Genomic DNA, 72,089 nt, shown 5'->3' on the forward strand with positions numbered 1-72,089 from the left:
AAACCATAACAAATCGACATATTGCCTTCTAAAATATGCGAGTATAGACTTTCTCTCATATTTGTCTAAGCAATACTAGTGACTAGACTACACCAAAATGAAGGATTTAATCTATATGAGCACAAAATTGAGCTAAATGGATGCAAGATTAAGATAATAAATGCAAAATTAAGCTAGATGAATGCAAGATTAAGCTCGATGATATGGAAGATTAAGAAATTTAAGCTATCTGATTAAACTAAATATGCAAAAAGCTAAGATGCAATAATCTAAAAGCACAATATTCTCAATGACTCTAGAGAAAAAACTACATAATAATAATAAATCTCTAGGGTGTCTTGAATGAGAGATGAAATGCTGAATTTATAAAGAATCCAAAGAGAAACCAACGATCAAGATTGATTAATGATGAGTGGTTGAGATTCCATAAGAGAAAGCACAATCTCAGTGAATTGAAATGATTGGATGCTTTGATTCAGTTTTAGAGGAGACTTGATTGAGTTAATCTTCAGACAAATTCAATTAAATCTTGATTGAATGCATTTGAATTAAAAAGTCTGAGTTTGCATTGGAGATAAAAATCAATTGAAATCATGCACTTGAGATAAAATTAGTTGATTCCATGCACATGAGATAAAATTAGTTGATTCCATGCACATTCCTCTTATTTTCTCAAAATTTTTATTAGAAAAAGTCTTTTAGATGCAGTTGAATCTTTTCCACAAGTTTGCTTTGAGTTTTAAATTTAGAGAAAATAAATAATTCAATTTAATTTCTTTTGTAATTTTCTCAAGTTATCTCAATTTAGAAAAAGAAATATCTCAAGTTGATTTCTTTTCTCAATTTAATTCATTTTTAATGATTTAATGATTTTCGAATTAATTCTTTTTTAATGATTAATTCCTCCTTTTTTGTGATTTAATTGGCAAATTTATTTATTAATTAAATATACTAGGATTTTTTAATTAAATAAATAAGATAATTGATTAAAATAATTTACTTGGAATGATTAATTAATTAAATAGATATTTAATTAATATAGAATGATTTATCTTCCATGGAACATTGATGATTGGGAAATGATTACTTAAGTGCTCAAGATTGATTTAATTGCCTTTGGTTAGGACCTTGGTGATTTTGTCGAGATTAGGGGCCCATGGTTTAGGTGACCATTTTTAGGGTATTACAACTAGGACAAAATTCAGCATCCATATTGATCTGTCTCCGTTCTCAATTGCTTGTTGTGATAGTTGATAATGTTTGATCTCAGAAAGTGTGGACCCCATTTAAGACTGGCCTATTTGGTTTCTAGTATGTCCATCTTTGTTTAAGACAAGATAATGATCACTTGATATGGATATGATATGATTGATAAGAAAACTTGATCAGTTGATTGCAGATGTTTGATTGGATAGTTGTATCCTTTGTTAACTTCATCCAAAGCGTTTGTTGGATATCTGCTAGGGTGTCTGATTCTTGCGAGACATTTTATTGCAAGTTTTTTTATTGATTTTTTATTGTTTTTGCATTTTGTGGATTGATATTTGAATGATTTTTTTTAAACCCTAAAATAAAATTATAGAGAAGATACCCCTGATGAATTTCTGAGAGCTTTCAAAAAATGTAAGAATTTTAGAAAATACATTAATTTTTTTAGGACTTTTTAATGATTTTTTAGGATTTTTTCAGGAATTTTTTATGATTTTTTCAACTATGCACCCAATATGCAAACCTATATGACATGATGATTTGTAGAATCTATGTGGAGACAATGAATTTTTCACATGATCTATGTTAATTTCAATATGCATGATGAAGGTGCATTTCCTATTCAAACAAGGATGACTGTGTTTGTTTAGCATTTCGTAACACACCAATTGAATTGGAGGTACAAAACATTTCATAGATAAGCGGTCAATCGATCCTTAAGGTCCCTTGGAACATCCACATTAACACACTTAGTGACTAGGATTTACAAATGGAGATGCAGAAAACTTCCCCATTGGTTCTTAAAACTTTGATATTCTTTTGCCCATGTGTGTGCAAAAGAGTTAATTCTTTCTCTTGTATTCACTAAATATTCTTAGCATCCTATATGACTATCTACGTGGATTATTCTAACTTCAAAAGCATCCTAAATAGAGCCTCGTTGCCAGCAAGCTTTTAGACCTCAGGCAAGGTTATAGACTGTAATTTCTCAAATAGCTCCATTGCCAACAGATGTCCATAGCCTTGATGAGTTACTTGCATGTTCCCATAGTCAATATTTTTTTCCCACTTTGAATGCGTGATATTTCAGTTATATATCATTTCTCTTTTTATTTGAAATGAATATTTGGCATAGCACTTTTTCTTTTTTATTTTCTTGCCTTGACTTGTAAGTAATGAAACCTATTTGGGTGTGATAATTACAGCAGCGTTGAAGTAGAATTTTAGATTTTTCACTAGTCATATGATCAACTAGGTGTCTCAAATGAATTAGAGATTTTGTTAATGTGTTTGAGATATAATAACTGATAGATTTTGGGTTAACAAGTCTCAAATAATGAAATCACTACCCAACCATAAGTAAAGCGTCGTCACAGGGTAATGTTGAAAATGAATGACCTTATGACCTCAAAGACTTCATGTCTGAATATCTAAGAAAGGAGACGACCCTTGTTTCTCTTGAATGCAAAAAAATGATAAACTTGGACAGTTGCCTTGTTTTATTGATGCTTCTATATGCAAATGCAGGAATTTTATGAATGTGATAAATTTGTGAATGTGATGTGCTTGGAAAGAAACTATATGTGATTCAATGATTTGAATAAAATGAGATGCAATGGGGAAAGAAAAACCTAAACTTACCCAACCCTTAGATATAATATTGTTTAAGGTGCAGGTTGTTCATAGGGTCAGGGAGTTTTGTGTAGGTAGTTCATTGTTCTTTGTTTGAAGAGTCGAATAAAGATGTATTTTCTAATAGGATATAAGGACTCAGCTAAGTGTACATGTTCAACATCTCTAATGTTGATTTCCTTAGTTTTTGGATTTTGTGGATCATCAAAGGGAAATGTAGCTCTAGGACCCATGGATTTAGCTAGAGTCTTATCATTTTCAAAGCAATCCAACTGTGGTAGATCCTCTTGCCCTCAATATATCAAGTGTGGGTGTATGAGGAAAAATGATTTTGGTTCCAAAGTTGTGACCATATTGGTATGTGAAAATGACACATCAATAAATTCTTCTCTGCAGTATGATTAGGATTGGTGATTTCATTGATAAGGAATTCATGAAAAACTTGTGTAGAGGGATTGGGATCATGAGGAGGACTAGGAGAAATGGTAAGTTAATTTGAGAGGGAATATTTTAAGGAACATGGAGGATTATGACATGGAGATGAAGGGATGGAGTGATCTTGATCAAGATCCAGAGAAATAATGGGATCTTGCTTAGGATATGAAGGTGAAGGAATACATTTATCTTGACTTGGAAAGGGATTATTAGGAAGAATGGAAGGGATGTTCCGATCTTGCTTAGGGGGTGGATGTTGGATGGGACTTGAAAGGACACTTTTCTCTTGAGATGGAAGGGTATCATTATGAATGGAATTGAAAAGGGTGAGGGGATCATCATAAGATTCCCGGTCGATGGGATCTTGATCAAAAATTGGGTAGGATGGAAGGGCTTGTTCTTAATCTTTATTTATTTTAGGACTCATTTCTTATTATTTGGATCACCCTCTTGACATGGGGTAGGATTTTGGATATGGATGGAATATTATTGGAATGTTTCAACACATTGGCCTGATGAGATAGGGTTTTGAATGAGACTCTTTGAAGTGGGTTTTCCTGGAAATGGAATATATGATGGCATTGAATCTTGAATTTATGAAGCATGGAAAGGACTAGCATCATGACTTGGATTAGATTAGATTTCTATGATGGATATCCCTTGGGAGGTTGTTTATGGTATGATGAAAGAATAAGTATCTAGTAGATTACTGAGAGGGGGGGGGGGGTGAATCAGTAACTAGAAAAACTAATAATAACTTCCCAAACTCAAACTCAAACTCACAAAGTAAACTTATAAAGAATACCGGTTGACTGTTACAACAACTTATTAGTAAACAACATTTAACTTGTAAACATCCAAATGCCTCATTATATCCCAATGCTTCACTTCTTAATACAGTCGGTTATCATGCCTTATCAGAAATAATTAATCAAATCAATCATAAGACCATAACCACAAAACATTCACCACATGACACAAGTATTTGTATGTGGAAAACCCAAATAGGTAAAAACCACCATGAGATGAGACTCACAAAAAAATATTTGAACTCTTCTAAAGTTCGCCCTGTTAGGAGCATAGCCTGTTAAAGCTTTTACAAAAGTCCTGTCAAGAACTGATCCTATTAGGAATCACCCAGTTAAGGGATTGACTACAAATGCCTTGTTAGAAGCAAATACCCTGTAAGGAGTAACCTTAGTAGAGGATTTAAAAATCCAATCTAATGGACCACCTTGTTAGAGGATTTAATAAGTAACCAAGCTTGTTAGAGCTTACCCAGTTAGGAGATTTCAATTCTGCTGTAATTGTCAAAAAACAATAGGAGTTTATTGATCTATCTGAATAGCACTACATTTGCTTGATCAGATCCATTTAAGCTTCTATCTACCTTTACTCAAACTTCAGACTCATTCTCTGGTTAGGCAATCACACACTCAACTGATTTCTGCCAACTCTTGCCAACATTTAAACAAAATAACTTCATCGACCTTAAATACAAATCAATTAGGTTAGTAACACAACAAAAATTTAATCCTCTCATCATCGAAATTACAAACAAGTCGGTACAAGCATGACCATTGGATTTCATAGCAATCTCATCACATCAATCAAGAAAACCTCAACCGCTCCTTGATTACCACTTCCTCGAGCTTAGTAACTCATCACGTGCTTTGCATTAGATGCGATACATTTTGTTCATTTGCTAGATGAACAAACACGCAAAAACATTTTGAAATTGTCTTCATACAATGACCTTACATGTCATCATCATTACCGCTCAACATCAGATCATAAACCAACATAACCAATTTAACAACCTTAATCAGTTAGGGTTTAACAAAAACAACTGGTAGGGTTTACCAGTTACATAAAATAGAAAGGGTTTAACCTTTTATTCCGATTACCGGTTCAACTCACAAACTTACATACTGGTTTACAATAACCTTCACAAATCTCTTCCTACTAGTTACAAGACAATATCAACAATAACAACAATATCGGCAACATCATTAATATCATTACTAGTTCAATTGGCATCAATGACAATAACATATCATTAATGCAATCTTCATGCAAATGCCAATAGTTGCATTATTGGATAAAAATGTTGTGGACTTCTCTTATGTGACTTCAGGGTATGAGGAAATGATGGAAGATATGGAGGCTACTTGAGGTGCAAAGTCTTGATGGGAAGAGCCATTGCTAGACATGGGCAGATGACCTTGTTGCATGATAGGTGACACATTGACCATGTTTGATTGATGTCCAAAGGGTGACATATATGTAAATACACTTGTATTCATTTGGGACACCCTTAGTTGTGTATTTGAAGATATATGACGATATTCACAGACATGTGATGTGACTGATGTAATACCCTAAAAATGGTCATCTAAACCATGGGCTCCTAATCTCGACAACATCACCAGGGTCTTAACAAAAGGCAATTAAATTAATCTTGAGCACATTATTAATTCATTAATCATCAAATGTCACATGGCAAGTGAATTACTAAATATTAATTAAATATTTATTTAATTAATTGAATCATTCCAAGAAAATCATTTTGATCAATTATCCTGTTTAATTTATTAAATATCCTAGCATATATAATTAATTAATAAATTTTCCATGTAATCATGCAAAAAAAGGAATTAATTTATTACAAAAGAGGAATTAATCACAAAGCAAGAGTTAAATTGAAAATAAAATAAAAGAATTAAATTGAGAGAGAAATCAAACTTTTGATATTATTTCTTTCTTCTAAATTGAGAACTTGAAATCAAAAAAACAATTAATTGAATTATTAATCATTCTCTAAAATTGGAACTCCCAGCTTTTAAGAAAAAGAAGTTCAGTTGCATTGAAAAGACTCTTTTCTTGAATAAATCAAAGAATTATCTATTTTATCACAAATGCATGGAATTAATTAATTCTTATTTCTAATGAAACTTGAACTTCGTATCTGAATGCATTTCAATTAAACTATAATTGGAATCTATTGCAAGGTTAACTGAACCTGATTTCTCAATTATTTCAATTAATTCTAAATTGTGCTTTTTCTTGATCTCTCTTGTGAATTTCTATAAATTCAGCCTTCAGCTCTCATTCAAATCACCCCAGAGATGCTTGAGAAACACCTTGGAGATTATTATTATGTTGATTTTGCTCTGGAGTCATTGAAGATATTGTGCTTGCTTTTTTTGAGATTATTTGCATCTTAGTTTAGCTTTTTTCCATATTTAGTTTATTCCATATTGCTTGAATCACTATTTCTTGAATTATTCATCCATCTTTCATCCATATAGTTTAATCTCATGCTCATATAGATTAAATCCTTCATCTTGGTGTAGTCTAGTCACTGGTATTGCTTATAAAAATCAGAGAGCAATCTTATACTCACATCTTTTAGAAGGCAATTAGTCGCTTTGTTATGGTTTATTATTTATTTATTATTGATTTACTAACCATACATGTAATGACTTAATTGAAGTGTTATGCCTGCAACTATCAGACTTTATTTCACTTTTTCACACACACATTTCTAGTGCCCACCATGGGGCGAAAGACTACTTTTTTTTCGGTCTCCAAGACTAACTGTTTATTTTTATTTTTTCGGATTTTTTTACTTTTTGGATTTTCATCCGTACAGTTTCTACGAATTGTCATATGACATTTCCCATACGGTTGAATGACAAACTATAGGTGTTGTATGATCTGGTATGATTTATCGTACAATCTGGTAAGAATTGTCGTATGATTCTGTATTTTCCTCTTTAAAAAGCAAATTTCATTCTTCCGGTTTTTTATTAATTATACTGATGCTGACCCTGGTTGGTTATCTGTTTATCTAAGAAATTTTTATAGCCTAATCAGTTTTTTGCAGAACGCTTGTCAAAGAATATGCTTGTTGCACAAAGACAATATGACTACTGATTCGTTGTCTTTGTAGGTTGCTTGAGAAGAATCGGCCAAACATCGTGTATTCTTTAAATTCATTTTTAGGCACCTAACTTGCTATTTGGTTAAAGAACAAATCTGTATTCCATGTTTTTAGTAAATTCTGAGAGGTAGGAGAGTACGCTCTTGTCTGTATAGACAATCAGAAATCCAAACCCTTGAGGTTTTTTCTTTAAGTTTGAGATTTGTACATCTTTAACGGGCCTGCCCTCCCAAGGAGCTAATAACTCTTAAAGCCATTACAGTCGGTGAGAAGGGAACGGCTCAAGTGGGAATGGCTAAATGCCAAGTACTCCAAACCACTATAAAATAAATGTGATTTGATGAAAATCAAGTCAACAACAGTGCTTGGGAATAGCTCTTCTCTGTACCTTCGGGTATATTAAACCTTGGTTTTCAAGGCTGGGAGACCTCTTAATTGAGTTTATACCTTGATGAGCTAAATGGACCCCTTACTAGTTCCAATTCAATTTAGAAGCTACCTGGTTCACCTCCAAAAGGGGGGATAATCTTTGTTTAAGAGAGATAGTAACTCTCCCAAGGTACTTGTCATTTCATGCCCCCATTAGCATTTGGAGTCAGTTAATACGACATTGAGAATCCATTGCGTGAAACTCAATGACTGTATTCTGATTAGCTATTGGGTGTGTACTTGAGTCTACAAGCAAAGGATTTCTTCTCTCACCAATTTTCGTAGGGTTTGCATGCTATGATTGGAGTTATTATTCATATTATGTGTCTTCTGTGTTTTCACCCCTGAAACTGAAACTGAAATACCAAAACTGGAGAAAACAAGAAACAACTCAGTAATCAAAAACTTTGTCTGTGTCCAAAGCTAGTCTATCCTATGTCGAAACTCTGTCCAAAACTAGTCTATCCTAGGTCAAAACTTTGTCCAAAGCTAGTCTATCCTAAGTCAAAATCGTGTCCAAAGCTAGTCTATCCCAGTCAAAACTCTATCCAAAACTAGTCTATCCTAGTCAAAACTTTGTCCGTGTCACAAACTAGTATACCTTAGCTGTCAAAAACTCAGTCCACCTCTAAACTACTCATCATCACTCAGCAATTAAAAACTCAGTCCATCACAAATCTGGTCATACTCAGTCATTGAAAACTCAAAATTTTACCTCTGTCCAGCAAACAGTCGTATGAGTCTTCTGATTTATCATCCTAGTTCATATTCTGTTTCATACGAAACTTCATCAGTCCTAACAGTCAGTCATTTCATCTTCAATCATGTATCGTACGAATCCTGATTGTCTATCATCCACTTCTAAGAATTGTCATATGAGATTTTCTCTTGTGTCGTATGATAAAACATTACATTGAACAGTCTGTCATTCTAGACATACCCATCTGTTGTACGATACTAGGCAGCAACTCATACGAAACACTTTTATTATCGTCCTGAAACTATTGAATTGTTGTCTGGTCTTGAGAAACTTGTCATACAAATCTCTGATTTTGTCAATCTAGAACAGTCAAACTTGCCTAAAATAGTCTACAATGAGCATAAAACTAGTTATCATCATCATGAGCATAAACAGATCAAAATAGTGTACCTCTTCCATTTGTGTTGCATGATTTTGTCGATCATCTTTCAGCTAGTTTAATCAACTACATATCAAACCTAAGTCACTTACATAAAATTCTTATACAAGATAGATCTTTCCTGAAACCAGACTGAGTCTTAGTCACTTCTCTTGGATCAACTTAGATAAACGTCTTATATAGGATAGATTGTTCCTGAAACCAAACTAAATCTTAGTTTCTCTTCTCAAACAATACGTTAACTAAACAACTAGCTCTGAATTTGATCTTGACTTCTGCATCACATCCAGCTTTAGGTCACACCAATCAATAAAAATGCCTATTCAAACTAGGAGTTCTCATAAGAAAGATTCCAAAGGGAAAGGGCAACCCTTTTCATATAAAGATAATCCATTTTATGAAGAGGATCCCTTGACTGATAAACCTTCATCATCAGAGATACCAGTTAATGATGAACCTTTATCTCCCACTATACCTAGAACACAACAAAATGACGAAGATAACCTCAGTATTCATGAAACCAATAATGATTCCTCATCAAGTAAAGCTAAAGATTCTAAATCTCCAGAAAAAGATATTCATAAATGTCAAAAGGATAGAGATTTCCGAAAAATGATGAAGGCTATCATGGCTAGAGAAAAAGAAGAGTATTTTCTAGAACTAGCAAAACAAGGCACCAAACTTCCTACTGGATATGATGTTTAGACTCTCATTACTAAAAAGGAAGAATCGCCTATAATAATGGTACACAAAAAATTACAAGGTTTACGGATTGAGATCACAGAACTGAAAAACAAGGATAAATCCCCAAAACAATATTCTCTGGAGACAATATTCTCATTTCCATTTGACAAAAACCTATACATTCCTCCATTCCCTTCACAAGTTGAGATTCTAAAATTTGACAAATATGATGGTACCTTAAATCCTCAAGATCATGTCAGAGAATTTTGTGTTGCCTGCATGGAGTTCATGCATGATCAAATGTATCTCATGTGCCTTTTTTCGAGGAGTTTGGGAGGACAAGCTATGGAATGGTTCTCAAGTCTACCTAAGGGGATAAAAACTTTTGAAGAACTAATCCAACTATTTTTACAACAATTTTCCTACAACATTCGACATCCTATTACTATGATCGAACTTTGCAATACCAAACAGAAAATAGGGGAGCCTTTTCTCACTTTCCTCCAATGTTGGAGAAATATGTTCTCTAGGTATTCATAACCTATCCCAGATGCCAAGAAAATGGATATATTTGTCAACAATCTGATCCCTGAATTGAAATATAGTATCCAAATGCAAGTACACCTATCATTTAACAAAATGGTAGATAATGCTATCTGAATGGAAGATGTGCTTATAAAGAAAGGAGATATCATGCCTTGGAAAGAAACACAACCAGGATCTAGCCCTAAAGAGAAGAACAAGTATTGGAAGTATGGAAAAAACAACAATAAGAATGTTGTTAATGATAGAGTAGTAGACACTATTAAAAACATCTCAAATCCCATGATATTCAACTTGGATAGTGGCACACAAGAACTCAAAGCAGCTAAAACCACAACAGAAAATCCTCCGAAGAAAGAAAAAGAGTGGTTCAAAGAGAAACCTTGGCTTTCGAAGACTAGATGTGAATTCACTCCTCTGGAAGAATCATATGAATCCACTTTCAAAAATTTATTGGCAAACAACTTGATAATGTTACCAGATAATTCTAGGCCATATGATCTAGAAGTCAAACCAAAATGGTGGAGAGAAAATGAATACTGTAACTACCATCGGAATAAAGGTCATAACAGAAACAACTGCAGGAAGCTCAAGCATGAGATTCAAGATCTCATAGACGCTGGTAAAATTGTTGTCGGGAATCACCTGATAAATGTTGATCATAAAGCTTATAAAGACCCCTTACATGTTTACGAACAAGGTGATTCCTCAAAGACCAAAGGAGGTGCCAAAGTAAATTATTCTTCTACCAGCAATGACAATGTCATCAACATGATTGAGCCTTCCCAATCTGAATATTGCAATGTGATCATAATCCAAGATAAACAAAATGAATCATGATATGCAAAGGCTATGACGCATTCTCAAAAGAAAGTAACTCTCTAAGGAGCTAGTTTGTCAACTTCTGCTCAAACAATGTCAAACCTACTAGCCTCATCAAACAAACAAAAAGAACCAACATTTGATAAATTTAAAAGGCTAACTTCATCATCATCCTCTGGATATAGCATTGTTGAACAGTTGAAAAAGACAAATGCTCAAATTTCCATCTTTGAATTACTAAAAATCTCTTCTGCTCACAAAGAAATCTTGGACAACGCCTTTCTCACCACTAATGTTCCAAAAGATTTAGATATCGATCAGTTTCAGTCTATGGTGGGTCATCTAACTTCACCTCACTATTTGACCTTCTTTGAAGAAGCTGACAAATCTCTAAATCATCCACATAACCAGCCATTGGACATTGAAGCCGTGATCCATAAACATAGAGTCAAATGTGTTTTGATAGATGGAGGCACGGGGTTGAATATTTGTACTTACAGTCTGCTTACACAACTAGGATTTTCTGAAAATGTCATTGATCCGGTCAAGAAAATAACAATTAAAGCCTATGATGAAGAGGAAAGGACCTCTAAAGGTCTGGTATCATTACCAATTAGGGTGGGACCTATAGAAAGAGATGTCATTTTCCAGGTACTTGATCTTCCTCTGTCATACAATATCTTACTGGGCAAGCCATGGATTCATGAAATGAAGGCAATTCCATCTACATACCATCAATGCTTAAAATTTCCTTATAACGGAGTTGAGGTCAGTATTCTTGCTGATACAAATGTCCCCTATAATGCATTGACAAAAGGTGCTGATAACTTTGTGCCTCATAATAGAGTAGCCTCTACAAATGAAAGTTCAGAAGCCCTGATAAAAGATTTGGAAAAGAAATTGAAAATTACCAATACTAGCATGGATGGATACAAGATAGAACTAGTACTTTCATTAGTCTCTCTTCCTCCATCACTGAAATAGTTGGGCAAACCATCAAAGGCTATTAAAACATAGACTTCAACTTTGAATATCATATATGATGGTCTTTTTGTACAATCTTCTACTTCCTTGGTAGATGAGATAGAAGAGGATGCTATTCTAAAATGGCTTTTTAAGGAAGATAGTGAAAACAAAGAAGTACGACATTATGAGATTTCCTCAACACAATATGGTCCAGGCTACAAAATGATTCAACACATAGGATATTTAGGTATTGGTCCTCTAGGAAAACATCAAGAGGGTATTATTGAACCAATTCACTTGCAAACAAAATCAACAAATGATAAGGTTGGACTGGGGTACAATCCAAAAAAGACATCAGACCAAAAACATGCTTCTAAGTCTAAGTGGCAGAAAAGGATATCACCTTCAACATTACAAAAAACAAACACTCAACAAACTCAAGTAGAGTGTGTAAAAGAAAAAGAGGAACCAACAATCAAGAGAGAAGAAATAGTCAGCACTCAAACTCCGATGGTGTCAGGTACAACAATACAAGGAGTTGAAGTTCCAGAGGATATAAGAGACGAAGTAGAAAGAATCAAAGAATTGTTTGCACCATTGAAAGTTCCAGTCACATACACTGGTAGGCAACAAGTAGATGATTCACAGACTGACTCAAATGAGTATGAATGGGGTCTAGACCACCTCTCAGATACATCTAGTACAGAAAATCTAGAAGAGTCTAGTGGTATCATAGATAATACTCAAGAGCTGATGTTCTTAAAGCTAGAAAAGGAGATATAGGAAATTAGACTAAAAAGACAAGCATACTATGAACAAGGGCTGAAGGAAGGAATAATACCATAAAGTTTTTCATCTATTATATACCCCTCTAAAAAGACAGAACAAATTAGGTATGGGATTACACAAGAAGAATTGGAAGCTATAGAAGCAGAACCGGTCATCAGTCCAGAGGAACTTAAATGGAGTAGATGACAGGGAGTCATAGAACCATCAAGATCATGTCAATAGGTGTGTCAGATACAAATGCTAAATGAGCCAAATCTTGAAGGAACTTACAACATTAAAGATGTTGGTGTTGATACCATACATACATTCACTCAACCACTTGAAGAAGACTCAAAAACTTCATCCAATGACTTTGAGGACTCTGACAATAGTCTTGTTTATGACAATATCTACTCAGCATCAAACTCTGAATCCTCTAATATAAATGGCGAGAATCTATCTACTGATCTTGTTACTTTTGAACCTCGATATGAAGTCCATCCTAGCATAGAGAACGATGCCACAAGTAGGTCTATTGGATTAGGTCAACTAAATATTAATGTGCACTTTAATAATCATGTTCTGACTTTTCCTGGTCTCGATACATTTATGTAAGGTATCCTTCTAGAACTCTTCTTTTTGATCCGCAATTGTGATGACAATACCGTGAACTCCCTCGAACCTGTCCACACTCTATCCTTGGTACATCCTGAATTAATTGACTGTAGTCTACAAGACCAACCCATGAATGTACCTACTTTTGCCAATGACTACACACTAGCCTATTACCTAAATGCAGTTGAACCCATGTACTCTTCCACCAGCAAACAGAGTGAAAACATGACTGAAACAGATATCAAGTATCTTAGTTACAAAATAAGAAAAATAAAAATAAAAGATCTGATGGCGAAAACCACATTGTGGCAGTGTTAAAATCTAAAAATGAGAAAATAAAGGATGTACCTAAAGGTGAAAACCTCTCTGAGGCACCTGAAGGTGAGATACTTGATATACTGCCAAGTCACTTCTAGGAGAGATCTTCTATATTGATTGAGCCAACTCAACCAGTGAACATTGGGAGTCAAGAGACACCACACATCATTCATGTAGCTCAATCATTGTCAGCAAAAGAATTGAAAGATTTCACTTATCTCTTTTCAGAAAAGAAGATCAATTTTGCATGGACATACTCTGATATGCTAGGCCTCGAACCTGATCTTATCATGCACCATCTTTCTATCACACCAAGAGTTAAACTGGTCAAGCAAAAACTTCGTAAGATGCACCCTCACGTGGCACTACTAGTCAAATTTGAGCTAGAAAAACTATTAAAAGATGGATTTATCAAAGCTATAGACTATGTGGAATGGATTTCAAACATAGTACCTATTTTAAAGGCAGACAAATCTATTAGGGTTTGCACAGACTTCAGAGATCTCAACAAAGCTTGTCCAAAGGATGACTTTCCATTACCAAACATTGATATGATAGTTGATATGACTACTGGGTATGAGATGTACTCACTAATGGATAGATTCTCCAGTTATAATCAGATAAAATAGCTCTTGGAGATTAAGAAAAGACAACTTTCACCTGTGCATGGGGAACCTTTTGCTAGAATGTCATGCCATTCGGGCTGAAGAACGCAGGAGCAACTTACCAAAGAGTGGTAACTATTATCTTTCATGACATGATGCATAAGAATATGGAAGATTATGTTGATGACACTTTAGTAAAGAATATGAAGAGCTCCATGCATATTCTAGAGCCAGGCCCTATACTAGATTGAATGGAAAAATTCAAACTCCAGCTAAATCCAAAAAAGTGTGCATTCAGAGTGACATCTGGTAAACTACTTGGCTACATCATTTAAAAGAAGGGAATTGAGGTTGATCTTGAGAAGGTCCAAGCTATAATGGAAATTTCATCTCCGAAGAACATCAGTCAAATGAGAAGTTTACAAGGACATCTCCAATCAATCAGACTCTTCATTTCTTAGCTCGTAGACAAAGCTCAACCTTTCACAAAAGTATTGAGGAAAGGAGTAATATACAACTAGGATCGAGAATGTGAACAACACCTTTAGCAGATCAAAGAGTACCTATCCAATCCACCAATACTGATGCCACCGATTCAGGGAAAACCATTGATGTTATACATATCAACTACTAATTCATCATTGGGGGCACTTCTGGCACAACAGGATGAAAATAAAAAAGAGCTAGCTATATATTACATCAATAGAACATTGGTGTCTTATGAAATGAACTACACTATAATAGGAAAAGCATTCTTGGCATTAGTCTTTGCATCACAAAAATTGAGACACTACATGTTGGCACATTCCATCAAGCTAGTAGCTAAGATTGAATCGCTCAAGTATCTTCTCAACAAAGCAACACTCACCAAAAGATTGGCAAAATGGGTCATGGTACTTACAGAGTTTGATATTGAATATGTGGAATGCAAAGCCATTAAAGGACAGGTAATTGCAGATCAACTCATTGAAGGTCTAATTGAAGACACTCAACCACTGCATATAGAATTTCCATATGAATCGGTAATGCACCTTACTAAACAATCCTGGAAGATGTTCTTTGATGGATATTTCACCCAAAATGGTTCTAGTGTGGGAATACTATTTGTTACTCCTCAGGAATAGTCAATCACGAAGGCTTACAAGATTTTTTTCCCTTACACAAACAATATTGCAGAGTATGAAGCTTTGGTAAACGATATCAAGTTGGCTATCGAATGGAAGGTTATTGAATTACATATCTATGGAGATTCTCAACTAATTATCAATCAAATCAATAATACATATCAGACTTGAGATGAGAAACTGATGCCTTATAAGAGAATGGTTGATGATCTCAAGAAGTATTTTACTTTTGTATCATTCCAGCAGATTCCTAGATTAGCAAACAGAGCAGCAGATGCTATGGCCACCTTGGCGTCTATACCTAAGTTACAGGAATCAAATTTTTGCTTTGAATTCCTGGTGGAAGATTTACATTACCTTGCCTATGATTCTCCTGAGTCCTAGATGGTCTGTTATATTATTAGACATGACTCATCTTGATATAACCACATTTACTCTTATCTGCATGACCAAATTATTCCAAAAAATCTTACCCATGATGAGAAAAGGAACTTAACCTGAAACGCTTCATGGTATGTCATCATTGCTAATGATTTGTTTAGGCTAGGTTTGGATGATATATTTCTTAAATTTATAAAAACTGAAGAGTCTAAACATGCATTATCAGAAGTCCATGAATGTATTTGTGGATCTCATTTGAATGGTCTTACTTTAGCTCGGAAACTACTAAGGGCTGGCTACTACTGGCTAGACATGGAGAAGGATGCAATAAAATTTTCTAAAACTTGCGAGAAGTGTCAGCTACATGGAAATATCATACATGCTCCAACAAAGGATCTCATACCCTTCATCACACATTGGCCTTTTCAGCAATGGGCCTCTGATCTCATAGGTCAAATCTATCCTGCATCATCCAATAGACACAAGTTTATCATAACTACCACTGAGTACTTCACTAAGTGGGTAGAAGCGATTCTGCTCATCAAAGCAACTGGTAAACAAGTAGCTCTGTTCATTCTTAACCATATCATTTGCAGGTATGGGATACCTTCATCCATCGTGACTAACAATGGAGGACAATTCAAGGACAAATATCTGGATGAGCTCTATGATAAATTCAAAATTAAACAACACTGGTCATCTGTATATTGCCCTCAAGGTAATGAACAAGCTGAGGCATCTAACAAAAACCTGTTGACTATCTTACATAGAATAGTAAACAAATATGGGAAGGATTGGCATCTGCAGCTCAATCCTACATTATGGGCTTACAGAACAAGTATCAGAACACCTACTGGGGCTACACCTTTCTCTTTGGTGTATGGGTCTGAAGAAGTATTCCTATTGAAGTAGAAATACCATCTCTAAGAGTTTCTATGCAAGGTCTTGTTACTGATGAAGACTATAGGATATCTACATTGCAAGAACTCAAATTGTTGGATGAACGTTGACAAGTGGCGTTTGATCATCTCAGAGTGTATCTTTGCTCTCTATTGTTCCTAGTTCAATCAAGTTCAGGATCGGTATTTCTTTAATCAACTTTGTTCAACTTCATCACTTCAAATCAAGCTAAACACCTCGCTCTTCATCTAGTTTGTGATCAATCAAGTTCAGAACTGGCATCTCCTGGACATCAATTATTCTTGAACCAACACACTGCTCACACATTAATTCAAAGAGGGGCAAACGTAATACCCTAAAAATGGTCATCTAAACCATGGGCTCCTAATCTCAGCAACATCACCAAGGTCCTAAACAAAGGCAATTAAATCAATCTTGAGCATATTATTAATTCATTAATCATCAAATGTCACATGGCAAGTGAATTACTCAATATTAATTAAATATTTATTTAATTAATTGAATCATTCCAAGAAAATCATTTTGATCAATTATCATGTTTAATTTATTAAATATCCTAGCATATTTAATTAATTAATAAATTTGCCATGTAATCATGCAAAAAAAGGAATTAATTTATTACAAAAGAGGAATTAACCACAAAACAAGAATTAAATTAAAAATAAAATAAAAGAATTAAATTGAGAGAGAAATCAAACTTGAGATATTATTTATTACTTCTAAATTGAGAACTTGAAATCGGAAAAACAATTAAATGAATTATTAATCATTCTCTAAAATTGGAACTCCCAGCTTTTGAGAAAAAGAAGTTCAGTTGCATTGAAAAGACTCTTTTCTTGAATAAATCAAAGAATTATCTATTTTTATCACAAATGCATGGAATTAATTAAATCTTATTTTTAATGGAACTTGAACTTCTTGTCTATATGCATTTCAATTAAACTATAATTGGAATCTATCTCAAGGTTAACTGAACCCGATTTCTCAATTATTTCAATTAATTCTAAATTGTGCTTTTTCTTGATCTCTCTTGTGAATTTCTATATATTTAGCCTTTAGCTCTCATTCAAATCACCCTAGAGATACTTGAGAAACACCTTGGAGATTATTATTATTATGCTGATTTTGCTCTGGAGTCATTGAAGATATTGTGCTTGTTTTTTTTTAGATTATTTGCATCTTAGTTTAGCTTTTTTCCATATTTAGTTTATTCCATATTGCTTGAATCACTATTGCTTGAATTATTCATCCACCTTGGATCCATATAGTTTAATCTCATGCTCATATAGATTAAATCCTTCATCTTGGTGTAGTCTAGTCACTGGTATTGCTTATAAAAATCTGAGAACAATCTTATACTCGCATCTTTTAGAAGGCAATTAGTCACTTTGTTATGGTTTATTATTTATTGATTATTGATTTACTAACCATACATATAATGACTTAATTGAAGTGTTGTGCCTATAGCTATTAGACCTTATTTCACTTTTTCACACACACAACTGAAGGCAAAATTTATTGTGTAATTGTGTGTGACTCTGGTAGTGGTTGACCTATTTGCATAATTTGTGGTGTTGAGGGTTGTGTTGTTTGTTGTATTGGTTGTTGGACTTGCATTGTTGGAAGTGTTTGCTATTGATATTGGTTTCTCATATTTATTTGTGTAAGAATATCTAGTGTGTCTAATTTCATAATAAGAGCTCGCACATCAACTGACTCTAAGTTTGTATTAGGACGTTTGAATTTTTTAAATAGTTTGAATATCTGGGATCTACTCTCTTCTATTTTTTTAACCTTTTGTTCCAAAATTTCTATTTCTCGAGCTAGTTTCTCTTCAAGTGGTGGATAAATAGGCATGATATTTGTTTGTTCTTGGTAAGTTTGATGCACATTTTGGGACATGTGTATGCTGGATTGAGATGATTGATTGTTTGGTTGTAATGACATGGTCCCATGAAAGTTGGAAGTTTGATAATGGTAAAGTTGTCTCCTAGAAGTTTGAGACTTGTTTCAACCATTGCACTATATGACATTTTTTTGGATTTTTGAAGTTTAGGGATGAAATGCAATGCAACTAAAGAATGAAAGTGCAACCCCTTTTGTTTTTGGATTTTGAGAATTTTGAAAATGGACAAATGCAACCTATGTTTTTGGAATTTTTTGACAAATTGGATTAAGGTTTGACAAGATGAAATCCTAAAGAATGACAATGCAACTTTGGACTTGGACTAAGGAATAAACTAATATTGAAGATAATGCAAAATGGAGATAATTATTTGACACTGTGTCTTATAAGGATGAAGACTATGTAAGGACTAACTCTGGGATTATGACGATTGTGCAAGGACCTATGCAAAGATCAAGATAACTATGCAAGGAGTTATGTGAAGATTATTGCGACTATGTAAGGACTATATGTGAAGATTATGATGACTATGCAAGTAGTTATGTGAATATTATGATGACGTATATGGGAAGTCTATGATGATGTAGATGAGGACTATAATAAGGACAAAAATGAGGATGATGCAAGGGCTTATGCGAATTCTATGGATGTAAAATGAAGACTATAATGAGGACGATGATGAGGACTATGCAAACCCAAAGGACTCTAAGAAGACCTATGATCACAAGTATGCAAAATTTTGGACTTTGTTGGACTTGTCTTATGTTTCATGATAGACTCTATTTCAAGTAACTATGTTTGTAGGACAAGTTTGTTTTTCAATTCTAACAACATTGTCTGAAGATAAGGATAGCTGGATGAACTGTGTTCTGACAAACTATGAGAATTCAGAGATACACAAGGTAGGGCCTGAAATAGCCCAAATACTATCTCAATACTAGTGTTGGTACCCAAAACCACTGATTGGAAAACCTAAAGATTTGCCAAATCCTCAAGCAGTCCTATCAGCCTTGGCCAATAGATAGGGATAGTCAAAGACCAAATCCCTCTGCACTTTAGGCTCCACTAAACCTAGGTGGGTATACCTACCCCTCTCAAGAACAACAAGAGTTATTTAAAGTAGATTTAAACTTTGCTAAGACAACTCTTTGCAAGAATGGCAATAATTTCCTAATACTATTGAGTGCTTTTATTTGAATGCTTTTGAAATTCAAAACTGAATGTAAATATAATTATGTATAAATATTGTTGTATTTTGGAAATAAAATTCTTTCAAGGCATACAAGAAATATGCGATAGATTAGTTCAAAAGGCTTTAGAAGAATGTTTCTCTCTCAAGGACCTTATGTGTATCAAATCAAAATCTCAGAGAATGAATAACAAACCAGTGTCTCTATCCAAGAATATATGTGATACTTTGTGGACAAATAATTTTATCAACTCAGGAGACAATGTTAATCATCACTATAAAGGTTCAGCATGTGTCACATAAATAATAAGAACCCAATCTCACATTTAATGTAACAACATGTGATTCACATTATAGCAAATCCTTAGACAAATTTATCAAGAGGACAAAGAATATTTCTATTAGGTCCTAGAGACAACTGAGAGGGGGGGGGGGCGGGTGAATCAGTTGTCCAATAAATTCAAACCAAAATTAACTTAACCAAAAATTAATGCTTAATGCCAGTAAACCAAAATTTATGCCGATAGACAGTTTTATCAGTTAATTGCAGTACGAGTAAAGATTAATGCATGAAACAGAAAGACAATAACATCCACAATGCATAACATATATATTTGTACGTGGAAACCTTGTAAGGGGAAAAACCATGGTGGGAAGCCTTACCCACAATTAGATGATACTACTACAAATAGTATGTGTGTACAATATAGAGTCTGCACATGCAGAAAGGCCAGTTGCCTAGAGCTCACTGCTAAATCACAAAATGGGAGTCACATTGACTACAATTGGATGGTTAAATCCAATGATAATGTACTGCTCAAAATATCATCTTCATATGCTGGATTCAGTACTAGTTAAGCTTTGATTATCTTCTCAATACCTTCCTTCAATCTTTAAATGATGTTTGCATGTATAGCTCTGCTTATATTTGCATATACCTTATTCGCACTTACTTACATTACCATATCAATCTCACAAATGAGATCTTACATTTATACCATAACCTAAGACCAATTGAGTAGGTCGGCTCACTAAAGATATTACAATAAAATTAATTACAAATAAATCATTATGCGATGCATCATGTCAGCTCAATGCATTTACAATAATAATAAATCAACTTCATGATGTGTTGTGTTGATCTGGAATAGATATGCTTGTCGGTGCATAACCTAGACCTATTTGTTGGTAACAAAAAATATGCAAACCTGAATAAATCAATAACCAAATCAACAAAAACAAGTGATCAAATAGTGTCTTCGACATGACCAAGTAGTCTTCAAGTCATTCCAAGTATCGGTGAACAATATAACCTGTCGGTGAACCAAATATCGATGACTGTGCATAAGTCACTGACTTGCCGATGAACATAATCAAGAGTCTCCAAGTGTTGATAAATGTTGACAAGTGTTGTTGACATCAATGACAAAACCATATCAACATATCCAAAATACCAACAATTTCATCTTGACACAGAAGTATACACTATATTTGAAATAGAAATAGTGAACCTTGTATATTAATCTATGAGAAATGACAGCACACAAAAGCTACACTTGGAGATACTTCATTACAATTTGCTTGCACAAAATGATACTTCTTCTTCCTATAGACTTCCCTAATACAAATGACTTTCAGTCCTTACAACAACATGATGTTCTATCAAAATCTCTCTTATCCCAAACAAAATTACTCCCTATAAGTATGTCCATGAAAAGGAATATATGAAAGGACACACCCTTTCATACACAAGAGGGACTTACAGACAGTTGCATTCCCAAAGGACACACCCTTTGGTTTGAAAAATAATTACAAGTAAGAACCCTAAAATCAAACTAAAGAAATGCTTTAATAATGTTCTTTTATTTTCTTCCTTGATGAAGTTCCTCCGTGAATCTTTAAATATTCATTATCTTCCCAAAATCTCATGCACATAAGATAAACCAATCAAATCCCTTGGTTTGAACATTAAATATATCTCACCTTCAATTAAGTTAGAAAATATTATTTGCAAAATCAATCAAACTCTTATTCATAGGATATAAATAATTTACCCTAAAGAACATTTTAAATATATTGACTTAGGGTAAATAGCATATGAATAGATTTCCCCATAACACTAAAATCCATTTTAATAAATGCTACTCGTCATTTCACCTTGGGTAAAAATAAAATAAAATACATTTTCTCTTTTAACAAAATAATAATCACACTTTGATTCCTCACATACCTTATAAATATTTACCCTAACATGTATTCAATTAAGTGTGTTTAAGGGTAAAAATATTTATAACAATACAATATAATATCCACTTTGGTAATAAAATGCTTTCAATGATTTTCAATATGCATTTAAAACATTTGCAAATATAATGTATTTCTCTCTTTTGACAAAATATATTTATTTGAAATTTCTCAAAAGGCAAAGTAAAGAATACCATTCATCGAAATATAATAAATTTACTTTCAAAACGCCTCAAATAATAAAGGACATTACATCTCAAAATAGAATATTAAAATATTATTCTTGGATAAGGAATACTCCCTACTCCTTAATGTGCCTAGAAATTTAATTTTTCCCATGTGTAACATCCTTGCACAAAAAATGACAAAGTTAGTTTATTGATAAATAAAAATATTTACATTAGGGATATATTAAAAATAGAATCATTAATAATGTAATCCCTAAGGCAAATATTTAAAAACAATAAATCTGCCTTTAAAGAGATATATGTATCATTTCTTTATAATATAACACTTTTAAATTTAGGGCAAAAATATAATGTGAAATATTCCCAAACATTTTATTTTAATAATGAAGTGATTTTTCTTCTTTAAATAAATTTTAATAATAAAAATCACTTTAAGAAACCCTTCTCAAAATTTAGTAAATAACATTTAAGAATATTTACTTTTAAAAATTTCAAGAGTAAAAAATGATATTTAATAATGCTTTTGGAAAAACAAAATCATTTTCACCCTTAATAAATAAACTATTTAAAATACACTCACCTCATGGCAAAATGAAAATAATAATATTACCTCCAAATCTTTCATACGTTTTTAATTATGCTGATCCTCGATGACTTGCTTATTTTTCTAGAATCATAAAACCATTAATAAAAATAATTTACCCTAAGAAATGTATTTTACCAAAACTCAACCTTTAGGGCAAAGCTATTTTTATTGCAATAAAACCCTCACAAAATTCTCCTAATATTTAGGAGATTTTCAAGAATGATCTATAAAATGGAAATCACCTAAAATAAATAGAATTTCAAGATCAAGAAGTCCCTATAATAATGCCTTTGGAGAAAATTTCATAATTACTTTACCTTATGATATAAAAACCTTTTACCTCCCTTAAAATAATTCAAATCTTTTATTTAAAAGATCCAAAGTATGCTCTTCATAATGTGCCCTTAAATCATTTAAATAAATGATTTAAATATATATGGAAATTAGAGTATTTATATATTGCTTTTGAAAATAAACTATTTATTTCCTTCAACCGACTACATAGTGGTTGATCATTTCATTTGATCAAACACAAAATCTTTTATTTCCTGCATATTACACAAGCTCAAAGTTTGTGTTAGTTTTTAAAACATCTTATAGTTTCATAACACAAATAATTTAAATTCTATAATATTAATTGGAGGATAAAAAATAATATTTTTAAACTTAAACACTCTCCAACTAATATAATTAAGACTGGTTGTAAAGAAAACATAAAAATACTGTGATGAGATTCAATCAGTGTAATGTCCCTATAGGAGAAAATTGCTCAATGTCTAGATAACATGATTTTGAGAAAAAATTAACATTACACATAGTAAATTGCATTTGGATTTATTTTACAAGATATATAAAATAATAATATAATACTAAAATTTGGCATAATAATACTTGCATGTAAACAGAAATGCAAAGGCATCTTACTTTTGAATGAAAGAATTAGGGTTTGAGAGGGCCCACCTGGAGAGATCCAAATTTATGAAGCACATACATACCTCACATCATAGGTTCCTGAGAGTTGATCATAGGTAATACACACACTTGAATGGAGAAAATTGCTTTCAAGTGTGAACTTGGAACTCTAAAATTTGAAAATTTTAGGGTTCCAAAACTAGTTTGGCACAATGATACACATAAAATCATAGAAGACAATCTTAGGCTGGAAAGTAGAAATAGTTTAATGGGTCCCCCACAACAAAATACTGAAACAAGATGAACAGATAAAGAGTTTGGTAGCACTGGCTCCACTCCATGGCACACACTTCTCAGGCATGCAGCTAGCCTCTCTTACCCCAAAGATCCAAAGATCTTATCACTGAGGATTTTCTATCTCATCATGCAAGGTACATGGAGGATATGTATGGGGTATGTTTGGCACACTTGAAACCAATAAACATGGGATTTGGACTAATAAGTTGGTTCTTATTGTAAGTTTTGAGGGATCCCAATCCAATGATGGATTATCAGAGCAATACACTTAAGGTTTTAGTTAAGCTTATCAGTGTAGGGAAGGCCCCCACGTACATCGAATTCACTCAACACTCTAGCCGCTTGACCAATATATTTATATAGCGGCTTGGAAAACCCACTTGAGAGTAGACTAGGAGAAATGATATCCCCAACGCATCCCAATTTGAAGTACCTCTGTGGGGGGATGAAATCCCTAGTCAAAGATACCCCTAACTACTAAAATGAAAAGTGGGTGTCATTATCACCTTTTCCTCTCTCCCAAGACCCCAAAGGGGGGTGGAAAGGTACTTAATGCAATGATAGGTCCACCCTAGACATAATAAAAAGTTATTTTGCCCTTAAATATTATAATGTGTGATTTATTCTATTGATAAGCCTGATTCATGTTCATTTTAAAGCCCAAACTAAGGTGTGAAATACACATGTGCATGTCCATTTTAAACACCAAAGTGAAGTGTGAGATCATGCATGTCAATTTTAACCAGATTTGTTTTAAGCACCAAGCTGAAGTGTGAAAGAATGCATGCCAATTTTAAACCCAAAATCCAAAAGTGATTTAACGCTAAAGGATCCTTTAATCAAATTGTTAGTGGTTTCCAAAATAATCTGGGATGATCAAGCCTTCTCTATAATTCTGCCACACATTGCAAACAGGGAATTAGTAACTAGAAAACACACAAAAAAACATAAAACCAAACTACCTTTTAAATGAATGTGTGTTTCTGTCTGAGCAAATGTGTGATAATGTCTAAGTGATTGTGTGATAATTACTAAGAGAATGCATGAAATTGATAGAGCGAATGTGTGACAGATAAATAGATAATTAAAAAAAAAGATAAAAAGCCTAAATTTAATCAAAAACCTACAAAATAGACTATGAGGCCGTACTCAAATCTCTCTTCAACCATTCTATATTAAGAAAGTCATATTTCACTCTGTATGATAGAACTAGGTTGTTGTATCTATCAATAGTTGGTTGGTCCTCTAGGTCTTATATCCTTTTTTCTGCCTTTAGAATTTGCTGATAATGTCTATCTTGTCTCCTTTGTTCTTTTGTTCTTCGAGCACCTAAAATCTTAAATTGGACCTTATGTTCCATAAAATTTTATATTGAAAGCATCATATAAGGATAAAGAAATCTTCAAATTTATCAAATTTAATGCAGAATTAAGACAGAATAGAGGATATAAAATAAAAAAAATGAAAAAGACAGAATGCCTAAATATGATTGACGAACACACGATGTTATCTAGACAAATGTGTGACGGGTTCAACATGAATGTGTCACCTTGTCTGATCGAATGCATAATTTTGTCTATGTGATTGTGTGATTATGTCTACGCAATTGTGTGATGTTTTATTTTGCTTTTGAAATCTATACAAAAAACAGCAAAAAGTTTAAAAATCCATACGATCTACAAAAAATCACATAGAAAACACAGAGGGTTAATTAGTTATTGGTCACATCAGGTTCACCAAAATGTATATGCTTAAAATCATCATTGCTTAACTAGAAATAATAAGGAAATCACGAATCCCTATTCTAGCAACTCAAACATAAACCAATGAAATAGATGCATAATAGAACCAATTAAACAATATAAAAATACCTATTGTGCATCATGGCTTCCATTGTTCTTCTCTTCTTTATGGTATGATGGCTCTCAGATATCGTGTTGCAACCTACAAATGACACAAAGATTCAAAGTTCATGATTGATGAAAATTGAGATTGAATGCTCAATTTATAGATTTTTGGGTGAGGATTGATTAAGAGGTGGAACTCAGGTGAGCTCATATGCTAATTGATAGTTGAACTATTGATTTGGAGGTGGAATAGAATAGATTGAATAGTTAATTGAGTTAACTGATTGAAAGATAGAAAAAGAATGATTGGAGGAAATTAAAGAAATGATGCAATTAATCAATTAATTGAAATAATCAATTAAAGTACATGGAATAATTAACTGATTGAAAAGTTTTTGGAAAAAAGAAAAGTGGAAGATAGAAATAGAGATTGAAAAGATAGTTGATTTAATTAATTAATTAATTTATAAATTTGATTTTGATTTTCAATTTAATCTTTGCATGAGATTTAATTCAACTATTAAATTTGTTATTTGAATATATTTAAAACCTGACTTTGATTTTCAATTTGATTTTTGTAATCATGCACATGTATTTGAAATTAGAAGAAATATGAATATGAATTTGAATTTGGATGAAATTAGAAGAATTAATGAAATTAAATGAAATTAGAGGAAATTAGAATCTAGGGATTTGTAATTGTTACTTGAAGAATTAATTAGTTAATTAAATAATTGAAAGAAACTATTTAATTATTTAGAAATTGAATTTAATTAAATAATAAAGATTATTTAAATTAAAGGATTAAAATCTCAATTAATTAAATAATTAATATTTAGAAATGGGAATGATTAATTGGTTAGAAATAGAAATTGGGAATAATTTTTTTTTTTGATCAGTAAAAGACCAAAGCCATAGAATTTTATTAGATTAGAAACAAAATTACATTACATTACATTCTCCGCTCAGTGCAGACGCTGGTAGGAAAGAGAGGAGAGGAGAAATTAACCATTTATGATTACATCATGACAAATTAACAACATTTGTGATTACATTGTGACCGTTTGAATCTATCATGACAAATTAACAACATGACAAATTAACAAATTAACAACCATTTATGATTACATCATGACAAATTAACAACATTTGTGATTACATTGTGACCGTTTGAATCTATCATCCTGAACTAAGCATACACCTGCAGGCCCAGATGATTTACTCTCCCTTATCACATTTTGTAGCAATGGTCCTCCCTCGAGGGAGTGCTTCTATCAACAGTTTGCCATCTCTTTTGTTAATGCCTTTCCTCAGCTATCTTGACACCCAAACTATCTGCTATCTCTGATACCTGCAAAAAACTCTCAACACTTCCCTACAACAAACCACTTCATGAATTGTTAGCCAATAAACATACAACTTTTCAGATAACCTGGTTTACTTAACATTTTTCACAATTGCTACTACAACCATGGTATCTTTTATATTGCAACAGTGCAAAAGTCCTTTTGAGGTTGACTACAAGATGAAAGATTACCCAAGTTACAATAGCATTGTGAGAAGTAGCCCTACCCATATCCTTAACACAACCTATAAGATTTAGGCTATCTTTTTTAATATAATTAGGTCAAACAAAGAAATAATAGAGTATGGATCTGAGAGGAAAGGATTCTTTCATCCTAAAAGAGCTTAAAATCATATCACTCCCCACAACAAGTTTTAATCATATTTTATTTTCATAAAAAGATTCGTTGTCCTTCCTACCAGCATATTTAAGTCATCAAGAGAGATTTTAAAACAACTATCCATCTTTATATCAGAACCAAGCATAATCGAAAGCAGGAAAGATAATTATGTAATTGATATTCAAAATTAGCCTGACATTCATTGTGAGATATGTCTTCTATTTTTTTTAAAATGAGTTTCGATCCCGGGCTTCTAAAACCAATCTCAAAGAATTAATAAAAGTAGTGGCTAGCCCTGCCTACCTCTTTCTATACATTTAAATACATTTGTATATATCACCTATGCCTTTGAATGTATATATTTATATATATATATATATATATATATATATATATATATATATATACATATATACATATATGTATATATATACATGTATATATATACATATATATATATGTATATATGTATATATGTATGTTAGAGTATTCGGGTATTTACTTGATTAATTAAACAATATTTGTTTAATTATTTAAGTTCCCTTTATCTCTTTTACACTTAAGCTAACTTTAGGTGCATAATAATTAATTCTTTTATTAATTATTATGTGCAAACCTAGGATTTCCCTTTTAGGGTTTCTTGACCTATTAAAGGTTGAGTTCATTCTTTTCTTTGTATGAAGAAGGATTATTATTGACAATACATTTTGGAGATTATTGAGCTCTCTCTTTTGGAGCATATTTTTCCTGTGTTTTTGTTCCTTCTGTGATTTGCTTCCCTGCTTCTCCTTGTAATAGGTTTTTAAGCTTGCAGAGATCATTTGGGCTCTTGTGGTGTTGTATTTTCTCAACTCCTATATAGTATCAGAGCTTCATATCTGTAGCTACATGTTTTTGTTTTGAGAATTTTTGCATTGCAAGCAGATCTGGGGTTTCAGAAAGTTTTTTTATGCACCTAGGTATAGGCTTTTTTTCTGAGCACTTTGGGCCTAAACAGACCACACCATTGTGCTCAAAAGGCCTGAAAACCCCTATAGTCATATAAAATTTGACCTATTTTGGTTCCTGAGCCTCTAGGAGTATTTTTTTCTCCAAATCCAGGTCGTACGGCCTTGCCACGCAGTTCGAGAAAAAATTTCAAAAAAAAAATATTTTGCCTTTTTACGGCATGCAGGCCGAAATTTTGAATTTTTTTCAAAAAATCAAAAAATAAGGTTTTAAAAAAAAAAAAAAAATCCTTTGGACAATTTTTTATGGGGGGATTCCCCATGGTACGCAGGGTACCATGGGGCCCCTTCTGCTGTCACAGACCTACAAGCCTTGGGGCCCGTGCCTCCTTACTCTAACCCCTGGTGGCCCCAGACTCCGCGACTCCTTGTCTTCTGGCCATCAGCCTTCACGCTGTTGTAGGCCCCCTGTCGTCACTTTCCGGTAGCCCCGCCTCCCCAGCCACCATTGCTCCCTGGCCCTGATCGCTGCCACCGGCCTCCCTGCAGCCTCTGTCAGCTCCCTACCCTTCCCCGACCACTGCTTTGCTACGCTTCCTATGGCCTCCTCCACTCATCGTTCCACCTGCCACCCACCTGCGACCTGACTGCCACTCGCTGTTGGCTTCTCCCACCTGCTGCTAGCTTCTCCTGCCGCCACTGCTGGATTCTCTCGCCGCTGCCGCAACTCCCCAGACCCCGCCGCCGCAGTAGCTCCCCGGCCCATGCCACCCACAGCACCCCGGCCCGATGCCCATGCCAACCACCAGAGAACCATCCAGCCACCACCAGAATGCCACCTGTCCACCACCGAAGCGCTGCTCCCTGGCCACCTCCGCCCGAATAGCCACCAAACTACTTTTTTTGACTCTTTCAGGGGGGGTTTGGTTATTTGGCCCTATCTTGGGCATACAAAGTTGTTTTTTCAAAAATGAATAGGCGTCGGAAAGCTGGTTCCGAGCTAGACCTTTTCATATTGGTAATTTTTTCCAATTTTTCTATTTGACTATGTTTTTCTCTAGTCAAAGTGAGGTCTAGTTTTTACACTTCGGGAGCCATAGAATGAGCATTCAACCTCCATTTTTTGAAAACTTTATATTTTTGGAAAGCATGTGTTGTGTAATTTCCAGCCATATAAGTTTTATTTCTAGATTCTGCTCCATGAATATTTTATTCAGTTTTTTTCTTTTCAGCACTCTGGTGGATATTGTGGTTGTTTCAGGTTCTGGGATCTCTTCTCTGAGTAGGATGTCTCTATTTTGGTTCATGTTTCTGTTTCTAGTATTCTTATCATTGTAGCTTGTATTTATGCAAATGCACTGAGATAAAGTGCCATCATACATTGTTTACTTGGGATCTTGCATATCTTGTGCCTTGTTGTACATGCACTACTTATAAAGTGCCATGAGGGGGTTGATGTTTGCCTGTTGTTTGCCATCTTCCTTTATCCAGTGAGTGTTCCTTCCACGACATTCACCTCATGATGTGTGTCAAATGAGTGTTCCTTCCACAACACCATGTACTTTTCTCAGCACCTTTGATGTTCCTGGTTCTTCGTCATGCAGTTCTTGTTGGCTGATCTTTTCAGTGTTCCTATCCCTCTCTTGCTTCCGCATTATGGGGAGGTTTGTCCTGTTGGTTCTAATGCTTCCGTGGTTTGATTGATCAGCTCTTCAGGCTTTGGTTACTAATGCCATCTGTATCTTCGAGTGTTTGCCTTGTTTGCCATCTGATTCGAGTAGTGTCATTTGAGGGCACTCATGCAGATTATAGTCTTCTCTACCTGGTCATGTTCTATTTTAGTGGAGGTTCTTCAGATCAGCAGTTATTCTTTGATAGAGTTTACAAGTTCTACATGCTTCAGTGGTGTTCTTTTCCATCTCTTTTTGGAGTAGAGTTTTGTTCCCATGTGGTTTTCTCTATTTCTCCAGTTTATAGAGATTTCATTGTATTTGGGTACCTGATCAGGCCTTGTTGCCGGGACCCATCTTTCATGTTTTCAGTAGCTGTTCTAGGTTTTAGCTTCTCCCTAAGTCTAGCTTAAGGGGGGGTGTTAGAGTATTCGGGTATTTACTTGATTAATTAAACAATATTTGTTTAATTATTTAAGTTCCCTTTATCTCTTTTACACTTAGGCTAAATTTAGGTGCATAATAATTAATTCTTTTATTAATTATTATGTGCAAACCTAGGTTTTCCCTTTTAGGGTTTCTTGACCTATTAAAGGTTGAGTTCATTCTTTTCTTTGTATGAAGAAGGATTATTATTGACAATACAGTTTGGAGATTATTGAGCTCTCTCTTTTGGAGCATATTTTTCCTATGTTTTTGTTCCTTCTGTGATTTGCTTCCTTGCTTCTCCTTGTAACAGGTTTTTCAGCTTGCAGAGATCATTTGGGCTCCTATGGTGTTGTATTTTCTCAACTCCTATAATGTATATAAATGTATGTCTATACATACATATATATATATATATATACATATATACATACATATATACATATATATATATATATATACATATATATGTATATATGTATGTATGCATGTATTTATATATATTATAAAAGGAATGAGCTATGGCTTACCGCAGAAAGCTAAAAATTGAAGATTACTGTAGGGAGCTCTATTTACACAAAATTATCTGCTTTACCCACAAGAAAGACCTATAAAATCATGCAAAATTTCTAAAGATGTAGTCATTTCAGAGCAGGCAGTGAAATAAAGAAAGCCACCAGCTAGAGAGAGAAGTAATATATCGAAGCTAGATAAAATATATATATGTATGTATATATATTATTTATATATATACGTATATGTATATATATATATATAATATATATATATATGTATATGTATATATATATACATATACATATATATATAATATATATATGTATATATAATATATATATGTATGTATATATATACATACATATATATAATATATATATATATATATTATATATATACATATATATGTATGTATGTATGTATTTATATATATTATAAAAGGAATCAGCTATGGCTCACCGCAGAAAGCCAAAAATTGAAGATTACTGTAGGGAGATTTGTTTACACAAAATTATCTGCTTTACCCACAAGAAAGACCTATAAAATCATGCAAAATTTCTGAAGATGCAGTCATTTCAGAGTAGACAATGAAATAAAGAAAGCCACCGAGCTAGAGATAGAAATAATATATCTAAGCTAGATAAAATATTAACCTAATCATCCAAATATCTATGAAACTTATGTCTGAAATAGAAGTTTAAACTTAAGTATCACAGTAAACCATTCAGAGCCACAAGTAGTGATAAAATAAACTAGAAAGAAACACAACAACTATCCTTCCTGACACCTTCTCAACCATGCCTTACTTTTCGCCTTCCCTAAGCTAGCAGGGAGATCATCTAGTCTAGAGGTAGGGTCGGAAGGGATCTCCATGTCATTTGGAACAACTTCAATGTTTTTTCCTTCAAGATAGTTGGCCAACCACCTATTACACGACGGTTTTCTGACATGTAAAAGATACATGAGAAAGGAAAATCTCCATTCCTTATCGAGTTGTAGGCTGCAAAGGCAGCCTCATCTTCAATTTCCAAGATTGGAAATCTGGGCACCGGGTTGTTTTTCCATATGAGTTTGTCATAGTTGTGAGGCTTAGGGACAGTTGACTCATCCACATTGAAGACCACCCTCTCCAGTTCACCCAACAGATCTTTCTTAAAGATACTTCTGCATAATTTCATCACCACCTCCTTGTCCCTCTCACAATGCAAGGCCACCACTAAGAACATTGCCACAATATCAGAATTGGCCCTAGTGCGGTCCTCATTCTTAATATACTCCTCCCCAAGAATTTTCTTGACCGCTCGAATAATCAGGAAATTTAGGAAGACCAAAATGCCTTTCAGTCTGTCTTCCTTCTTGTCCCCTATAAAAGCCATTCGAAGCTTAAGCTTTAAACACCTTAGTGGAGTATCCATAATGAGCTTAACTTTCTCAGATAACCAGCTGCTTTACAAATAGAGCCATTACTTATATTAATTGATTTTTGAAAGGCACCATAAAATACAACTCATCTATCTCAGTAAAGGACCGATTTGATCGCTTAAGAGTGTCAAAGGAGCAAGAATGAAGGGTCATGATGCAGGGACAATGGAGATAGATGATCTCTGAGATCAAGGTTATTATCACCACCGGTGTTAGTTGAGCGAGATACTTAGTTATAGTTGGTGCATATAACAAGGAAGGTCATATCATCAACTCTAAGTATGCCGCCAAAAAAAGAGGATTTAATTTAAGTAGAAGAAAGGCTATGCTCAAGAAAATGTGCTGAAAAAGTCGATGACATTATAAATATGTCTATAAGCATTTAACTCTCCCTAAAAGTTTGCATATATATATATATATATATATAACTCTATATATATACATCCATATATATACATATACACCTATTTATATATATACAACTTTGATAGCATCTTCGTCATTATAAATGAAAATGTCTATTATGCATATCTATATATATTATTTATATATGTTTATTAATATATATACACCCATACATGTATACGAATATATTTATGTATATGTATGTCTATATATATGCATATCCATATATACATATATATACCTATATACATAAGTTCTTGTAAATATGTGTGTGTGTGTGTGTGTGCGCGTATACATATATATATATATCTGTGTGTGTGTGTATGTACGTATATATTCACCTATACAAATGTTTCACTGTGTATTTATCCTGAATACGATAGATATCCATAATTAGAAAATAAAGAAGAGGACCATGCTTTAATATCCATCTTATCCTAGTTCATTCAGGAATTGAGACTGGGTAGAGATTTCTGAGATGGTTTGGGATGGACATCTAGACAATAAAGGATATTTCTCTACTAACTAAAGTCTTACCCTTACTATCTAACATTGACATATATAACTTCATCTTAAGGGGGTAGCCTAGTTCATAGGAAGAATCGCTGAAGAGATACCAAATCCTGACTTTGGAGAACAAAATCCTAAGAAATCTAAACCTTATAGCAGGCTCTTAGGACAAAAAGAAGGGCCCTGACTTAACTTAGAAATCGCCCATCAGCCCCTACATTGGCTAATTCATCCGCCCTAGATTTACCTTCTCTACAAATATGATTGAAGGTTGTTTTCTTGAAACCCTTGAGGAGGCTTAGAGCCCTTGATAAGATCGCATTTAGCTTCCAATTAGGAAGAAAACCTTTTCTAAGGCCATTGATAATAATAGTCGAATCTCCTTCTCTGGTGATCTTACTTATACCCATGTTTTGACATAAGTGGAGGCCTTCAACTAAAGCTAAAAATCTCTACTTTATTATTGGATTCAATACCTATAGGCTTGGCCAACTTAGCTAATTCCCTACCAGTATTATCATGCATACAACATCCCATCCCTGCAGGACCAGGATTCCCACGAGATGCTCCATCGAAGTTAAGCTTAGCCCACCCTTTTTTTGGGACCTTCCATATGGAAGCTTGTCTTAACTCATTTTATTAGAGTTGCTTACTCCTACAAAGGGAGGGATCTTCAGACCTAACCACCTACCTCTAATTTTCTCATCCCAATATGTCATCTCAAAAAGTTTACAGGGAAATTTAGATGTCTTGCTATTAAGAGTTTCTACTACTGAGGCTTCAATTTTATTCACAAGTTGAAGCCATTCTATTTTTTTTTTCCTTAAAGAGTCTCCTATTGCGTTCCTTCAAAAAGTTCCCAAATTACCAAAGAAGTGGCCAATTTCCATAACCTCCAAAGAGGGAATGTTGATGAGGAATGGGCCATGCCTGAAACATGCCTAGAATGGAGTTAGAGAGAGTTGAGCTCCATCCTAATTTGTTACATAACCAAAGCCAGAATTTGGAGGCATAATTGAAATTAAGGAGGATATGATCCTTATCTTCTTCTAACTTTTCATATAAAGGGCATCTGCTGGGTCCCTCAAAGCCCATTTTCCTAAATCTGTCAGCAGTAAGAATCTTAGTTTGGAGAGAAAACCATGAGAACAACCCTATCTTTGGCAGACACATCTTGTCCCAACATAAGACTGAGGGGACAAAAGTGTGTAAGGAGAGATGTTGACTAAGGAGGAGACTATAACCATCTTTAGAGGTGTATTCTCCTAATTTCGATCCATCCTAAACAAGAGTATCTAACCCCAAGTTGAAGGAGACCATTCTATTCTTAAGGATGTCTTGGAGCTCCTATTTTTCCATTACTGGGATATCCACATGATCTAGAGATTTCCATTCCCAACCCTTAGCTAGGTCCTTACCAATTCCCATTATGTAGTCCCTGACATGCCTACCCCATGTGGATTCCAACACTACTCTAGACATCTTTAGATTAGCACTCTTATGTAGTGCCTTGAATCCTCCCCAAGAATCCAACCAAAAAAGGGCTTCCTCACCAATTGCCCAAGTTCCAACATAATTTGTCTAAGATTATTTTTCTACAGTCCAACATAAAATTCCAAATGTGAGAACCTTTCAAAGGATAAATTTCCCTAAAGAGGCTAGTATGGTCCCTACCACTAAGATATTTGTGGAATAAGATCTTAGCCCACTTAAGGTGGGGGGATCTAAACATTCTCCACACTAATTTTTCCCCTAGCACTCTACTCTGGTCCTTAATATTATTAATCCCTATACCACCTTCTAAATTTGGCCTACAAATCTTATCCCAAGCCATGAGGGAGATCTTCTTCTTATCCTCAGCACCCTGCCAAAAAAAGACCTAAGATGTCTACTCAATTCTTCCTTTTTGGATTGTGGAAGGTTAATACATGATAACTAATAGATTGGCATTGAAGCCAAAACTGATTTAACCATGGTCGCTCTTCCTATAGAGGATAGCCACTTACCTTTCTAAGCTGCTAGCTTCTTCTTAATCCTATCTATCACTAAATCCTATAACTTTGAAGATCCATTGCCCTTATCTAAGGGTAGACCTAGATATTTGCAGGGGAGCCTACCCATATTAAAATTCAAAACTTTGCAGATGTCTTTTTGTGAGCAAACCTTAGTGTTAAAAAAGAAGACTTTGGATTTAGTTGGGTTAATTTCTTGTCCAGAAGCCTTAGAGTAAGATTCTAGGATCTTCTTATAAGATTTTGCTTCTCCTATGTCACTGAGCCCATATAACATAGTATCATCCATAGGTTGTTGGTGTGTGGTAGGATAAGTTGCTAGTAATTCTAATTCCTGAGATCTGACTGCTTTCCCTTGCACTAGACATATCTCTACCCAGTGATTCCGACATGATGATGAAAAGGAAAGGGGATACTAGATCTCCTTGTCTTAGATCCTTGGAAGAGATAAAAAAGCCCCCTGGAGTTCCATTAACTAACACTGATAATTTAGGTGTCAAAATACCTTCAAATATCAAGTTAATCTATGAAGAGGGGAATCCAAAGGCTTCTAGGCATTTGCACAAGAATCTCCAGTCCACCTTGTCATAGGATTTTTTTATGTCTAGTTTTAAAAGCATGCTAGGGGTTCCTTTCTTCTGGACAAAGTGAATGGCCTCCTAAGCTATAATAATGCCATCATAAATAGACCTACCAGGAACAAAACCCATTTGTTCCTCACTAATCAAAAGAGGACAGAGTTTTTGAAGCCTATTAGCTAATGTCTTAGTAAAAAGCTTTAGATGGTGTTACAAAGTGCTATTGGTTTGAACTCATCAAAATATTCAGTCTTTTCCTTCTTCAGGATGAGGGCCAAGAAAGTATTATTAATTTCTTTGATAACATTCCCGAATTCCTCATGTCCTCAATAGCACTCGTCACCTCCTCCCCTATGAAGGGCCAACACTTCTGAAAAAAACAAGTCGAAAAGCCATCCAGACCGGGGGATTTATCTGGATTCATCTGCATTAGAGCTGCTTCTACTTCTGATAAAGATAATTTTGTAGTCAGACAATGATTTTGTTCCTTACTTAGTAATTTGGGTATATATTTTAGAAACTTGTCTTGGTATGAGCGATGAGGGCTAAAATCTATGTTGAGAATATTAGAAAAAAAATCTACTACCTCCTTAGAGATGAGCTTAGGATCTACCACCTCAGAGCCATTACTAGTCTTAATCTTAGAGATTCTATGAATTCTTCTTCTAAGTTTGACACTATTGTGAAAGAATTTAGTGTTCTTATCCCCCTCATCTAGCCATGTTTCCCTAGATTTTTGTTTCCAAAAGACCTCTTTTGCAAGAATATTTCTGAGGAGTTTCTTTTCTCTGAGAAATAGAGCTTCATCCATCCCTTTCAACATGATAGATTCATTTACTTACACTAACTTTGCTTCCACCTGTGCCTTCTTGTCAAATATATTACCAAAGTGTTCCCTATTCTATAGTATGAGATTTTGCTTAATTATCTTAAGCTTATTGACTACCTTATAGATCCCAAACCCAGAGACCTTTGCCTCTTTCTACCATTCCTCTAAAAGCTTAAGAATATTATCATCTCTCAGCCACATCTATTCAAATTTGAAAGGATATCTTCTTGGTCCTGAATCCACAAGAATGCTAAGTTGAATCGGAAAATGATCCAAGCCCGAAAAGGGTAAAATTGAGGCTTCTAAGGTATACAAAAAGTTGATGAGACTGCCTAATACAAAGAACCTATCTATTTTTTCTGCTATATTATTAAAACCTAACCTTCTGTTATTCCAAGGCATTCTTAACCATGTTGATCTCTACCAAGCCACTGCAATGGATCAATCTACAAAGTCTAAAGTAGCTCTAGAGGTTTTTCCTTTGCCTCCTCATTTCTCAGATTGATTCATAATAGAATTGAAATCACCTCCTATAATGCAGATCTGATCCTAGGCACTACTTGTGAATTCCTCGATTTTGTTCCAAACTCTTCTTTTGTCCTCATTTAGTGTCGGTCCATAAACATTAATAATGAGAAAATCTAGTTTATGTTTAAAACTAGTGACTCTGCCACTAATCCAATTGCCATGGGTTTCTAATAATGAGAACCCTATATTGTGAGGATCCCAAATCATGGCCAGACCTCTAGAGGCTCCAATGGTTGGTACTCTTGTAATATGTCTAAAGCCTAGTCATTTACCAAAAGAGGCTAAGTCATCTTTCTCTAGTTTGGTTTCCTGTAACATAACTAAATCAGAGCTATAGGTAGACAAACAATGTTTAACTATCCAATACTTGTTAGGGGCATTTAAACCCTAACATTCCATGATAATACTTTCATGGTGCTATGGGAAGGACCTTCCCCTTCCCTGCATGAAACATATCCATAAGTTTAACCTGACCTTCAGCCATTCCATCATTAGCTCTCAACTCCGATAGGGATTTCCTGCCTCTCTTTTTATAGTGTTTTGCACAATCTAGTGTAACCTTCTCCCCAACCCATTGTTCAATTCCTCATGCTTCAAAAGTTTCACCATTTTCTTTGTCATTTAACTCTATTATAAGAGCCTCCATATCTATGACCTTTGGGTGATAGATAAAATTTGTATTCTCTTTCATCAACAACCTTTTTTGTAATTCTAACTCTTCTCTATTTACTATTTCATCTAGTAAATTCTTCAGGATGTCCTCGGTAACTGAATTGCAAAAATAGTTGATAATTCAGTTTACCTCTTCTTCTTTATGAACCAAATCTTCTTCTTGTTCAGCCTTTTCCAAACTATTGGGAGCCTCCAATGATTGGGGGGAACCATTTTCTACCAGACTACCCCAGAATTTTGCACCAACATCTTGTTCAGGGATAGGATTCATATCCCCCACCTCACCCACCACCCGACAATCAATATCAAGATTGATTTCATCCTTACTATCATTACATAAATTTTTAAATTTTCCCATTCCTACCTCTTCAAGGGCACAAAAAATCTTCTCCTCCATAGTGTCAGTATCCCTATCCTTCAAAATAGCCCTATGGGATAGCAAGGGAGAATAATTTACCCCCTCATCCATGCTCTAATCACCTATAATTTCCCCTTCTTTTACCTCATCAGACTGCCCTGTCATGGGAGAGCTATCCTTGATCACAAACCCTCCCTTTTCTGTACGGAAACAAATATCCATCTTAGGGTCTTCCCTAGGGTTTTTTTGAGAGGGTAAAACCCCTGAGATTGGTTTGACTACTAAATCTAGATCCAAAATCCCTTTATAAATTTTGGGTTAAATTAGAAAAGTTGACTCCCTAGTTCTAATTTCAATAGGGCTGAGTGAATTTACATTAATATTCATATTAACTATCAATACACATTCTGAATACATCTGGTCTTTCTCACTAATCTCTATGAATTTTCCTAAATGATTACCTATTTTCCTAATAATTTATTTATCCATTAATTCTAATGGTAAGTTAGGGATCCAAACTAGTCTATATACTTTAAATGACTCTAATTTTCTTGGGTTGAAAGTAGGTCGCTAATCTAAAAATTTAAAACTAAAGCCTTTAAAAATTAGAGACTTACCTATTAAGAATTCAATCTTATCCTTGGCATTTCCATAGTCAATACAAAGAAAACCCTCAGACAAGATAGCAATACTCACTATCTAGTTGAAGGAAGATTTGAACCAATCCACAATTACCTCTATCGGGACTCCAATTCCACACCATCTAGAAAAAACCCCAAATGTTTTGCATGTTATTTGAATCCTTTCAACCAATCTATCATTGATTTCCAACACATTTTTATCTTCTGATTTAGGGCTTGTCTCCAAATTTGACTTTGCCTTCATGGGTTTGGAAGGAAGCAGAGATTTGGGTTTCTTACATCCCTCCTAGGATATCTTAGGTCTAGCATTATTAACACTCGATCTCCAGTTATCCAAGTTCTCGATATTTTTTTTTTGGCTTGTCTCGGGGAACCGGTTTTAAAAAACCTCCCTCAAGATTCTGCAAATGGGTGAATCTATTGGAGATGGTCGTCCTGAAAGAGCCTTCCAAGCGGAGGGTACTTTGTTTGCCATATCTTCCAACCCTAGAAAATGGTAAGCCCTTCCTTACTGCCCTCTGATATTTGCCCTCTGATATTTGCCCTCTGATATCTCCTAGGTTTCACCATCTGCCATTCTAATTTTGTCTAAGAAAGGGGAGCCCAGTTCCCCAAATTGCAAGCCGAAACCGCATATTTTGTTTACCCAAAGAACCATTTATGTCGCTCGATGTTTAAATATTTTTGCGAAAATTTTTGCAGAGCCATGTTTACCTCTTTTAGAATAAGTTTATTTAAATAATAAAGATTATTTTAATTGAAATATAAAAATCACAATTAATTAAATAATAAATATTTAATTAACATTAGAAAATGGTTTAAATGATTAAACATTGATAGAATTGAAAATAGAATAATTGGTAAGATGACAAAGAAATAGGAAATTAGAAGAATAAGATTAATTAAATTAATTAAAGAATTAAAGAATTATTTAATCAATTAGATGAATAATTAGTATATGATCAATGAGACATTTTTTAGGTGCCTACAAATACTATGCATCTAAAGAAGTTCTATGTCTGAAAAAAGTCCAAAAAATAAAATAAAAAAGGGTAAAAAGAAAGAAAAGAAAGAAAAAAATCAAATATAAGAAAATGTACAATAATAACAGTTAGTGAAAACCCGAAAACAAGTATCTGTCAACTATCTCTTCTATCTATTAGTTCACACATCTTTCTGCTTCCATCCATCATAATTGCATATATCCATCATATAAAGCCTTTTGTACATAATCAGGCATCGATGTCTTACCGTGGCTTGGATCATTGTGTATATCCATAATAACTTGTTTCTAGAATGGGCGCAAAATTTGCATTGAACTAAATAAACCAGGCAAAATACCAATGAGACAATGCTTGTACAATGAAAACTAAGACATCCAACGTTGAACACAAGATCGAAACCCTTAGTACATCAACCATCAAACACAACATTGCAACAAACATATCAATTGACAATATCTTCTAAGTAATGTTTTAACTATTTTAGCATGAATGTTCAACTACAATATTCTTAATTTCTACTATCATGTTTCCTAAGTGACTCAAGGATGCCTTGGACTAGAGGAATGAGGAAGGAACATGCTATTTTATTTGTCTATTGTCTATAAATTAATAATTGAAAATGTGCAAGCTTGCCTCAGGACATGATCCCGAAAGCATCATCGAGGATATTTCGGATTTGCACATAGAAATGGTTAATGCTTGTTTGTTTTCCGCAAGCAACACTTAGGTCATCTTGGTTAAATTATACCTCAATGCTTGTGCTAACTTTCAATATCAAAACCCAAGGAAGCAGTTCTCAGGTCATCATGGCTCAATTATACCATCGATGTTTGCACTCACTTGCCACATTTTAAAGGCTCAATGATGATAAAAAACATGACTACATGACTGGTTCGATCACTGCATTGCATTCAATAAGAAATTACATATGTACAATAGATTGCATTTCATTTTGTATCAACATGCTAGATGTTCACTTTTTCCAAGGCTGAAGGCTTCAAACAGGAGTTATCTCTCTTATTAAGTGATTGGAGTACACTGGACATTAACAAAAATAAAGAAAATCATTTTCATAATGCATGGCTCATCAATCATGGTATTTCATTTTTATATCACTATGATGGTACAACATGTCACTCATTATGTCACTCATTTAATTAGTCCATACATTGCATATTTCATTTCACATTATCATTGCATCATTTTCATAACATCATTCTATCACATTATTAAACATGAAAAGAAAGTCATACATACATAAAGGTAGAAAATAAATCATATCAATAGGCATCTCATATCACACATGCATCACATAGTACATAAGCATAAAACATCACATTAGAATCATCGCATATTCATCCACATAGAATCATTGCATCCATCATAAGAATAAAACATGATCATATAGATTCATTAGCATCATTCATTTCAGAATCATTCATAAGCATACATCATCATAACTAGATCCATCATGAATTGTATATCATCATCAATAAAACTCATGAGCTGCATAATCATATAGAAAATAAAGGCATACACCATGTAAATATGACATATTGTAAAGGGGAAAATTAGGTGACTTGGCAATTTGCAACATAAAAGGAAAAATAACCAAATCACCTATTTTCGCTTGGATGGGGAGATGCCTTTACATTCAAAAGAGGGGGGGAATCCACTTGATTTAGTCACTAATAAGATTAGAACTAAATAATAAGTATATTTATTGAAATGGAATGTATTTGAACCTCTTTTGTAAGTTGACTAGTTGAATTGAGACTAAGTGCTAGAAATGAAGACAAATCTAAGAAAATAGTGAGTTGTAAATTTGGGATTGTGTCGTGCACCTGGATCCAAGAAGTATGAGATTGTTGGATATTAGATTTTTTGGAATGTGTTGTGTGTTGTAGTCATTGATGTCAACATATTCCTATGTTTCTTGTGCTTTGGTGCTGTATAGAGTTGGTATGGGTGATTTTATTGTAGATATGCTAATGCGGATTGTAGCTAAAGTGTTGAGATCTCTTCATCGTACTTACAAACACAAATTTGTTTCTATTGATGAGATAAATATTGTGGCAACTATGATAATAGATTGGCTAGTTGGTAAGCTTGCTTCTTTTGAATCAAGCGAACTTGGTGAATCACATGGTAAAATGGAGACTACATTTAATGCTACTCTATCTGAGAAGCATAAGTATGATCTGGGAGAGAGTTCAACTAGGGTTTCTATATATGAAAGAGAAATGAGAGTGATGAAGAAAATGAAAGAGAATTGGAAGATCTTGAAGCACTTATTGCTATAAGATTGCTTAAGGGAGCCGATAAGTATGAAGGGAAGTTACATTTGAAATATTTTTCATGCAATAAGATAGGACATTTTACATCTAGGTGTCCTCAAAGAGATGAAAGAATGAAAAAGTATGATAAACCTTATAATCCTAATCGTAAGTATAGATATCAAAAGAAGTATTATTATAATACTAATAAAGGTGTGACAGATGACGAGTCTAAGAAAGGGAATTTGGAAGATGAATTTGTGTTCATTGCTATCAAGGAAGATGATCTAATACCTGTTGATTCTACAAGTTGCATTATTGAAGAGAAAGTCTTGGCTACTAAGATTGATGATAAAGATGGATGGGTAATTGAAAGTGATTGTTCAAATCACATGACAGGTGATAAAGGTAAATTTATGAATATGGAGAAGTATGGTGGCAGTGTATTAAGATTTGGAGACAACAAAGCTTGTGTAATCTGTGGTAGAGGTTCTATTTCTCTTGATGGTAAGCATAATATTGATGATGTTTTATATGTTTAAGACTTAAAGCATAAATTTATGAGTGTTGGATAGATTGTTGATAAGGGATATGATTTACAATTCAAGAATGGGAAATGTAAGATCTTGAATAGCTCCGATATATAAATTGCACTGGAAACTAAAACTAAAGGTAATATCTTGCATCCGAATGCTAGTGAAATTTTTTCTTGATTTCTCATCTTGATGAGAGTTGGTTATATCATAGAAGGATGTGTTATGTTAACTTTGACTACATGATTAAGATAAGTTCTACTCAAGTTGTTAGAGATCTACTTAAGATAGTAAAGCCTACTAATCTAGTGTGTAAAGAATATCAATTGGGAAAACAAACAAGAATTAATTCATTCAAGAGAAGATATACATCAATGGGTTATTAGGTCTTGTGCATACTGATTTATGTGGACCTTCTAGGGTGAGAAGATTGTAGGGTGACAAATACTTTTTGTTGCTAATTGATGACTATTCTAGAATGATGTGGGTTACTTTTCCTAGGGAGAAATCTAAAGCATTGGATAAATTCAAAATATTCAAAGATAGAGTGGAGATAAAGATGGGATTGAAGTTGAAGTGTTTAAGGAGGAGAATTTACCTTTGGTGAGTTTAATTCCTTTTGTGAAGATAATGGAATCAGGAGACAGTTATCTCCTCTGTGAACCCCTCAACAGAATGGAGTTGTTGAAAGGAAGAACATAACTATTTTGGATGTTGCTAAAACTATGAAGATTGACAAAAATGTTCCACATATCTATTCGAGAGGAGCCATTAGCAGTGTTGTGTACACATTCAACAAGGTGCATATAAAAGGTAATTATGGTAAGACTCCTTATGAGTTATGGTTTTATCATGTTCTTATAGTTAGATATTTTAGAATATTTGGAAGTAAATATTATATCAAAAGATATGAGGATATAGGAAAATTTGATGCAAGAAGTGATGAAGGAATCTTTTTGGGATATTATACTAAGAGAAAATCCTACCGGTGTTACAACAAGAGACTGAGAAAGATAGTGGAAAGTGTGAATGTGAAGGTTGATGAGAGTCATGAGAAGAAAATTAGAGCATGGGGATATGAATATTATGATCAAGATGTTACTTAAAAGCAAGTGCAGACTCTGAGCTTGAAGTAGAGTGATCTAAAAGAAATAGTAGATCCAGATGTTGGTGGTGGTGAAGAATTTTAAGAGACTGAAAAATGAGAATAATCAGAAGACCTAGGTATGTAAGATTAAATCATTAAGAGAATCGGATGATTGGTGGTAAAAATAAAGGTATGATGACTAGGAGAAGAACTGATGCTGAAGAAACATGTTTGATTTCCAAAATTGAGCCTAAAGATATTGTTGAAGTTTGTAAAGATGAAATTTGGGTAAAGGCCATGGAAGAAGAGTTAAATCAGATTGAGAAGAACAATACATAGGTGTTGGCATTACAGTAAGAAAGATTGTTGGCATTTCAATATCAGGAGATTGTTGATATTTAGTAAGGATATTGAGAAGGTTGTTGAAGATTATTGATATAACTGAAGAAGGATGATAACTATCTTTATAAAAGTATTTTGTCATTGATGTCAAGAGATTGATTATCTAATTCAGTATGATGTTGCCATATCTTGAGAAGATTGATTAGAAGAGAATTAAGATGTCTGTAAAAGACACAGAAAGAATGTGATGAATAAGAGGAGGAATAAGTTATTCAATGGGCAACTATTACCATGTTAGACAATGATGATATCATGATGTTTAGATTGTTTTGATATCCTACATATGTTGTTGATTGTAAGGTTAATACTATACTATGTCACTGAGCAAAGAATTCTAAGGAACCTAGTTAGTAAACCCTAAGGTTATCGATATCGGTTAATGAAGGCGAAATGTCTACCGAGTAAAGTTTAGTATTTACCGAGTTGCAACCGAGTTATGATAGTGCGCATTGGATGGATAAAAGCATTATTTAATGAAGGACAATGATTAGCTGGAGATGTATAAATGATTGGTATGTTGTGCATGAAGTTTGTTAAGGATCTATGGAAAAGGAAAATCGGCAAGAAGATCTACAATGCAGATTGAACTGCATTAACCTTGTGCAAGTTCCAAGAAAGGACTGCAAGTCCCGAGGCAAGGTAAAACATTTTCAGATCGAAAGGATACATTGAACCTGGTCAAGTTTGAAGATCTGATGACTAAGATTGATCATGGGAAATGTGATCAAGGAGATTAAGCGGTTAACAATTGTTTATAAATGAGGAATTGTTGATAAACAATGTATGCGGGCAAGTGTATGCACAGGAATGCTACATAGTGATTACCAAGCATAGAAGCTTGAAGACCTATTTGAATAACAAAGTAGAGAGCCCAGCAGAGGGACAAGATAAGTCTTATGACTAGATTATTTTGAGCAAATAAGAATCTGCTTTAGCATTTAGATGTGAAGTTGCAGATAGATTTGTATTACTGTTATTTTGTAAGTGACAGAAAATCTCTTAACCGAGAGGACTTAATAGTCTTATTTGTAAACCCTCTAGCAAGGTAACATTCTAGTTGAGTGTTTGAAATCCTTTAACAAGGCCACTTCTAACAAAGTGAAGATCCTAACAGATTTGAGGGAAATCCCTTAACCGGGTCACATCTAGCAATGTGTTTGTAATCTTTAACAGGATTTTGTTTTAACTGAGCATACTCTAGAAGAGTATATTTCTTAGTGGGTCTGAAATCCCATAGTGGTTTTTTCCTATTTGGGTTTCCATGTTAAATCTAGTGTTATGAGTTTTATGATGATTATGTGTTTATGAGTTTGCATGTTTAGCAGTTTTTGATTATATTGCTAAAGTATAAGTTACCGAGGTTAAATCTGTTGTTTTTATGGAAGATTAAGTTTGTATGATTCACCCCCCCCTCTCATCTTGTTAGCTATTGGCATCTGTACTTTACATTAAGTATCAAAACTATCAATAGGAACTTGTTTTGAGACCTAAAGACAAGAATGTAATTGGTATTAAATGGGTGTTTTGAAATAAATTGAATGAGGATGGAGAAGTTGTTAGAAACAAAGAAAGACTGGTATGTAAAGGATATTCACAAATGGAAGGTGTTGATTTTGAGGATACTTTGTCTTCGGTGGCTAGAACTGAACCTGTTAGATTGTTCCTTGTATTTCCTGCTCGTAAGAATTTCAAGGTGTTGGAAATTGACACTCAATTGGCTGGTTTCAATATGTTGTCATTGATGGCAAGATGGCAAAATAGAAAAATATTTTGGCTTCATAATTTGGTTTAGTAGTGTACCAGAAAACACTTCATCGACACTGGAAGGTTGGAAGGAATTCTTTAGTTATCGATAATACAGGCTGACATAGTTTGTTAGATATTTGATCAGTCCCAAAGACACTGAGAGCGGGGGGTGAATCAGTGTCCAACTGGTAGATGAAAGATTTAAACTTGTTTACAACTTTATAACCCAAATTAATATATTGGTAAGAAAATAATAATGCAGTAAAGAGAAACAAAAGTATAACCATCAATACACACCATAACACAAATATTTTTGGCGAGGAAACCCGGTAAGGGAAAAACCTCAGTGGGATTTGTGACCCACAATGTTTACTCATTGGCCAATATGAATAAACTTGTACAATAGGGGCTTGCACATGCAAGAAGGCCAACAACCTATAGCTCACTACTCAATAACAAAATGGAGTCCCACTGACTACAAATGGATGGTTAGATCCAATAATAATGTACTGCTTGAAAATAGCATCTGCTATGCTAGATTCAGTACCGGTTTAGGCTCTATTTTATACGTCTTCCATAAACCTTGCTTCACTCTTCTCTTCTCTTATTCGGTCATAAGATAATTACATCAAAATGCATATACAGTTCATTCGCTATCATAGCCTATCACATCTCATATATCACTTCCTTACATTACCTAATTACATTTCATAATGACCTACAAGATCTCATACATATATGAGTCTTTACAATACATCATGTCTACTATACAAATACAATTACAATATAAAACAATATTATTTCGAGTCGGCTTAGAGTGCCGGTATGATCTGCTGTCAGTGTAGACTAAATGTCAGTGAGAATAAACTTGTAGTGCCTGTTGGTGCTGGTAGATGATGTTTGTTGCAGGTATAGCCTGTGAACCATGTTACCAGTTGGTTGTCATCAATGACAACATCAAAAATTCTCATATGAGTGTATAATGCCAACAATCTCCCCCTTTGGCATTGATAGCAATACTCATGAGAAAATTCCAAAAACTGATATCCAAAATTTGAAGTCCAAAAACTGATAGTGCTCCCCCTGAGCAAATGATCTCCTTCTGAACATTTTTCTCATACACTACTCCCCCTTTGACATCAATGACAAAGGATGTAAAAATAATAAAAAAATATTCAAAATTTACCTAGAAATCTGTAACTGATTATGTATAATCTGGAAAATGTCTACCAAAACTAAGTTAAGACCTTGCAAAAACTTAGTACTATCAGAAATTATTGTCTCTATCTATCGGATCATACTAGTGAGATAATGCATCTGTTGCTCTGGTGATCTTTCTCCTTGAATAGATGCCTTAGACAACTCATTTCGGTGTGTTAATAAGTTGTCCAATCTAGGACCAAGCTTGTTCTTCAACTCCCAAGTTTTCATTCTTAGCCTTTCTTTCTCCCTTTCCAATTTCTCAATCTTCTCTTCATAGATTGTCATTTCCTAATCCAAAACTGAAGTAAGTTCTGAAGAACCAATCATATTATCACCTATATCATCAATTTCTTTTTGTGTTTTCCTTATTTCCTCATCAATATCCTCAGTTAGATGGTGAGGCTTACATGCTTCCCTGTACAACTCTTTGTATTCCAGAATGGTGTAATTTAGTGCCGGTAACAAAGAATCAATTTGTTTTGTATAGTCTTTAATTGTTTTGTCAAAGAAATTATCCTTTTCCTTATTTACCCTTTCCTTAATGGTCTCTTCATTTATTTTATCCACGGTTTGAATGTTAGAAGCAATGAATTTGGACAATGTGTCCAATTTACGTAAAGATCCATCAATATGATCAACCTTACATGTCAATGCAATCATTTGCAAAACTGGTAAATAATCATCAATGGCCTTAAATTCTAAGGCATTACATTATGTAATCTTCTTTATTGAATCTAAAAGTACATCTATTTTTTTTTTTCTCTATAATCCATAGTAGAAGTGCTAGGCAGAGTGCTTGGTTCTGCAATTGGTTTCTTTTCTTCTTCGGATGTCTACAGAGTTACCTTGACCACTTCTTTTGTCTTGTCCTCAACCTTACTTTTTGTCTTACTATCTGTCGGTTCAGATATATTCTATTCATGCCCTATTTCTATTCTAGCTTCTACTTCTATCGGTATTTTAGTGTTAAGTTGAGTATCATCGGGAATGGATTCAGATTTCTTAACTTCAGTTGTTTCCTTATCCATTACAATATTAAAATCCTGAGTGTCAACATTCATTGTGAATAGAATGTTTGACTCAGGATCAACATTATCTGCTTTTACTTCCTCTGACTTATCTTCTCCAGGCCGACTATCCTTTTGTGTCAGTGCCTCTAAAATTATTGGTGGGGTGTCCTATGTCAGTAGCGGTAGACTATCCTTAACCGTGATATCAGGTATACTGCCAATTTTGCCTTTACCTTTATCTACCTTCTGATATACCTTAGTAAATGACTTATCCACCTTTTGTTTGTCTTTTTCTTCTTTCTTCTCTCTCTCAATAAAAAATATGTCCCACTTATCAGTCATTTCATCTGCAATTTCTTTAACTATGTCGGCGATAAGACTAACTTGTCGGTGACCACTCACAAAAATAGTTCTATTGGCTTCAGATATAAGTTCATTAATTTCCTGCTTGGAATTAATAGGATGCACGGCTAATAGAGCTTCTACCTTCAATTTCTTATCAATTTCCATAATAGACATTCTCTTTGCTTCAACTCTTATGTATAAATCATTTGGTAGAACATCTATTACCTCAATAAGGACCTTCTTGTAGATATCTAGATACAAAATAATACTTTCCTCTATAGTTTCCTTATCTGAATCTTTAAAAGAATGAAAAAAATTATTTACATTTCTAAGGTTACTATCTTGGGTGATTTTATTGACTAACTCTTCTAGTGAAAGAGTATCTGGTTCCTTTGGTTCAAATTTCTTCTTTGGAGTAACTTTCTTCTTAGGACCACTAAGCTCTATTACAGCCTGTTACTTCTTTCTGAGTGTCCTTGATTTCTTAGGAGATGGAGCAGGTGTCGGTGAGGGTTTTCTTTTCTTCCTGTCCACTGTCTTGAATTCAGCTTCCTTGTCATTATCAGAATCAGATCAGGTTGCCACAGGAGAGATATGTGTTACCAGTTTCTATTTTGATTTACTTTCTCTTACACTTGCAGCAATACCACCAAGATTCATCAACCCCTCTGTAACATCTTTTATTAATTTTTCTCTTTTCTTTCTCTACTTCTGCATAGCAACACTACTCTCTATAGTTTCAACATTACCAAATATCTCCTCTGTTAGTTCCAGTGGAGCATCTAGGAGTATTCTAGCATATGAATCCACCTCATATCCCATCTCTCTAATCCAGACAGTTCTAGGTCTAACTGCCTCCTTCCAAATTTCATCTCTTTTGATAACAAAACATATTTTTTTATCATACTTATCAACAATGCTTTGGAGAATCCTTTCCCTTTGTCTCATTTTAGCTTGAAAATTCTTGAAATACTCTTTTACCAGTTTATCACTATCAGATCCCATGCCGGTAATTGCCTCCTTTATCTATTTTCCAATAGAAACATCATAGGAAAAATCCTTGTGTCCAATACCGGGAATCTCCTTTGATAATTAAAGCATTAAACACACAATCAGATTTCCAAATTTAAAGGTTCCCTTCTTATCACCTTTTATTTTATCCAAATTCTCTAGCAATTCATCCTTTAACCATTCACAAATGTCAATTTGTGCATTATTCAAGATCATCTCATGAGCACTATCAATTCATAAACTAGATACAAAATTTAGTCTGTTAGTATGAGCAACTTTATAACCAATTACCATACTTACAAATTTAACATTGTTATCTTTTATATCATTGACCCTAAGTGACTAGTTGTCAGATGTTGCACCGGTTAATCTAATAACCTCTTTGTTTGGAATTTTCTTTTTCTTGTCAGGCCTAGTGCTGGTGGAGGGTAAACCAATAACATCTCTTATAGATTCCTTAATGATCTTAAATACTGAACCTAACCACATAAATTCACCATGAACCCTACTAAGAACATAGCAAACGGTTTCATCTGAGAATTCTAGCATATGGAGGATGTCAATGAACCTTAAATCCTCAACAACCTTGTGTTCTAGTTTAACTACACCTTGTTTGTCAACAATAACATTCATGAACATATTATTCAAATCTTCAGACCCTAAAATTTCAATGTTACAATGTATGTATGCCCTAGGGTCTTTAGCAAACGCGACTCCCTTTGGGATTCTAGAAAATGCACCAATGTAGTCATCTAGTTTTGCTATCTTAAGAATTATTTTGAAAATGGGTCTAGGTCATTTTATATTCTCCATAATGGTAGGGTTTGTAACAAATTCAGGAATAGAGGATGAAGAAGCTATTGCGTAAGATAAATACCTTTTAGCTGAGAAATCCTTGAATGCTCTGAAAAACCTTTGTTGCTTTGCCTTTGGGATGCCTTTTCTCAATTTTGCTCTCTTCGAATGCTTGAATTCTTGGTGAGATGAAATGAGAAGTCATAGTGCCTTTTCAACCAAAAAGTTAACTTACAACCGCAATAAATTCTTTGCCGGTGAAGTGAAAACTCCACATATCTTCCGGTAAAGAAGAATTACAACTTCTTACCACCAACTAAGGGTAAATGCATGATTTTCAATTATTTTCCTGATGAAGAATCTCCTGTCAGTGCAGAATTGCCTTGTTCTACCAGTGCAGAGACAGATTCATCAATTCTTTGATCTTTCTTCCTGATCCATTATTTACAAAATTCTTGCTTGATTTCAGTCACCTTTCATTTGCCTTTGTCATTAGATCCTTTGTTGTTCACCAGTACACTCTTGCATCTACAAAATTTTACAATATTCCCAATCTTGTTACATGCATAACAAGTTACATTGTTTCTTTGAATAGCTTTTCCATAACCTTGACCAATTTGAGTTCTGCATTTATTAGATAAATGTCCAAATCTACCACAAACATAGCATTTTACATTCATTCTACAATTGTCTGAGTTATGACCATTTTTATTGCATTTGGAACATTGACCGATGGATGAGTTTGTATTTTGATTATTCCTAAGTCTACACTGATTTTCTCTATGACCAAATTTGTTGCAATTAAAACATTTTCCATTGAATTTATAAGCATTAGGTTGCCTTACCGGTTTGTTGTGATCATGATTGTTTGTAGTTCCAGAACTTTCTCCATGTTCAAATCCAAGTCCAACTATTTCTCCATCAAGTTTCTGACTTTTCAGCATATCATCAAGCTTGTTTGAACTCTTCTTGAATTTGCCTTTGTATTCATTTGTAGTGACCAACTCACTTTCCAAAGTAATAACTTGTCTCATAAGTTCCTCTTTGTCATGTTGCATGTGAATCAAATTTATTTTGAGCATATAATTTTCATAACTGAGCCTTAGAGATTCATCTAATCTTTCATTAAGTCTTCTAACCAAATCTTTTTCATTCCTCTTTCTATCATCAATATCCTTGCATAGTCTCATGGTTAAATATTGCATCTCATTCTTCATGTTACTATTCTCTTGTCTCAATTTTTTTGCAATATCTCTAAGAGTTTCCTTTTCTTCATCATCTTGGTTTTGCAATTGCACATGTAATTCTTTTCTCTTATTTTTTTCTATCACCAGGTTTTCTCAAAGTGCTTTGATGAATTCCTGAGTAGTTCTGAGTTCATCTTCCAGTTTGATATTCTTCAATTTTTCTGCATCAAAATCTTCAAGAGCTCCTTCCAACTGTTGTCTCAAAATTTCCATCAGTACCATTTTCAGAATCTTCCTCAAGCTGTTAGGCTTCTGCAAATAGAGGACTAGGCTCTCCTACCAATTGTTAGATACTTGATCAGTCCCAAAGACACTGAGAGGGGGGGGGGGGGGTGAATTAGTGTCTAACTGGTAGATGAAATATTTAAACTTGTTTGCAACTTTATAACCCAAATTAATATACTGGTAAGCAAATAATAATGCACTAAAGAGAAATAAAAGTATAACCCTCAATACACACCATAACATAGATATTTTTGGTGAGGAAACCCGGTAAGGGAAAAACCTTAGTGGGATTTGTGATCCACAATATTTACTCACTGTTAGATGAATAAATATTACTTGTACAATAGGGGCCTACACATGCAGGAAGGCCAATAGCCTAGAGCTCACTGCTCCACAAAAAAATGGAGTCCCACTGACTACAAATGGATGGTTAGATACAATAATAATGTACTACTTCAAAATAGAATCTTCTATGCTGGATTCAGTACCGGTTTAGGCTTTGTCTGATACCTCTTCCATAAACCTTGCTTCGCTCTGCTCTTCTCTTATTCGCTCATAAGATAATTACATCAAAATGCATATACAGTTCATTCACTATCATAACCTATCACATCTTAGATATCGCTTCCTTGCATTACCTAATTACATTTCATAATGACCTACAAGATCTCATACATATATGATTCTTTACAATACATCATGTCGGCTATACAAATATAACTACAATACAAAATAGGCTTAGAGTGTCAATATGATCTACTATCTGTGTATACTAGATGCCGGTGAGAATAAACTTATAGTGCCTAACGATGTCGGTAGATGATGTTTGTTGCTAGTATAGCCTGTGAACGATGTTACCAGTTGATTGTCATCAATGAAAACATCAACTATTCTAATCTGAGTGTATAATGCCAACATAGTTTATATTCAAGTTATCGGTATTGGAGGCCAACATCATTTGGGAAGATCCGACATCGGTAATTATTTTTGATATTCATGTATTTATGTGATTGAGCCGACATATATATTCATATTGTAATTATCTTTATAAGCTGACATAAGGCATGATGAATTGTAAAGGGTACATAGGTCAGTTGATTAGATCATTTTATATATATGCAAGTATATGAATATGTAAGAATGTAATGGAGATGCGAAATATATGAGAGAAATCATGTATGTGAGAGTATTCATATAAGAGAGTATTCCGATAAGGGTTTAGGGTTTCAAACTGGAGCAAACAGAGCTTAACCAAAATTGTATTCAGGTATAGAAGATGCTATCATTGTAGTTCATTCATTTATCCAAATTATAGTCTAGATTTGTATGCAGTCGGTGAGGCTCCTTTTGTGATTGAGTGGTGTGCTCTAGGTTGTAAGCTTTCCTATAAGTGTAGGCCCCTATATTTTGTAATATCTTTTCATATGACCAGTGGATTGATATTGTGGGTCACAAATCCCAACATGGTTTTTCGTCTTTGTGGCTTTAGATGTATATAATTCTCTGTGTTATGATATTCATTTGTGTGATTGGCTTATTGGTTGCTTTACTTCTTTCAATGTTATATGTATCGGTATACCAGTTTGTGAATGCATGTTTTAATGAGGTTTAAATTGATCATTTCAGTAGAACACTGGTTCACCCCCCCCCCCCTCTCTCAGTGTTTGTTATTGGATTTGAACAATTGTTATTAGAGACTTATGCCTTAGAGGAAATTTAACAGCTTGAGGAAGATCCTGAATCTAGAATCCATGGATATGAGTTTGGAGAAGGAACTTGAGGTAGCACTTGAAGATTATGATGCTAAAAATATGAAGAACTTGAAGTTACAAGATGAATTGAATTTTTCTCAGGAATTCATTCTTATCCTACAGGAGAGGATATCAACTGTTCAAGCCAGGAGGAAGGAACTTTTGTAGAACAAGGATAATAATGAGAAACATGCCCTTAATAAGAGATGTCTAAAGTTGAGTCAGGAGAACATGGTTATGAGGAATGGAATGCAAGCTATAATGATGAGGATGTCAAAAGAGATTGAGGACCGAAAGAAAAAGCAAGAAAATCTTGTTGTATCTCTGAAAAACAAATTTGAAGAATGTGGTAGGTTGGTTCATGAAAATGATATGCTAAGGATAGATTTAGTACAAACCTAGAGTAATGAACAATAAATTGAGAGACAAATGATAATTCGAAGAGATGATATGGCCATTGCAAGTGAGTATAAAAAAAAATTCAAGATTAGTTAAGCACAACTTGATGAGTTATTAAAAAGACAAAGGCAAAATGGAGATTCCAACAGACTTGGATTTGAACAAGGACAGAGTTTCGGTACTGCAAATGAAGAACAAAACCATAAGGAGGTAGTTTAATTTTTATAAATTTAATGGTAGATGCTTTGTTTGTAATAAATTTGGTCACATGGCTAGGAAATGCAAAATCAGAGCAAATCAGAACCCTGATTCTGTTCCTGGTCAATGTTCTAAATGCAATAAGTATGGTCATAAGATATAAGATTGCAAAATGAATGTTAAATGTTTTGCATGTGGAAATTTTGGACATATGGCAAATCAGTACAGGTCAATCAACTACACTAGTTTTAGCAAATCAATTCAAAAGAACAATGTTACATGTTATGCATGCAATGAGGTTAGACATATTGCTAAGTTCTATAGAAGCATATATCCACCGGTGGGTAATAATAGATCAAGTGAGAAAGGAAAAGAGAAGGTTAATGAAATCTGGCAAGATCATACCTAGAGATAGGTGAGGAAGTCAGAAGAATAATCAGTAGATGGAAATGCACTGGATACTCAATTGACAAAGGAAGTTGCTCCTGCACCAACAGGAAGCTCATCCAGTAACTAAGGCAGATTCCTTAGGGGTAGGCAAAAATCCATGAAGATGGTGCATATGCCCCGAGAAGAGGTTCTGGAAGATTTTCCAAACATTGGAGATGCTTATCCATCATGGAGATGTTTAATCGAGATTCAGTATCTTCTACCAGAATTCATTCATATCAATGACAGATTAAGGTTTCTTGAAGGTTAAAAGGATGAATTCACTTCATTTCTAATTACTTTGCATTTAGAGCGATTCAGAGCTATTCAAAGGAAGTCTCAGGTGATTCATTGTGATCGATATCATCTTGAGCAATTTTCACCAGCGATTGGAAGAGTTTTTAGGGTTTTTCACCAACAACTATTCATGGTTATTTATCTTTAATTATGAAAGTGAGATCATCATTTTTACCTATGTTTATTGCAAATCCTACTATTGTAATTAGTCTTATGTTAGGTAGCATCAATGAGATAATCAAGGAGACCTAGCAAGCATGGGTTAAGTTCTTTGAAGAAAACTGTGGTTTTTATACTTCACTAGAACCTAAGACAGATACTACATACATCCTGGTTGAATGGAAAGGTAAAGGTATTGTGGGTTCTTCACCCTCAATTTTCAAAAACATTAAGATATTGGATATAGAGCCCTCGATAGAGACTAATGTATAGGAAAATCTTGGGATATTAGACAAATCAGAGAGTGTAAAGGTTGCAATTGTACATGTTACTAATGTTGAGGACAACAGTCCCCCAAATCAGAATGTACAGGATAAGAACACATTTCCTAGGGAGGAACCAATAGTTATTGAGACTGCACCAAGTGGCGAAGCCACCGGTGCAAGTGAGGAATCTATAAAATTTAAACCATTAGACGAGGAGAAAAGGGAATCTAACAGAGAACTGTTAGTGAGTCCATCATTGTTGTCAATTCTTTTGATGGATACAATTATTTAACTATATCTATACATGGTCAGATTTTGGTTTTAGAAGCCCAATTTTTAGCTCTTGAGAGGGAAAAAGATATAATCATGAGGAGAGCTTGAGGTCTTAGAGGATTGGTGAGTCCCCAGTTTGATTCATTAAGTGTACATAAGAAGGAGTGTATAGATATGGTTGGTAAGCCCACACCGACAGAGCTAAATGAGAAGGAGTCATATGCCCATATGCTAATGGACTTGTATCTATTTTGAACACTTTCAAATCAGGTTGGGATACCTATCTAGAAATTTTCAAACATATTAAGCTCCGGTAAGGTATTTTTGGGACATCCTTTCATTGTTCATCCCGGTTTTAGGTATTATTTTGGAGTTTTTGATGGCATTGATGTCAAAGGGGGAGTATAGGTGAAAAATATTTTGGAGGTATGGAGTATTTTGTTTAGGGGGAGATATTCAGCTCAGGGGGAGAAGACTCAGGATGGAACCAACAGATGGAAACCATGATCATTTTTCACATGTGTGTTGCCATCAATGCCAAAGGGGGAAATTGTTGGCAATTGCACTCAATTAGTTGGTTTCAATATGTTGTCATAGATGGAAACATGTTTTTTCATATTTTGGTTTAGTAGTGCAGTGTGTAAGGCCTTCCCCAAACCAAGCTTTGATTTACTTAGTTGACCCTATTTGACCTATCAATAAATGCTTTATAATTCAATAGAATGGACTGTGTTAGGCAGATAGGTTTTTTGAGAAAGATAATTGAACCAAGTTATAGAGTTATCGCACCTAGTGGTGTACTTTTGATGTGTTATGAAGTTGAAATCCTAAAAGACCCATTGATTGGATAATCTTGATTTAACGTATGTCAGCTATGTCTGGATGAAGAACTTGTATGATTCTGTGATTGGGTAACATTTTTGAATGTGGATGCTTCATTTATATGCTTTATAGATACAAAACTCTAGATGATCCTAGAATAGGATAAATTTGAGAGGAGGTATGCCATTATTGAAATTGCAGGACTTTACTATGAATATAGAATTATGATGTATGGTTAAGTTATGTGAATTTGCTTGATAAAAGATGTATTTAATCTGTGCAGATGAAAATTGTATGCAAGTGATGATGTGTATTGTTATTCCTTTGAATTACATTATATGTGGATATTTGAAAGTACTAATGTGTAAATTGAGATGCGTAGGAAATTTACCATGTGACCATGGAAATTACGGAGAATCAAACCTAGACTTATGTATGTTCGTAAGCCAGGGTTTGTCTATTTGGAGAGACAACACCCCATTTGTGTTGTATTTTATTCGTAACAGTATATGCTGCATGAGTGTTAAAGTGTTATTTAAATTTATTGTGTAAAAACCACAAGAGACAATTTCATGTTTTATTTTTGTAAAAGTGTTTTATTTGTGTCACTTGACATATGTGTGGATTTAAATTTAAATGTTTTATTTTGTCTCTTGGTGGGAAAGTATTTAAATATAGTTCTTCTTAAATAAAATAATGTGTTGTCATAAATACTTTGGGAATATAATATTTGGGGTGGTCAACTTATGTTTGACCCGAAAATAAACTTCAGAGGGGTTTAAAATGGGTTAAATGAACACCTAGGGGTAGTTTAATAGGGTTTCCTAAAGCCCATAAGGTATACCTAGGGGTTAGGGGTAATTTTAGGCAAGTTTCTACTTTATAATGATCTTTTTAACGCTTTAAAAATGGGTTTTTTTGAGTTGAGCGAAAATTGAAAATTAGAAGTTAAATCTAATCAGGATTTTTCCTTTTGGAATGAGAGTCTTTTTGCATTTTTGCTTTCTTTCTTCTTTTTTTGGTTTTTTTTAGAATCTTGTGAGAACTCTGTGAGGGAGCTTCTTAAGCAATCTTTTTGAGAATTGGAGGGTAATCACCCACTCTCCATTTTTGGAGACAGAAGAAAATTTGAAAAGAAAATAATACTATGGAATAGAAAAATTGATTAAGGGTAGAAGGAAAAAGATTTGTGGATTGGGCAGCTCTTCATCAAATATCAAAATACCTTTGGGCAGATTAAGGTTGGTTTCGGTTATTCCTTTTAATGTCTTCTTCTTGTTTATGTCTGGAAGTTGTGGTGTAAGAAATCTGTGTTCTTGGAAGTTTGTGTTAGAAAATCTTTTGGTATTTTTGCTTTATGAATTGTTGTGTTTTGGGAGTTTTCTCAAGATCTCTTACTCTTGGGAGAGAAGAGGATCTTGAGGGTGGTAGCAGTGACAACCCTCGAGTGAGAGACTCTCTTTGAGAGTGATCACAAGGGATCTTTGTGTGACCCTTGCTGCATGGCCTGCTTGTGCAATGGGGGTCATAAGGAGGGATATAAGGCTAGAATGCCTTTGGGGGGCATAAGGAATAAGGGGTTGAGATTCTTGATATTATTATTGTGCCATGAGGTGGCTTCTTGTTTAATTCATACTTGCAGTTCTCCTCAGGTAATTGGTCCACTACCACCCTTTGAAAATGTTCATCACCAAAGTGTGGTGCTGTGAAAGCCAAGTTGGGAATGTGTCTGGAAAATCTATATGCAATGCTTTCTATGTGTTTGCCTGTTTGTTACCTATCTAGGATTTGGTTCTCCGAGCTCGGGGGTGGCTACCAGTTAGCCTAGGCTGGGAGGTGAGCACTCTGTGGTCATTTTTTTGTTTTTCTATTATGCAGGAAAGTCAGGAGAAAGAGAATAGGAAACATGAAAAGATACAGAAGATTATTGTTGAAGATACTTTATTTCATTTGCAAATAATTGTTTAAAGTTATTATAGAAGCAAGCCCTCATTCTTAGAAATGAGAGGCAAGATGTAATTCTTGAAATTTGACTTGGGGTTATTGTTGTGGTTAAACAAAGAAACATCCAGTACAATTTGCAGAATATCTTAGAGTTGTAAGAAGAAAAGCTTGTTTTATTTCTACTTCTGATTTGTAGTAAAAGAAAAGTTATTTTGAGTTGCATGCAAAAGCTTCTTTGTATTATGGAGAAAAAGAATAGATTTCATTTAAATTTTATCTATATTTTACTTGTGGCAAAATACGAATTTATTTTATTGAAAAATCTTATGTATTTAAAAAAAAAGAATGCTTTAAGTTATTGCTTAATTAGTTGAAAAATCAATGAATATATTTATTAAGGAGAAGTATATTGTTTTTCCTGAAAAGTTTTTCTAGATTGTATTTCTAATTAGTGTTGGTTAAAAAGCTTAACAATTGAATTTGCTTCATTCCTCTCAGTAATTAGAAACAAATAATTAAAAAAGGAAACTTAAGTCTATATATATATATATATATATATTTTTGAATTAACATATATTGCTTTTCCTTTGTATATTAATTTAAGATTGTTGCATGTAAATCTTTTTTAAAAAAAAATGTATTTATTGGAATAATTTCACCCTTTTTAAACTATGATTATAAATTTTATATAAATATAAATATATATATATATATATATATATATATAAATATATATACATATATATAAATATATATATATATATTTATATATAATATATTTAAAAAAAAAATAATAATATTAAATTTTAAAAAAAATGGGGAAATGTTTTTGGATCCACGCGGACCCCACTATGTGTACGTACAGTGAGGGTCGCGTGGCGCCCACTGTGTGCACACACAGTGGAGCTGCTTCGGCTCCCACTGTGTGAACACACAGTGGACGGCCGCGGCCGCCACTGTGTGGCCACACAGTGGGGAGCCGCTAGCGGCGCCCACTGTGTGGACACACAGTGGTGCCGCGGCGCCCACTGTGCGCCCACACAGTGGCACCACGGCTCTCCCCGCCTCCAACATCCGAAACCTGCACAAAAAAATAAACATGGCCGCCTTGGGGTCTTCGGCCCAGCATAAAATTTTCTGTTAAAAAGATATGGGTTAAACCCTAGCCCAGGTGGGGCTAGGGCAAATGGATTTTAAAAATAATATGTTAATTAGATTTGATAATATTTATATAAGAAAATAGAACCCTAATTAGGGTTGGGGAAATATGGATTTAATATTTAGAAAGTTATTGTGCTTTTGATTTAGAATTAAAATATTTAAAATATATGTAATATATATATATATATATGTATCTATATATATATATATGGATATATATATATATATATGTATATATATAAATTCTGGTCATAATTTGGATTAAGTATTTAATTATAAATATATATATATATATATGTATATATAAATATATATATATATGTATATATAAATATATATATATATATATATATATAATTCTGGTTATAATTTGAAGCAAGTAATAAAGAGAAATAAAAAAAAAAAATGGTTGATTAGACTATATAGTCATATTGGAGATTAAATTAATTTTCTCTCTCCTATTCCTTTAGCTTGATTGATTTAATAAACCTAACGACTAGGTATATCATGGAGATAAAATTAAACCAGTTAGTTTTCCGCAAATAATATTTAACAATCTATCGATGCTTGGTTCATCTCAGAACTAACTCGAATTTAATTATGGAAATTTCAATAACGCTTGTCGTGTGAGTGAACTTGTTAATTAATTAGTATGTTTTTTTAAAAAAAAATTTGTTCCATTTTTGCCCTAAATTTTGGGCATGACATAGTGAAAAACACTGCACCGACACTGGCAGGTTGGAAGGAATTCTTTAGTTACCGCCAATATAGGCCGACATGGTTTATATTCAAGTTATCGGTATTGCAGGTTGACATCATTTGGGAAGATCTGACACTGGAAATTATTTTTGATATTCATGTATTTATGTTATTGATCCAACATATATATTCATATTGTAATTATCTTTGTAAGACAACATAAGGAATGATAAATTGTAAAGGGTATATAGGTCAGTTGATTAGAGAATTTTGTATACATGCAAGTATATGAATATGTAAGAATGTAATGGATATGTGAAATATATGATAGAAATCATGTATGTGAGGATATTTATGTAAGAGGTTATTCCAATAAGGGTTTAGGGTTTCAGACATGAACAAACTAAGCTTAACCAGAACTATATTCAGGCATGGAGGATGCTATCATTGCAATTCAATCATTTATCCAAATTGTAGTTTGGATTTGTATGTAGTCAATGAAGCTCCTTCTGTGATTGAGCGGTGTGCTCTAGGTTATAAGCCTTCCTACAAGTGCAGGCCCCTATAATTTGTAATATCTCTTCATATGGCCAGTGGATTGATATTGTGGGTCACAAATCCCACCATGGTTTTTCCTCTTTGAGGTTTTCCACGTATAATTATTTGTGTTATGGTATTCACTTGTGTGATTGGCTTATTGTTTTCTTTACTTCTTTCAATCTTATATGTACCAGTATACTAGTTTATGAATGCATGTTTTAATAAGGTTAAAATTCATCATTCTGGTAGAACACTGATTCACCCCCCCTCTTAGTGTTATTAGATTCCAACAATTGCTATCAGAGAATTGTGCTTTAGAGGAAGTTTAACAACTTGATAAAGAGCCTGAATCTAGAATCCATGGATATGAGTTTGGAGAAGGAACTTGAGGTAGCACTTGATGATTATGATTCTAAAAGGATGAAGAACTTGATGTTACAAGATGAATTGAATTCTACTCAAGAATTCATTCTTGTCCTACAGGAGAGGTTGTCAATTGTTCAGGCCAGGAGGAAGGAACTTTTGCAGAACAAGGATAATGATGAGAAAGGTGCCCTTAATGAGAGATGTCTGAACCTAGGTCAAGAGAACATGGTTATGAGGAATGAAATGCAAGCTATAACTATAAGGATGTTAAAAGAGATTGAGGACTAGAAGAAAAAGGGAGAAAATCTTGTTGTATCTTTGAAAAACAAATTTGAAGAATGTGGTAGGTTGTTTCATGAAAATGATATGCTAAGAACTAATTTATCACAATCCCAGTGTAATGAACAAGAACTTGAGAGGGAAATGATAATTCTAAGAGATGGTCTGGCCATTGCAAGTGAGTATAAAGAAAAATTCAAAATTAGTTAAGCACAACTTGATGAGTTATTAAAAAGACAAAGGTGAAATGGAGATTCGAGTGGACTTGGATTTGAACAAGGATAGAGTTTCGGTACTGCAAATGAAGATCAAAACCATAACGCACCAGTAAGGTAGTTTAATGCTTATAAATTTAATGATAGATGCTTTGTTTGTAATAAATTTGGTCACATGGCCAGGCAATGCAAAAATAGAGAAAATCAGAACCCTGATTCTGCTCCCGGTCAATGTTCTAAATACAATAAGTATGGTCATAAGACAAAAGATAGTAGAATGAATGTTAAATATTATGCATGTGGAAATTTTGGACATATGGCTAATCAATGCAGGTCAAGAAATTACACCAATTTTAGCAAATCATTTCAAAAGAACAATGTTACATGTTATGCATGCAATGAGGTTGGATATATTGCTAAGTTCTGTAGAAGTAGAAATCCACCGGTTTCTAATAATGGATCAAGTGAGAAAGGAAAAGAGAAGGTTAATGAAATATGGCAAGATCATACCCAAAGATGGGTCAAGAAGTCAGAAGAACAATTAGTAGATGGAAATGCACTAGTCATTCAACTGACAAAGGAGGTTGCACCTGCACCGGCAAGAAGCTCATTTGGTAACTAAGGCAGATTCCTTAGGGGTAGGCAAAAATCCATGAAGATAGTGAATATGCTTATCTGACATGAAGATGTTTAATCGAGATCCGATATCTTCTACCAGAATTCATTCATATCAATGACGAATTAGGATTTCTTGAAGGTTAAAAGGATGAATTCACTTCATTTCTAATCACTTTGCATTCAAAGAGATTCAGAGTGATTCAAAGGAAGTCTAAGGAGATTCAGTGTGATCGATATCATCTTGAGCAATTTTCACTAGGGATTGGAAGAGTTCTTTAGGGTTTTTCATCGATAGCTATTCATAGGTATGTATCTTTTATTATGGAAGCGAGATCATCATTTGTACCTATGTTTATTATCCTACTATTATAATCAGTCTTATGTTAGGTAGCATCAATGAGATAATCAAGGAGACCCACAAGGTATGGATTAAGTTCTTTGAAGAAAACCGTGGTTTTTATATGTCACCGAAACCTAGCATAAATACTACAAACATCCTGGTTGAAGGGAAAGGTAAAGGTATTGTGGGTTCTTCACCCTCAATTTTAAAAAACATTAAGATATTGGATATAGAGCCCCTGGTAGAGACTAATGTATAGGAAAATGTTGAGATATAGGATGAATCAAAGAGTGTAAAGGTTGCAAGTGTACAAGTTACTAATGTTGAGGACAACAGTCCTCCGGATCAGAATGTACAGGATGAGGACATAGTTCCTAGGGAGGAACCGATAGTTACTAAGACTACTCCAAGTGGTGAAGCCACTGGTGCAAGTGATGAAGCTATAAAAGTTAAACCATCAGAGGAGGAGAAAAGGAATTCTGATAGAAAACTATTAGTGAGTCCATAATTGTTGTCAATTGACACCTCACAAGTTGAAAATAAAAGCATAACCAAGATGGGTTCTACGTCTAAACTCATGATGATGGTTGCATAGTAAATGATGAAGGAAGGATCTATGGATAAAGGTGTTATTGATCAGGCTATCACTGTTTTGCATAGAATTGTCTCGAAGTGCAAATTTGACAAAGATGCAAGCCCATCTGGCAAGCTTAAGGTAATCACAAAACACATTTCAAAGGACTTTCAGTCTTTGCAGTAGATATCAAACTGGCAGGCATTGGAGAGATTTGCATAGGCTAAGAGAGATACATTTGATCAAATGATTGAGTCAAAGAGGAAGGATATTAATGATAAGTTGAAATTGATTGATAATGCATTGAAGCAGTGTACGAATATTCATAGAGCATGTCATAACATAGGTTTACTTATAGTTGAGAGAGATAAAAGGATTAAGGATATTCAAGAAGAGATTGTAGGTATAGTTAATTCTTTTGATGAATCAAATTCTTTAACTACATCTATAGATGGTCAGATTTTGGTTTTTGAGAGGGAAAAGGATAAAATCATGAGGAGAGCTTGAGGTCTTAGAGGATTGGTGAGTCCATGGTTGGATTCATTAAGTGTACATAAGGAGTGTATAGTTATGGTTGGTAAGCCCACACCAACAGAGCTAAATGAGAAAGAGTCATATGCCCATATGCTAAATGGACTTATATCTATTTTTTGACACTTTCAAATCAGGATGGTATACCTATCTAGAGATTTTGGAGAAGGCCTATCTAGAAATTTTCAAATATATTCAGCTCTAGTAAGGTATTTTGGGACATTATTTCATTCTTCGTCTTAGTTTTTGGTATTTTTTTGGAGTTTTTGATGGAATTGATGTCAAAAGAGGAGTATAGGTGAAAAATATTCTAGAGGTATGGAGTATTTTGTTTAGGGGGAGATATTTAGCTCAGGGGGAGCAGGCTCAAGATGGAACTGATAGATGGAAACCATGATTGTTTTTCACATGAGTGTTTCCATCAATGCCAAATGGGGAGATTGTTGGCAATTGACACTCAATTGGTTGGTTTAAATATGTTGTCATTGATGGCAACATGGCAACATGGAAACATGTTTTGGCTTCATATTTTGGTATAGTAGTGTATCGACAGACACTTCACCGGCACCAGAACTGGTAGGTTGGAAGGAATTCTTTAGTTATCGACAATACAGGCCAACATGGTTTATATTTAGGTTATCAGTATTGGAGGCCAACATCATTTGGGAAGATTTGACATCGACAATCTTTTTTGATAGTCATGTATTTATGTTATTGAGCCGAATTGTACATTCATATTTTAATTATCTTGGTAAGCCGGCATAAGGCATGATGAATTGTAAAGGGTATATAGGTCAGTTGATTAGACCATTTTGTATATATGAAAGTATATGAATATGTAAGAATGTAATGGAGATATGAAATATATGAGAGAAATCATGTATGTGAGGATATTTATGTAAGAGGTTATTCTAGTAAGGGTTTAGGGTTTCAGACTGGAATGGACAGAGCTTAACCGGAACTGTATTTAGGCATAGAAGATGCTATCATTGTAGTTCAATCATTTCTTTGGATTGTAGTCTAGATTTGTATGTAGTTAGTGAGGCTCATTTTTTGATTGAGCAGTGTGCTCTAGGCTATAAGCCTTCCTACAAGTGTAGGCCCCTATATTTTGTAATATCTCTTCATAGAGCTAATGGATTGATATTGTGGGTCACAAATCCCAACATGGTTTTTTTATTTGAGGTTTTCCACGTATAATTATCTTTGTTATGGTATTCATTTGTATGATTGGCTTATTGGTTGCTTTACTTTTTTTAATCTTATATGTACCAGTATACCGACTTGTGAATGCACGTTTTAATAAGGTTAAAATTGATCATTCTGGTAGAACAATGATTCCCCCCCCCTCTCATTGTTTTTGTATTCCAACACAAGGTGTATCAGATGGACATGAAGTTAGCCTTTTTAAATGGTGAATTGGAAGAGGAAGTCTACATTGAGCAATTAGATAGATTTTCATTGACAAACAAAGGATACATGGTATGCAGATTGAAGAAAGTATTGTATGGAATCAAGCAAGCCCCTAGAGCTTGTTATGCCAGATTGGACATGTATTTGACGAAGTTGGGATTCTATAAAGGTATCGTTGATAGTAACTTATGCTTCAGGATTGATAATGACAATATTTTGATTGTTAAAGTCTGATGATGACATTATTTTTGGAGGAGATGATGATTTGAGTAAGAAGTTTTTTGATGATATGCAAAAAGAATTTGAGATGTCTATGATAGGAGAGATGAAATTATTTTTTGGGATTACAAAATACATAGACTATTAATGGCATTTTACATATCTCAATCAAAGTATGTGAAGGATTTGTTGATGAAGTTTGGGTTAGATGATTCCAAACCTGTTGGAACTCCTATGGTAATTTGATGCAAGATGACAAAAGATGATGAATCTCTGAATGCCAACCAGACCCTGTATATATCAATGATTGGTGTACTACTATATTTGACTTAGACTAGACCTAACATTATGAATGTTGTATATCTTGTTGCAAGATTTCAAGCTGATCCTAAGCAAAGTCATGTTACTATTGTGACGAGGATATTCAGATATTTGAAGGGAACAATTGATTATGGTTTGTAGTATCTGAAGAATGATGATTTCACTTTAAATTCTTATACAGATATTGATTGGACAAGTGAAGTTGATGATTGGAAGAGCACTACCGATGGAGCATTCTTTTTGGGAAAGAAGGTGGTTGCTTGGGCAAGTAAGAAGCAAAATGCTATCTCTTTATCTATTAAAAAGGTTGAATACATTATTGTTGTTAGCAATTGTACTCAGGTACATTGGATGAAGAAGATGTTGAATGATATTAGAGTTCTTTATAATGAGCCTACTGTTATATATTGTGACAATTCTAGTGCAATCAATATTTCTAAGAATAAGGTATTATATTTTAAGATAAAACATATATCAATCAAGTTTCATTTCTTGAGAGAAGGTGAATTTGAAAGAAGTCAGATTGGGGTATGCATCTACAAAGGAATAGATTGAAGATATCTTCATGGAGGCTTTGCCTATAGATACATTTGCATATCTTAGAGAGAAGTTAGGGGTGAATTTACCTCCTAATGTGAACTGATGCATTGAGTTGCATCAATCTAATTGACTTCATAGTATTATGCTAATATCTAGATTGATGAATGGGTGTTTCTACTCAGGGGGAGTAGTTGTTGGCAATTGAAACTCAATTGGTTGGTTTCAATATGTTGTCATTGATGGCAAAATGGAAACATGTTTTGGCTTCATATTTTGGTTTATTAGTGTACTGACAGACACTTCACCACTACCGACACCAAAAATTTGGAAGGAATTCTTTAGTTACTGGCAATACATTCTGACAAGGTTTATATTCAAGTTATTGGTATTGGAGGCTGACATCATTTGGGAAGATCTGGCATCAGCAATTTTTTTTGATATTCATGTATTTATGTTATTTAGCTAACATCTATAGTCATATTGTAATTATGTTTGTAAGCCAACATAAGGAATGATGACTTGTAAAGGGTATATAGGTCAGTTGATTAGATTATTTTGTATAAATGCAAGGATATGAATATTTAAGAATGTAATGGAGATGCAAAATATATGAGAGAAATCATGTATGTGAGGATATTTATGTAAGAGGTTATTCTGGTAATGGTTTAGGGTTTCAGACCAGAATAGACAGAGCTTAACCAGAATTGTATTCAGGCATAGAAGATGCTATCATTGCAGTTCAATCATTTCTCTAGATTGTAGTCTGGATTTGTATGTAGTCAGTGAGGTTCCTTTTGTGATTGAGTAGTGTGGTCTAGGCTGCAAGCCTTCCTGCAAGTGCAGGCCCCCTATATTTTGTAATATCTCTTCATATGGCCAGTGGATTGATATTATGGGTCACAAATCCCACTATGGTTTTTCCTCTTTGAGGTTTTCCACATATAATTCTTTGAGTTATGGTATTCATTTGTGTGATTGTCTTACTGGTTTATTTACTTATTTCAATCTTATATGTACCGGTATACTGGTTTGTGAATGCATGTTTTAATAAGGTTAAGATTGATCATTCTGGTAGAACACTTATTCACCCTCCCCTCTCAATGTTCTTTGATTTCAAAAATTGGTATCAGAGCCTTGTGCATTGGAGGAAGTTTAACAATTTAAGGAAGATCCTGAATCCAGAATCCATGAATATGAGTTTGGAGAAAAAACTTGAGGTAGCACTTCAATATTATGATGCTAAAAGTATGAAGAACTTAAATTTACATGATGAATTTAATTATGCTTAGGAATTCATTCTTGTCCTATAGGAGAGGTTGTCAACTATTTAGGCTAGGAGGAAGGAACTTTTGAAAAAAAAGGATAATGATTAGAAAGATGCCCTTAATGAGAGATGTCTGAAGATGAGTTAGGAGAACATGGTTATGAGGAATGAAATGTAAGTTATAACTATGAGGATGTCAAAACAGATTGAGGAACAGAAGAAAAAGGAAGAAAATATTGTTGTATATCTGAAAAACAAATTTGAAGAATGTGGTAGGTTGGTTGATGAAAATGATATGCTGAGAATTGATTTAATACAGTCCCAAAGTAATGAACAAGAACTTGAGAGGCAAACGATAATTCTGAGAGATGATATGGCCATTGCAAGTGAGTATAAAGAAAAATTCAAGATTAGTTCAACACAACTTGATGAGTTATTAAAAAGACAAAGGCAGAATGGAGATTCTAGTGGAATTGGATTCGAACAAGGACAAAGTTCTGGTACTGTAAATGAAGATCAAAACCATAATGCATCGGTAAGATAGTTTAATGCTTATAAATTTAATGATAGATTCTTTGTTTGTAATAAATTTGGTCACATGGCTAGGCAAGGTAGAAATAGAGAAAATTAGAACCCTGATTTTGCTCCCGGTCAATGTTCTAAATGCAATAAGTATGGTCATAAAATAGAATATTGCATAATGAATGTTAAATGTTATGCAAGTGGAAAATTTGGACATATGGCTATTCAGTGCAAGTCAAGCAATTCAAAAGAACAATGTTAAATATTATGCATGCAATGAGGTTGGACATATTGCCAAGTTCAGTAGAAGCATAAATCCATCGGTTGGTAATAATGGATCAAGTGAGAAAGGAAAAGAGAAGGTTAATGAAATCTGGCAAGATCATACCCAGAGATGGGTCAGGAAGTCAAAAGAATAATAAGTAAATAGAAATACACCGGTTACTCAACCAATAGAGGAGGTTTCTCCTAAACCGATAAGAAGTTCATCCGGTAACTAAGGCAGATACCTTAGGGGTAGGCAAAAATCCATGACGATAGTGCATATGCCCTGGGAAGAGGTTTTGGAAGATGTTCCAGACATTGGAGATTCTTATCCGACATGGAGATGTTTAATCGAGAACCGATATCTTCTACTTGAATTCATTCATATCAATAATAGATTAGGGTTTCTTGAAGGTTAAAAGAATGAATTCACTTCATTTCTGATCACTTTGCATTTAGAGCGATTCAAAGGAAGACTAAGGAGATTCAGTGCGATTGATATCATCTTGAGCGATTTTCACCAACGATTGGAAGAGTTCTTTTGGGGTTTTCACCGATAGCTATTCACAAGTATTTATCTTTTATTATGGAAGTGGGATCATCATCTGTACCTATGTTTATTGCAAATCCAATTGTTGTTGAGGTCAACGACCATCCTAGGTCGATTTTCAAGCGATATCCACATATGGCTACCCTAGACGACTCAGTTCCAGAGCTTTTTCCCATGTCCCATAAGGAGTCATGTATGTTGACAATATCATAGCTTACATTCACTGTGATATTGAGGATTTGGGAACAAGTGATATTAAGAGCATGTACATGAGCAAGCTAATGGGAGATTCTGGAAAGATTAAGTCTGAATACCAACATATTGAGGATCTAGGGTTTATCGACATTCTAGATATTCTAGAATTTGAATATGAGATTGTTAGATATGTTTTGAGTAGAGTACATGGAGAATTTATCTGGTTGGACAAATCGTATAAGATTTTGTAGGAGCCCATTAGGGAAATCACAGGTTTACCACAGGTTGGACAATGTCCCGAGAAGAAGGTTTCTAATGATCAGGTCAACAATTTCACCAGTGCAACATCGAACAAGTGATCAATGAGGATTAGTACTATCACCAATAGAGATATCAGATTCAGAAGCATGGTCATTGGTTACAAGGTAACACAATCAAATCGACTGAATTTTGTTTCTAGCTCTTACATTTATGCAGCTCATAAAATGATGAGGGAGAATGAGAAGTTCTATGTGGTTGGATGTTGGATGAATTGTTGATTAACCTAGGAAAGATCAAAGGAGAGAAGAAAGGAACATTCTGGTATGGTAGCCTAACTATCTGTTTAATGCTATTTTTCATCAATGAGACTCCTAGTTTTGGGAAGAGACAATGGGCATTTGATATCTCGGTAGGGAGGAAACTCAAATAATTAATTGCTACATTGGGTAGTCAGAGAGATGACAAATTGTGGGGTTACTTTAAGGCATTTCAGAAGGCTATGAATTCTAGGGAGAGAATTCCTAAGCACATTATTGAGAAGTACTCAACCGAGATATGCCTCATGGTTAAGAAAGATGAAACTTTGATGGAAGTTGTAAAGCCCTAGAAGATTTGGATTGAGGAAATGGGTTATGAAGTTGATGCACATATTCTATATTCTTATGCATAGATGCTAATTGATGCACCTATAGATGAAAATGTAAAAACATTTGGTACTACTAAGCAAAAAAAGCAAGAGGTTGAAACTGAGTTCAACTGAAAGAAGAGGGAGAAGCAAGGGGGCAAGGCAAGTAAATTTGTTGAAAAGGTTTCATAGGATATCAAAGCATTAATTGATGCTATTCTAGAGAAAGGAAGGAAGAGGAAAGAGCCATAAATATTCATTGAGCCAATTGCAGCAGAATCTAGATCTGATGATGACACACCCTTGGCATTCAAAAGGGTATTAAGGAAGAAAACTGAAGAGACTAAGGTAGAAGCAAAGAAGCAACCAGTTAGGAAAGTTACTATCAAAATACTGGCATAGAAAAGAGCACTAAAATAAACACCTTCACCCCCATCTGATACTAGAAGAAGGAAGAAGAAGGATGACACTGATCTTGCACTTGAATCTAGTAATGTAACTATCATTCCACCTAGGGCTTGTGCAAAATTAGTTGATGAAATCACTAAATATGGTATGTTGAAGAATGTGAAATTTTATTATGAACATTTAGATAAAGATGAACAAAGAGAAGTAGAGGAAGCAGTTTTATTATATTTGGATATTTATAAGAAAGCCTTGTTAGAAATTGAAAACCAAATACCAACATAGTCATATGAAATATTAGATGCTAGAATATTATCATCAATGGAAGAGGATGGGCATATAAAGATTCAGGAGTTGTTATTTGTTGTGTTTCTATTACTCTAGAGGAGATGGACAAGACACTTGAGGTTGCAGATAGAAAGATCTTTCACAACAAGCATAGAATAATCAGTCTTATGCTAGGGAGGGTCAATGAGATAATCAAGGAGACCCCCAAGGCATGGGTTAAGTTCTTTGAATAAAACCATAGTTTTTATACTTCACTGGAACCTAAGATAGATACTATAGACATTTCAGTTGAAGGGAAAGGTAAAGGTATTGTGGGTTCTTCACCCTCAATTTTGAAAAACATTAAGATATTGGATATAGAGCCCCCGGTAGAGACTAATGTATAGGAAAATGTTGAGATACTGACATAATTAAAGAGTGTAAAGGCTGCAAGTGTATAGGTTGCTAATGTTGAGGACAACAGTCCTCCAAATCAGAATATACATGATGAGGACACAGTTCCTAGGGAGGAACCGACAATTACTAAGACTATACCAAGTGGTGAAGCCACCGGTGCAAGTGAGGAAGCTATAAAAGTTGTTTACCATCAGAGGAGGAGAAAGGGGAATCCGACAGAGAACCGTTAGTAAGTCCATCATTGTTGTCAATTAACACCTCATAGGTTGAAAAGAATAGCATAACTGAGATGAGTTCTACTGAACTCATGATGATGGCTGCACATAAAATGATGAAGGAAAGATATATGGATAAAAGTGTTATTGATCAATCTATCACTATTTTGCATAGACTTGTCCTGCAGTGCAAATTTGACAAAGATTCGAGCCCATCCGACAAAATTAAGGTAATCATAGAGCACATTTCAAAGGACTTTTAGTCTTTGTAGTAGATATTAAACCGACAGCCATTAGATAGATTTACACAAGCTAACAGAGCTACCTTTGATCAAATGATTGTCAGAGAGGAAGGAGATTAATGATAAGGTGAAATTGATTGATAATGCATTGAGGTAGTGTACTAATATTTAAAGAGCATGTTATAACATAGGTTTACTTACAACTAAGATAGATAAAAGGATTAAGGATAATCAAGAAGAGATTGTAGGTATAGTTAATTCTTTTGATGGATCAAATTCTTTAAATACATCTATAGATGGCCAGATTTTGGTTTTGGAAGCTCGAGTTTTATCTCTTGAGAGGGAAAAAGATAAAATCATGAGAAGAGATCGAGGTCTTAGAGTATTGGTGATTCCTCGGTTGGATTCATTAAGTGTACATAAGAAGGAGTGTATAGATATAGTTGGTTAGCCCACAACGATAAAGATAAATGAGAAAGAGTCATATGCCAATATGCTAAATGGACTTGTATCTATTTCTATCACTTTCAAATCAAGTTGGGATACCTATCTAGAGATTTTGGAGAAGCCCTATCCAAACAATTTCAAATGTAAGGTATTTTGGGACATTCTTTGTACAGTCTTTCATTCTTCATCTCATTTTTTGGTATTTTTTTAGAGTTTTTGATGGCATTGATGTCAAAGGGGGAGTATAGGTGAAAACTATTTTGGAGATATGG

The sequence above is a fragment of the Cryptomeria japonica genome, chromosome 7 (genome assembly GCF_030272615.1).
Source record: "Cryptomeria japonica chromosome 7, Sugi_1.0, whole genome shotgun sequence".
Taxonomy (NCBI): domain Eukaryota; kingdom Viridiplantae; phylum Streptophyta; class Pinopsida; order Cupressales; family Cupressaceae; genus Cryptomeria; species Cryptomeria japonica.